General features: G+C 34.9%; 3 protein-coding genes and 3 long non-coding RNA genes across 6 annotated transcripts; 3 read left to right on the forward strand and 3 right to left on the reverse strand.

Annotated features, from left to right (window-relative positions):
• Positions 1 to 13917: 13917 nt before the first annotated feature.
• Positions 13918 to 15361, reverse strand: LOC138338043 (uncharacterized). Its single transcript, XM_069288506.1, has 4 exons — positions 15056 to 15361; positions 14952 to 15010; positions 14616 to 14796; positions 13918 to 14511 (listed from the first exon to the last, which is right to left on the reverse strand). The coding sequence occupies exons 1-4, from the start codon at positions 15359 to 15361 to the stop codon at positions 13918 to 13920; spliced, it is 1140 nt and encodes a 379-aa protein (XP_069144607.1).
• An 11086-nt stretch (positions 15362 to 26447) lies between these two features.
• LOC138338044 (uncharacterized) lies at positions 26448 to 27101 on the reverse strand. Its single transcript, XM_069288507.1, has 2 exons — positions 26826 to 27101; positions 26448 to 26639 (listed from the first exon to the last, which is right to left on the reverse strand). Exons 1-2 carry the CDS (start codon positions 27099 to 27101, stop codon positions 26448 to 26450), a joined length of 468 nt encoding a protein of 155 aa, XP_069144608.1.
• A 2123-nt stretch (positions 27102 to 29224) lies between these two features.
• On the reverse strand, positions 29225 to 32528 carry LOC138337757 (uncharacterized). The gene is made up of 5 exons (XR_011211165.1): positions 30229 to 32528; positions 29955 to 30148; positions 29778 to 29865; positions 29579 to 29686; positions 29225 to 29474 (listed from the first exon to the last, which is right to left on the reverse strand). It is a non-coding gene; the product is annotated as an uncharacterized lncRNA (long non-coding RNA).
• Positions 32529 to 36474: 3946 nt separating this feature from the next.
• LOC138337758 (uncharacterized) lies at positions 36475 to 37766 on the forward strand. Its single transcript, XR_011211166.1, has 3 exons — positions 36475 to 36564; positions 37232 to 37346; positions 37421 to 37766. It is a non-coding gene; the product is annotated as an uncharacterized lncRNA (long non-coding RNA).
• Positions 37767 to 38916: 1150 nt separating this feature from the next.
• Positions 38917 to 40267, forward strand: LOC138337759 (uncharacterized). The gene is made up of 2 exons (XR_011211167.1): positions 38917 to 39529; positions 39911 to 40267. It is a non-coding gene; the product is annotated as an uncharacterized lncRNA (long non-coding RNA).
• Positions 40268 to 45113: 4846 nt separating this feature from the next.
• LOC104648905 (LOB domain-containing protein 12-like) lies at positions 45114 to 48003 on the forward strand. The gene is made up of 2 exons (XM_019215156.3): positions 45114 to 46090; positions 47393 to 48003. Exons 1-2 carry the CDS (start codon positions 45297 to 45299, stop codon positions 47430 to 47432), a joined length of 834 nt encoding a protein of 277 aa, XP_019070701.1. The 5' UTR covers positions 45114 to 45296; the 3' UTR covers positions 47433 to 48003.
• Positions 48004 to 72089: the final 24086 nt, after the last annotated feature.

Consider the following 72089-nt stretch of genomic DNA (forward strand, 5'->3'; position numbering starts at 1 on the left):
AACCGAACCGAATTAATAAAAACCGAACCGAATTAACAAAAACCGAACCGAACCGAAATATTTCGGTTCGGTATTCGGTACGCAATTTATAAAAACCGAAAATCGAAAAAACCGAAAAAAAAAACCGAACCGAACCGAAAAACCGAATGCCCACCCCTACTTTTGACGCTCTTCTTTTAACTGAATTTACACATGCATTTACTAATTCACTATTTTGTTTCAATTTTATAGTCGTATATGATATTAGGAAGAATTCAATGAGAATACAGAAAGGGTCTATGTGCAAAATCCCTTAAGGTTAGTACTACATGTCAGCTGACAATCACTTTTGGTGATTTTCCTTCCCCTTTCTTTCTCTATAATTTTATCTTGTTGATAAGTTTATGAGAAATTAGATAATATTTTTCACTTTTCTAATTCATTATCTTCTGTATGCTACATATTCTCGGCTTATTATTTAACTAATGCTTGATCGATTAGAATCTGTTTGATTCATTTGCACTATCGATTTAATCGAGTTGTTTTCAATTAGCATTTCTCAATATTGATATACAAACATTGACACGCAACTCAAATATTTTGCATTCTCACAAGTCACAGGGAGAAAAATTATGAACTCGAGGAGAATCTGCATAGTTCAAACATTGGTCCTAATTAAGAAAGTAAAAATAATAAAAGAAGTTGTCACACTAACAACATCCAGTCAAAATGATGTAGACTTCGTAGCTGAACATTAATTAGGTATCGATATTATCGAACATCTATTGAAATGCTTCTTTTGATCAAGTAATTGATTTTATAGAAAGAACACAAACATGCAATTAGACCATTGAACATCTATTGTAGTTTTTAATTTTTATACAACTATTAATTGGGTTGCAGCTTCCTGGTGCCATTGAATAGGGGTGTAAACATGCGCTTTTAGTACAAAACTTACATGAGCATATGTGTGTCAGTTTGTGCTTGACACACTTGGTGTGATGAGGGGAGAGTTAGCAAGCAACCTTGGCCTCTTGGCAAGAGGTTCGTTGTCCCACTCCTTACTGGTCCCGTTGCAGTACAACACCTGAACTCGAAGCTACGATCATATCCGATTGGATTTATGGTCCTGTCCGACCCATTAGAAGCTAGGAGATCTTTGGTGTATTAGGTGATCTTGAAGAAGAAAGCCCAGATCTAAAACTTTAAGATTAAATTAAGAAATATTTAGATTATGTGTTGTTGGATTTTATTAGTAAAGTCTTAATGAGATTAATTATCAAATTTGAGGATGTTTGATGAAGAATTAGGGTGCTTTTATCTAAGATTTCAGCTGCGACTTTGAAACTAAAAATTAAGTGCATTGTCTTTTGCTATTGTATAGGCGATATCAAGAATATCTTTTTCATGTTGTTCTTTATTTGGTCAAAGCGTTAAAGCTAAACAATGAATCGAATACTTTAAAGCTCAGGTATTGCTTTGTTCGTCATTGAAAAAAATTAAGAAGAGACTGTCTTTTAATTTTCAAAACATTATAAGTAAAACAAAAGGACTATATTTTCTTTTTAGTTATCAGATTATATTTTGCTTTCAACTGCTAACTATTTTAGTTTCTCCAATTATTGGTCTTAAAAGTTAACCACCATATTTGCATTGAATGTTATTGTTGTCTGACCAACATAATAATTTAAATGAACTTTGAGAAAACAATCTTCTCTGTAGCATACATGGGTCAAAGGCATTGTTACTTGATATTTCTATATTGTTAACAATTTATCATTCACTGGTGTTAAAAATGAAATTTATACACCGATAATAACAAAGAGAACCAAGAGGATCAGAAAAGTTGAACATGCTACTTTAGAGAAGCCTCCTACTATTAATTACATGGATAAGATGGTTAGATAAATATATGAGTTGAAAATACACCACATATAAATATAGTTCTCTTTTAGCTATCATGACGCTTTGATCAACATACGCATTGATTAACCCTTTCGTATCATTATTAAAAGTGTGATTCATGTAGTTGCTTTTTTCTCATTGGTCAGGCTGAATTTACTGGATCGGAGCTGCATATTATGGACCTAGACCTGTATTAGAGTTTATGACCCTCAACTTTTCCAAGGCAAGAGTCAACCATAAAAAAGAGCCCAAACTCTTTTTTTTTTAGTTCCACTTTACTTTTACTTTCTCAAATTCTCTATCTTAGCTTTTCTCATATGTCGAAATGGTTGCTATGATGCTCAAAACTATACTTATAACATTAACAATGTATAGAGAGATCAATTTTATATGACTTAGGTAACACATGAAGATTTTAGTTCCTCTTGGAGAACCTGTGTCATATGTTGTCTATTTCTTTAATTATCAGAATTAGGTCTGTTTTTTAATGCCCAGTAAGCTCTATTCTCCATATATAGCTTAACAGGGGTGAACATTCCGTCGAGAGTTATTTTAGATAAAAAGAACTGAGCATATTAGTCGAGATCATGAAATTTGTCCAAAACTAAGTAATTTTCAAGGGCAACGACCTTCAATTATTAATGTAGCAAGTTCGTTTGATTATAACTTTAACGTATAATGATCTCCAAGAGCATCATCATAAAGTTTTCACAAAATGTGGTAATGCTTTAGCTAATTTTGTGTTTCTCCTTACTTTTTAATAATTCAAGCATGTTCAATTCTTCTTAGATAATGACGGGCACTCTCTTATTACAAGATATTTAATTTTAAGTGCTTAAACCAAACTTTTATCTAATCATTGATAATTATGATTGTCACTGTTCATCTCACTGCTTATATAACACCATCTAATAATTGAAGAAAAAGTATTGTAAGTTATACTACGAAAGGGACTAGGACCAAGTGATTACAGGGATATGAAATCGTATTAGAATCTAGATCATGAACTCTTTTTCATCTTCATTTACTATGTGAAAAATTTATGAAAGAAGTTGACAAAATGAGGAATAGAAGCCATAATTTGGAAACATCATCAATGTCTTTTACTTATTACTTTGGACTCCAACTGAAATGTCGTACCACCTGTTAAAATAGGATATTCTCATGATCTAAATGAAGACTCAAAAAGAGTTGTTACATTTTTGGTGTATTATGTCTATTATAACAATACTTGCAGACTAGCAGACATCGATTCCTTATTACATTTTTGTAACATCTAGAAGTGTTGCTCAATATCAAGCTCCTCAGTTTATTTTTTGAGTATGAATAGATGTTGCTCTTTGTTTTTGGGGCAAGCCTGGCAATCCCATCCCAAACAAGGTACACTTTGCAACAACATTTTCTGATAGAACATTTCATTCTTTAATAATACAATAAGGTTCAAATCCCTCTCTTTTCTTTGATGACTTGATTTTCTTTTTCAAATTTTAAAATTTTTTGTTCTCATTCTTTGCTAAAGGTGTTAAATAGATCAAATCCTTATGCCAACCTATGCCTTCAGTCCCTCATCCCCTACAATACATCCAAGAATAAGAGCGAGGCAACTACAAGCTATTGATACACACCAGAATTGAGGAGAATGTATGCTCATTTTCAGCCAAAAGCATTCTAAAGTTGTCAAGGATCATTTTTTGTTGTTGTTGCTTCTGCTATTCAAACAATAGAAATGGTATTTCTTCTTTTTATTTGGTTGTAATTTTTCACTCTAAATGAACAGATTGAATTAAGCTCCTCAAAGTAAATATTTTTTTTAATGAAGATCATCCATCTATGAAGACCTTTCTGTTCTCTTTTTATATAAGCTTATTGTATGTTCTCAATTTTGTTGGTCTATGATTTAGATAAAAAGATTGTTTGAACTTGTAACCTCAAACATTCTTTGTCATTATCTTGAACTTAATTATGATTTGTTTAAAATCTAAGTCAAGTATAATATTTTGATAAAAGTAATGAAAAAAGAATAAAGTTTGGCTTGTTGATATATTACTTTGCGCCTACATGCATATTGCGATTATTGTTGTGAAAAATTCAGCGTGTGACAACTTAAAGATGTATGAGTTCCACTAGGGCAGTCACACAAAAAAAGGCGTGTGTGTGTAGATGAAGTTGATCAAAATGGGATGATTTACCAGAAATAACAACATATAGTTGACACAGTTCAACTCAGGATATCTGTTTCTGGTGGTATTCCTTTCTTTTGGATATGTAATATGTTTAAATTAAGATTTAAGTCATACACAGACCCTTAAAGTCGTTCTAATATTTTATTTAGTTACTCCAATTCAATCTTTTTTCCTATTGAACACTTATATTACGATAAATTTGTACCTATTAGACATTTTTTGCTTACATGACACTATGTGTGTAGTACACACCTAAAAAGCGTGGAAGACATTATTACTTAATAAAAAGATTTTTTTAGAAAAAAAAATTAAAAAGTAATATCTCCTCTTCTTCTTTGACTCAACTTAACCGCCATTGCTACCAACTTTTCTCAATCACCATTCTTTCTCCGGTCATTTTTTTCATCTTTTATTTTTCAAGCCATCGTTTTTTCCCCTTCTTTCACCACCCACCACCGACATCACAAATATTTAAATATATTGTGGTAAGAAATAGAATCAAAAATAATTTTGAGAAAACTCCATTTTTTCCGACGAATCTGAAATTATTTTTTTCAAAATCGTTAAGAAATTTAAATCCTAAAGAACCACAACATAGAAGAAAAAAAGTATCAACAAATCTAAATTAATATTTAAGAAAGTAGTGAGATTAGGAGAAATACCAATTACAATAATGAGTAAGATTCAAGGAGAAGGATATGTAGATGGATGGAAAACAAATTCATATAATTTTGAATTGAAAGGAAAAAGAGTCAAATCCAAAATAACTATCGAAATGCTTCGATTTTGTGTCTCGTGCTAAGGAAAACGGTGAACGGATGTCAGGGAAGGGATGGGATGGGATGTTATGGGAAGAAGAAGAAAAGGGGACAGAAATTTTTTTTTAATTATTTTTTTTAGTGAAAACATAATTTTTTTTTAAATTTATGTTTAAGTGTTTTAATGGGCCCAACACCACATGTCTCTTTTTTATTAGCTATTATGTCACGTCAGCAGCGAGTGTAGGACACTCTATCTTTACTTTTAATTAATTGTCAAAATATGTTCAATAGATATTTTTTAAGATAAAAAAAAGTGTTCAATTGAAACAAGCATAAGAATAGATGTCTTAATAAAATATGTGAACAACTTTAGGTGGCTATAGATAACTTAAGTCATAAATAAAGATGTTTTTGATGCAAAATTTAATCACATATTCAACATACATTTGCATCAAATAGTATTAAATGTTCATAGCTGTCTTTGAACTTTTGCATTTGTCTGTGGGCATTATAAAGTAAAATATTGGGCCCATGTTGTATGTTGGCACTAAACAGTAAAATATTGGAGCACGAGCCATTCCCACAAAGATCAAGTTTCATAGGTGTTGATCTCCCATTGTTTACGACAACATTAAACACATTAGAAGATAGCAGGGATTCAGATCTATGAGGGATAAAGTACTGATCATCCTCACTCACTGTTATTCTAGAGTTTAAAATACTAAGATTATCAAATTTAATTAGATAATTATGGAATAGCATATTTATTTTCCTAGTAACATATCCTCTAAGATAATCATTTCCTAGAGAGTCTTCAGACCATGGTGGAGGTTTCATCAAAAACTGTATATCATTTGTTGTAGCTCTTCGACATCCTTCTGTTGCTAAAGTATGAGCTACTACATTTCCTTCTCAAAAATTATGCCGGATCTGGGGATTCCCCATTTTCTTCAGTGCAAACCTACAATCATTAACAATGTTAACAAAAAGTGGGGAAGGATGGTTTAGTTGCATGATCACCTTTGTCGCATCTGTTTCAACTTCAATAATATTTAGGTTATTAATTCTAGCCACCTCAAGACCTTGAAGGAAAGCTTGGAGTTCCATATAGGTATGATTGATGCCTTTACTTTTTTTTATAGAAGAGTGCAATCCATTTTCCCTGATAATCACAGAACACCCCCCCCCCCCAATACCATTAAGTCGATGATCGTTATTATAGGAACCATCTGAAGTAAGTTTGATTCCTCCCATTAAAGGAGGAAACCATCTGACCATAACATCAGAATGCTTATTTTCACAACCTATAGTGTGAGTAGTATATTTAAATTCCAGAATACAGGCTATAAGGTGATGAATGTTGATGGCTCTGACATGATTATTAAAAATGTTATGGTTCCTGTTAAGCCAAATATGCCAAAGCGCAAATAAATAAAAGAAATCCCAGGACAAAAGGTGATTTTCAAATATATGATTTAATGATTTGAATCTTCCAGCAAAAACTCGATAAAAGATGGGATACTAATGCGAAATTCCGACCAAAAAGTGAGAACAACCGGGCATTTGAAGAAAATATGGTAAATGTTTTCTTCTTCTTGATTACAAATATTGCATATTGACGAAGAAATAATGTTAAGTCTATGCAAAAATGAATTTGAGGGGAGGCGATTATGAGAGCAAAACCAGAGAAAGAATCTGATTTTTCTAAAAGTTGGTGTTTCCCAGATCCATTTACAATTAGTATGAGATAAAGGGGGGGGGGGGTGATAGAATATATGCCTTCACTTAACAAAGTAATGGACCAGGTCTCTTACTACACTAATGAATAAAACCAGAAAGTTAAATGCAGTAAAATCAACACAATGATTTTACGTGGAAACCTCCTTGCTTAAGGGAGTAAAACCACGACCTGTCTCACAGGATTTTCAATCGTTTTCACTAATCTTCAAAAGCAAAAGTAAAACACGATTACAACAAATGTGAGAAGAAGTTTTTAATCTCACGTTTAAGCAATAGTATCTATTGCTTAATAAGCCTAAGTAGAAATGAATCTACCCACTAAGCTATCCCACTTAGATAACTTAGAATTTCAACACTACCCACTGATTCCTTTATAGTTTCAGGAATAGTTTACAATATAAGAACAAGAGAATATATTCCTAAACAGCTACACTAAAAGCTCCAGAGATTTGTGCTGTTCTTGGAATGATTCTGCCTTTGCTTGGTAGTATCCTTTGCAAGAGTTCTTGAAAAAATTCTTATCAAGTTGCAAAAACTGCCAAAGATGTTTAGGAAAGTGCCTTTTATATGGACAAGTCACTTTCCTTAAACTCTTTGTCATTGGTTGGAGAAGTCTCACTTTCTGACGCCATCGGGAAGTGTGCACCTACTTTCTGTACCGTCTCCAGCTGGCAGACAACAGGCTCGTCATCATGAGAGCCTGGTACCTCTACAAGGTCCCTGGGTTTGTTTCATCTTCAACACTCAAGTAAGAAACCTGGTACCTTTACAAGGTCCCTAAATTTGTCAAATCATCAAAACTACAAATAACATTTTCCCCCTTTTGATTATGACAAGCAATGAACTAAGATCTTCTCCAACTTTGTTCCCCCTTGCTATATTCCCCCTCACTGTATTCCCCCACATGTATATTTCCCCTCACTGTATTCCCCCATGAATAATCACTTAGCTACTTACAGTTTTACTTCCCCCTTTTGGCATCATAAAAAAGATATGCAGTAAACCAGTGATGTCAACAAAAAGACTGAACAAGATCAAAGCTAAAGAGCAATCAATTAGTAAGGGAAAAACATTCATAAAAGAGGATAAACAGAACAACAGAGGAATAAGTTAACCAGCATGCCATCATAACATTAAAACATTAAAATCAAACTGAATATCCATCAACACAAAGATAAGCCACACAAAAAAAATCGACACATGGGTGGGTTATTTAACAGGCTAGGAAGAGGGGGGAGGATGAGAGAGGGACTGGATGATGTGAGTGAGTCTTGCATTGGCAGCATCATTATCTCTAATAGCCTTTTTCTGCAATGCAGTGATCTTTGCCTTCAACTCTACATTCTCTCTCTCCAAAGCTTGTACCACTGAAGAACCAGGTCCCTCATGTTGTGCAGTAAGCAGTTCTGCTTTGAGTATAGCAATCTCGGCCTCTTTACCACTCAAGCGCACAGTGAGCTCCTCAACCTCGTGCTTAAGTTAATCCTGATCTTCAATAAGTTGACCCATCTTGCTCTTTGGATAGCCTCTTCCTTCAATGCACTCGCACTCAACCAAGGTACTCTCGTAGATAGTCTGTTTAATCGTCCTAACCTTTCCAACACTGAGAGGAATTCAAAAATGTTTGAATACTTCTGTGAGGAAGTATTCGTAGCCAATTCCATGAACACCTTTCCTCTCGATGACGGTTTTGTAGATATGTTCAAGCATTAGACCTGGGAGATTCAAGGCTTCGAAGCTACACAACATCTCCATTACAAATAAGTCAGCAGCAGTTGCTACTGTCCTCTTTTCAGTGCAAGGAAGGAGAACTTTGTTGATGAACTCAAAGACCAACTGGTACTCACTCTTCATGATTTTCTTATAAATCCCAGCAACCTTGGTTGTGGGTGTCTTAGAAATCACAGAAGCAAACTCATAAGAGCAAGTTCTGCCCAGTACAGACCCGGTCCCCTCTCTAGGCACCCGGAGAATTTTGCTGAACACACCCTCATCTAGATGTATAGCAATGTCATTAACTCGTGTGAGGATGCTCCCATCTTCCTTGAATTGAACATATAGTAAAATTCGCGAACTTCTTCTTCATGGAGGATGGGGGATTTTCTGTTGAACAAGTGTAGCCAAGATAGGATCTCTATCATATCGTGAAGAGAGTCCATGCCAGGAAGAGTTATGATTCCCATATCAAAAACTTTTCCTGCAAAGAAGGCTTGCTTTCTCAGGCTGTCAATAACTTCCTGCATGTTGACACTCTCCTCTCTCCTGGCTTGGGAACCAGGTCCATGTGACCTCTTCCTTTTTCCCTCAGAACTCTTCTTTTTCGACTTTGTGTTTTCAACCTTCTTTGAAACCTTTCTTTTTTTCTTCTCTGACCTTTTCTTCTTAGTTTTCTTTTCCTCTTCCTCACCAGACAACTCAACAACATTAGTCTCAGGAATTTATGAAATTTGATACCTTGAAGGTTCTAGCACTTCTAACTGCAGCAGTAGAACGTGCACTGGCCTTCAAGGCATCAGCCATCAAATTTTGAGTAGCAGACCTAGTGGTAGGTCTTCTCCTAGGGGCCTCTTCAACCTCTTCGACAACCTTCTCCTTCCCTTTTCTAGATATTTCACCTTCTCTTTGCTCAACCTTTCATTTTAAAGGTTCCTCCTCACTTTCAGAGTCAGAGGAGGAGGAAGAAGGGTACCTTTCTATATCAGGAGTTTTATCAAAAATGGGTTGAGTGTTTCTTACCTCTTCCCTCTGTAAGACTTCAGTTTGCTCCGCCAGTGCTTCTTCCCTCATCATAGCTAAACTCTCAATCACCAACTCTTCACTTGCTGCCAATATATTGGACTCAAATACCTTATGCTTGGGTAGATCTCCTTCAAAGAGATTGTCAGGCAGCATATCTTGGAACGGACCAGGTCCAGTAGGCAAGCATGAGCTGTTTAGATCTATGGCATAGAAATGGTTATCGGGGGTGTCTTATTGAGAACTACAAGCGGAATTGGGTCTGGCCTGTACAGGAGATGGAGAATAGAAGGCAAGTGGCTCTATTTTGCTAAGAGCATCTAGCATCTGTTTGGAGGAAGAGGAGGGAGAACACATGTTTGACACACAAGAAAATGGTTTTTCGAACAGAGAGAGGAAGAAGAAGAAAAAAAGTTTGCCTTTTTAATTTGCTTAAACCCTTCGTGAAATAAGAAGAATGTTAAAGGACAATGTGGATTTCAAAAAGAAGTAAATAGGGTTTTTAAAAGGCGTGAAAAGGTGTCCGGTCCATGATTGGATGTGTCCTTTGAAAGAGAAACGATGGGACTAACGGTCAGAGTGACCGATGACTAACACATGTCATTATCAACGGTCATATTCTTTAGTTTCAAATTAATGTAGAAATGCTAACCTAGACATGCACTAGGTACCATAGCACAGTTACAACCTCATTCCACAGTTGTTCTAGTCATTTCTCTTGCTAAGCAGGTCCTTCCTGAGAGTATACCTACAAAAGGTACAAAAAGGATCTTTATTCAGATATTTAAATATTCACACAAAGGATACCTGCACTACAATTTTAGCCATCAAGGGAGTTCAACTGTTGGAAGCTAAGAACATCACTTAGAGATCACATGCCCAACTTCAACCGATTTATCTCAAATTGATCTTTGTTGAGAGACTTGGTGAAAATATCTGCAATTTGCTCCTCCGTTGGACAATACGTGAGCACAATATTTCCCTTCTCAACATTATCTCTCAAAAAGTGATGTCTAACATCAATATGTTTTGTTCTCTTATAATGGACTGGAATTTTTCCCATACTAACAGCACTAGTATTGTCACACATAAAAGGAATTGCATTGATGTGAATCCCGAAATCTTCCAAGTGTTGTCTGATCCACACCAACTGAGAACAGCAGGCTGCAACAGCTACATACTCAGCTTCAGCAGTTGAAAGAGCCACAGAGTTCTGCTTCTTGGTTCCCCAAGAGATGAGTGATGATCTAAGGAGATGAGTCATTCCAGAGGTGCTCTTTCTGTCAACTTGATAACCAGCAAAATCAACATCTACAAAACCAACCAGGTCAAAAGTTTCACCTGCTGGATAGAAGAGAACCAGGTCCCCTGTTTTCTTCAAGTATCCTAGATTACGTTTTGCATCCTTCAAGTGTGAATCACGAGGGCATGCTTTAAACCTAGCACACATTCCGACACTATAAACAATATCAGGACTGCTAGCAGTCAGATACAACAAGGATCCAATGATTCCTCTGTACATTGTTTGATTCACAAGAGTATCATATTCCTCTACTACAAGCTTGGATTTTGTTCCCATAGGAGTATCAATAGGTTTAGAGTGAAACATATTGAATTTCTTCAGCAACTCCTTAATGTACTTCTCTTGACAAATTGAAATCTCATTTGATGATTGCTTGATTTGAAGACCAAGGAAGAATCTCAATTCACCCATCATGCTCATTTCAAATTCCTTTCCCATTAATGCTTAGATTCTTCACACAAATGTTCTGAAGTAGCTCCAAAAATTATGTCATCTACATACACTTGAATGATAAGCAATTCTTGTTCTCTTTTTAATAAGAACAAAGTATTGTCTATCTTGCCTCTTTTGAAACCATTCAATAAACTTTGACAGCCTTTCATACCATGCTCTTGGAGCCTGCTTCAGACCATACAGAGCCTTATTCAATCTGAACACATGATCTGGTAGCTCAGCATCTTCAAAACCTGGAGGTTGTTTGAAAAATACTTCCTCTTTGAGATCTCCATTCAGAAATGCACTCTTCACATCAATTTGATACAGCTTGAACCCCATGAATGCAGCAAAAGCTATTAAAATTCTAATAGCCTTCATTCTGGCAACAGGTGCAAAAGTCTCATCATAGTCTATTCCCTCTTCTTGATTGTATCCTTGAACCACCAACCTGGATTTATTTCTAGTAATCACTCCATTTTCATCAAGATTGTTTCTGAAAACCCATCTGGTTCCTATTACTGTTCTGCCTTCAGGTCGAGGAACTAGGTACCATACCTTGCTTCTTTCAACCTGATGAAATTCTTCTTGCATAGAGTTGATCCAATCTGCATCACCTAATGCTTCTTTCATATTCTTGGGCTATATAGATGATATGAATGCTGAGAATGCAACTAGATTTCTTGTTTTTTATCTAGTATGAATTCCAGAATTCAAGGGAGAAATAAGATTATCAAGAGAGTGTGATGAACTATGCTTCCATCCTGATCTTGGAGCAGATTGGTTGAGCTGATCAGCATGTTCTTCTTTATCAATAGAGACATCATTTTCTGGGAAATTTGATGTACTCTGGCTGGAATTATGAGTAGTACCAGGTACCTCATCACCCTTTTCAACCTCAACAGCCTCTTCAGGTAGACTATGATTCTGATCATCACAGTCATTTTTCAGTTGTTGTTCTGCATCAGCTTCACTTCCTTCAATTTTCTTTGAATTGAGCAGCTTCATCACATCATCTTCATCATTTGATCCATTATTATTCAAGCTTCCATCTTCATCAAATACAACATGAATATTTTCCTCAATGCATTGAGTTTGTTTGTTGAATATTCTGTAAGACTTGCTAGATGAAGAATATCTAACAAACACTCCTTCATCACTCCTAGGATCAAATTTACCCAGATCATGCTTTCCATTGTTCAGCACAAAACACCTGCATCCAAATTCTCTAAGATAGCTCAGCATGGGCTTTCTGTTGTTCAGCAGCTCATAGGGGGTCTTATTCAAAACAGCTCTTATCAGACACCTGTTGGTAACATGACATGCTGTGTTAACAGCTTCAGCCCAGAAATTTTGAGGGAGATTTGATTCAATAATCATAGTTCTGGCAATGTTCACCAAGGTTCTGTTTTTCCTTTCCACTACTCCATTTTGTTGAGGAGTTCTTGGAGTAGAAAAATTGTGACTCCTACCATTTTCCATGCAGAATTTATCCAATTTTGAGATCTCAAACTCAGTGTCATGATCAGATCGAATGCTGCAAATGACTTGATTCAATTTTGTTTGAATCATTTTGAAAAACACCACCAACTCCTCAGTTGTGTCTGCCTTTGATTTCAAGAATCTTGTCCAAGTATATCTCGAGTAGTCATCAACAATCACCAAAATGTACTTCTTGCCATTTCTGCTTTGAACCTTCAAAGGTCCACACAAGTCCATGTGAAGCAACTCTAGTGTTCTTGATGAAGTTACCTGCTTTTTAGGCTTAAATGATGATCTGATTTGTTTTCCTTTAACACAAGCTTCACAGATTTTATTTTCAGCAAACTTCAGCTATGGCAGAACTCGGACCAGGTCCTTAGAAATCAGTTTGTTCAATAAAGATGAGCTCACATGCCCCAGCCTACGATGCCAAAGATCAGCACTCTCATTCTGAGCACTAAGACATGTCAGGTCATCTCCATGAGACATTTCTAAGTTGGACACATACATATTTTTACTTCTTTGAGCAGTGAGAATTACCTTCGTTGTAGTTAAACTCACCACAGTGCACTTCTCATAAGTAAATTTGACTTAATTTCCTTTGTCACAGATTTGAGACACGCTCAACAAACTGTACTTTAACCCATCCACATGATACACATTGTCAATTGAATCTTCAAGTGATCTTCCCACTTTGCCAACTCCAAAATGTACCCCTTCTTTCCGTCACCAAAAGAGACACCTCTTCCTTGAAGTGTCTTGAGTAAGAGGAAATTTTTCACATCACCAGTCATATGTTTAGAGCATCCACTGTCTATATACCAACATTGACTGCTGCTCCTCTCACTCACCTGCACCAACAATCACTTGTTTAGCTTGGGAATCCATTTCAATTTGAGTTCCCAGAAGGCAGACAAAGGAGTGATAAGATTGTATTTAGTTCAGTGGGGTAGATTTGGAGCTTTCTAACAAAACACATTGAAGCAGTGACAAATTTTTTCTTTGAAAATCTGTGAGTTGAAACATGCTTTGGAGGACCAGGTCTCTCTTTTGGTAAATTTTGCCTTTCAACATAATTAGAAAGTCTTTCGTAGGAGTTTCTCCAGCTAGCACACTCTCCCTTCAAATGCCCATTCTTACCACAACGAAGACAAAGCAGATTGTCAGACACAAACACATACTTACTGTGAGGATTATAAGGAGGAGTGATGTTCAAACTTCCTAGTCCTTTCTTATTGAAATTACTCTGATTTGTTGCATTTGACAATAACTTTGAGGATTTTGTCCACTTAAGAGAATTTTCAAGTTCTTCCTTAAGTTTGACAATATCTTTTTCTAGTTTGTCGCTCTTTTCCAACGACAAGCCAAGGTTTTTCTCAGAGTTTTTCAATTTTTCTTAAATTTCAGCTTGTAGACCATTTGACATTCCATTTAGCTTTTCAGCTTCTTCAGTTATCTGATTCAACTGGTTCTTAAGTTCAGAATTATCAGACTCTAGAGACACCATCCTCGACATTTTCTTTTCAAGTTTAACTTTGTTTTCAGTTAAACTGTCAAGTTCAGCATTCATGGTGTCTCTTTCAGATGTTAACTCAATTACAGAATCAATCATGACTTTTGCAAAAGTTCTCAATTTTTTAAGAGAATATTTATCCAAGTCATTTTTCATATCAAGAAGAGTTACCTGGTTGTCCTCTTCTTCATTTTCTGTATGAGCCATGAGAGCAAACATTTCATTGAAAACGGTTTCCTCCTCATGTACAGCCACCAACGAAACATCATTTGGTTCATCAGGGTCTTCTGAATCACTTGAAGAATCACCCCATGCAGCAAGAGCCTTTTTGACCACCAAATCTGCAGCAGCTCTTCGATCTCTCTTACCGAGTACCAGGTCCCTTCTATTTTCTTTGTCACTTCTTGGTTTTTGATGTCCCTTGTTTTCATTCTTGAGCAGAGGACACTCTTTGATAAAGTGCCCAGCTTTTCCACACTTGTAGCATGTATCACCTTGAGTAGCATTTCGAGTACCATTTGTTCCTCTTTTAAAAACTTTGTTTTTCTCACAATTTTTTGAAATCTGCTGATGAGATATGCCATATCATCATCACTTGAATCTTCATCTGATTTGTACTTCAGCATTAATGACTTATCCTTTTTGGCTTCCTTCTTTGATAAATCGTAATTTTGATTCATCTCATGTGTCTTCAGATTTACAATCAAAGCATCCATAGTCAGCACCTTCAAATCTTTGGCTTCTGTAATGGCATCAACCTTACTTTCCCAAAATTTTAGAAGAATTCGAAGCACTTTTTGACTTGTTTGTTCATGCTTATAGGTTCACCAAGACTTCGCAGCTCATTTGTAATGGAAGACAATTTTGTGAACATGTCATGAATTGTTTCTCCTTCCTTCATTTTGAAGTTTTCATACCGTGAGGTAAGCATGTCAATCTTTGATTCCTTGACTTGTTCAGTTCCTTCATGAGCAGTCTTCAAACAATCCCAAATTTATTTAGCAGACTCACAAGCTGAAACCCTGTTGAACTCATCAGGTCCTATCCCACAGACAAGAAGAGTTTTTGCTTTGTAGCCCTTTCCAATCTTTTTTCTATCAGCTTCGTCATATTTCTGTCTAGGCTTTGGAACAAGATTAGTTTTCTCTCCATCCTTTTCTTCCATCATTGGAATAAACGGTCCATCAAGTACAATATCACATAACTCGCTGTCTTCAGCCATGAGGTAATCATGGATTCTAACTTTCCACCAACTGTAAAAATGTCCATTGAAACGGGGAGGTCTTGTTGACGACTGACCTTCTTCAAGATTAAGTGGAGCAGTCATTCTAGAACAAATATCACTTCCTTGGTGTTAACCAAATAGGGAGTGCCTGCTCTGATACCACTTGATAGAATATATGCCTTCACTTAACAAAGTAATGGACCAGGTCCCTTACTACACTAATGAATAAAACCAGAAAGTTAAATGCAGTAAAATCAACACAATGATTTTACGTGAAAACCTCCTTGCTTAAGGGAGTAAAACCACGACCTGTCTCACAGGATTTTCAATCGTTTTCACTAATCTTCAAAAGCAAAAGTAAAACACGATTACAACAAATGTGAGAAGAAGTTTTTAATCTCACGTTTAAGTAATAGTTTCTATTGCTTAACAAGCCTAAGTAGAAGTGAATCTACCCACTAAGCTATCCCACTTAGATAAATTAGAATTTCAACACTACCCACTGATTCCTTTATAGTTTCAAGAATAGTTTACAATATAAGAACAAGAGAATATATTCCTAAAAAGCTACACTAAAAGCTCGAGAGATTTCTATTGTTCTTGGAATGATTCTGCCTTTGCTTGGTAGTAGCCTTTGCAAGAGTTCTTGAAAAATTTCTTATCAAGTTGCAAAAACTGCCAAAGATGTTTAGGAAAGTGCCTTTTATATGGACAAGTCACTTTCCTTAAACTCTTTGCCATTGGTTGGAGAAGTCTCACTTTCTGACGCCATCGGGAAGTGTGCACCTACTTTCTGTATCGTATCCAACTGGCAGTCAACAGGCTCGTCAGCGTGAGAGCCTGGTACCTCTACAAGGTCCTTGGGTTTGTTTCATCTTCAACACTCAAGTAAGAAACCTGGTATCTTTACAAGGTCCCTAAGTTTGTCAAATCATCAAAACTACAAATAACAGGGGGTCAGATGATTTTGTAAGAAGAAGCACGAGAGAACATACCATTACTATTAAGAGACCAAGAAGGGAAATCAGTCTTCCATAGACATTCCGTAAAAATAACCATAGAGATTCTATGCTTAATATCCTCAGGAAAGACGAAGGAACAATTTTCAAATTTCCAAGAATTATTTGTTTAAATGTCACTGATGGTCATATTAAGATCGGTAAGATGTAGAGGGTCGTGAATCAAAAATCTAATATTGCAATTCGGAGGAATCCAATTAGCATCCCAAATACTTATGTGATTATCTGTTACCGCATTTCAATAAATACTTTTCTTACAGAATTCCCAACCACATCTTATATTTTTTGTGATCGTTGATTTACACGATCTTGTAGAGCTACCAGCATATTTTTTAATTAGACAACTAGCCCAAAGATGATTTGGATTTGAAAAAAGTCTCCAAGCAAAACTTGCTAGAATCGCTTTATTTTTTATCTTTGCTTTAGTAATGTCCAGAACACCTTCCGATTTTTGTTTAGTAACAATATCCCAATTAAGATAATGAAGCTTCTTGTTAATTGAGGTCGACCCCCACTAAAAATCACGCTGGATTTTATCTATCATTCTAAGGGTGGAATCTGGTATATTTGTAAATTTGCATAGCGTAGTTAGAGATAGTGTTTAAGGTGGCTTTAATTAGGAGTACTTGTCTTGCTGGATTAAGGAAATAAGTCTTCTAATTAGCTAATCTATTATTAATTTTATCAATAATATAATTAAAATCTGAGTGTTTTGGTGTCCTAGAAAGAATAGGGAACCTTGGTAAACTCCAAATTGGGAGGATTGTTGAATTCCTAAAGAAGAGGTGGCAAGGGATATGAACTCTTGTGAACAAGAAGACTTAGATCTATTTATGGATTGCCCAGAGAGGGCACAAAAATTCTTAAGGGAATTAGCAATTGTGTCAACATTCTTGGGATGAGCTCTAGCCATAAGGGTAAGGTCATCAGCATAAAAGAGATGTGAGAGGGGAGGTGCCATATGATTAATTCTTATCAGTTCCCTGACTCCCAAGTTAACTTGATGACTAATGTGAAGAGACAACGTTTTCATACAAAGGATGAAAATATATGGGGACACAGAATCACCTTGTCGAATCCCTTTTGATGGACTAAAAAATTCAGTTTTAGATCATTAACCAGAATAGATATGGTATTGGTGGAAATACAACTCATAATGAGAGATCTAATGTTATTAGGAAATTTGAAAAATTTGAGGGTTTTATAAATGAAAGACCATTCTAACTTATCAAAGGTTTTTTCCAAAACATTTTTTAGAACAAAACTTCCACCTTTCCTCTTAGAATTTTTATTTTATTGAATAACTTCATGAATAATAATAGCATTATCCGTTAACCTCCTACCTTTTGAGGAAACTACTTTGACAGGGTCCAATAAGAATTTCTAAAAATTGGTTTCAAACGATTTGCAATAGTTTTTGTAATAATTTTATAAATAGTGTTGCATAAAATGGGTCGAAAGTTATAAAATAACCTCGTAACCTCGTAATAAAATAAGTTCAGGAGGTTAATATGACCTTAGTATAGTATAAGTGTGTCTCTGGGATTTTAGGCATAGGTTGAGGGGGTACTTGGGCATTATCCCAACATTAAAAGCAAAGGAAACTTTTAAATTATTTTTTATCATACAATTTATTAATAAAATAAAAATAAAAGATAATAAATTAATTTAAAAAATTTAAAGTGAAAAGAAACTAAAATAAATATTTTACAATGAAAGAAACAAAGTTTTATCATATTTAAATATGTGTACTAATTAATTATAAAGTTACCAATTATATGTCCAATTTATGCACTCTTCACTTGCTTTAAAGAGAGGGTGCACACTCTCTATGACATGTCAGCATTTGTGTTGTACTTATTCATTTTAAATTAATTTAGGGGGTGGGAGGTAATAAGACTCTAGTTAAGTTTAGATGTATCTCTGAAATTTTGGTCATTGTCTAGGGAGGGTACTTATGCATTTTCTCAAAATATTTTCTAGAAAAATATTTCTCATGGAAAATTATTTTCTTCATACCAAACACAGTCTTAGGGTCTGTTGGAAAGCCACTTGGTAATTGGAATTGGTGTAATTACTAGGATAGTAATTATCAGCCTAGTAGTTACACTGTCTAGTAATTAAACTGACTTGTTTGGTTGTCACGATGTAATTACATTATAATTACACATGTCATGTTTGGATGTCACATGTAATTTCACGTGTTCTCTTTGGATGCACCATTGCAAACACAAAATTAAAATAATTTTAAAAATGAAATTAATTATTTAAAATTTATACTAAGCAAATAAGAAACTTTATAAATGACAGTAAATAAAATGTTTAAGACATATGTTCATTTTTAAAAATATATTGATTAATAAACAAATTTTCTATAACTAATACTATGAAAAAATAATTGATTTATATTTTTTCAAATTAATATATTTCAATTGAATTGATTGTAACAACTAAAAGTATGAAGTTTATACGAATATCGTAAAATACATGTTTGATAAAAACACTACTGAAAAATAGGCCTGTGGCAACATGGAGAAAACCATTGCTATAGATATACAAACCGTTGCCATATATCTAGCCCAATGGGTTTTCAAGTGTTACATCAGCTCGCGTGGTCATAGAGCTATGACAACGGTTAATGCAACGACTGAAACGTCGCATCGTCATAGACACTTCTATAGCAACGGTTATGCCGTCCTTCTCATGCATCGAAATAGTTGGTATATGCAACATTTTATAAGCGTTGTCGTAGAGATCATATTGCAACACTTATTTTATTTATAGCAACAGTTATTTTTATAAAAAGTAAACGGATTTCCAGTTCTAATGCAACGACTGTTAAACCTATTGCAACGATTTCCTATTCTATTATAAGCTTTGTTGTAGAGTACATATTGCAACACTTATATTATTTATAGCAACATTTATTTTTATAAAAAAAATTAACGTTTTTCAGTTCTATTACAATGATTGCCTATTCTATTGTGATTACTTATTTTATATATTCAACGTACGTACGGTTCTAATTGATTAACAACATATTGCAATATATATATGATCAACATGAAATAGAAATCTTAGTTGTAAGACACTAGCAAATATATATATATAATAAATTATAATACAATATATATACATATATAATTGGTAATCCTTCCAAAAAGTTTTATAAACATCACAATTCAAAAGATCTAACAAAGAGATCATAATATATCCCTAAAAGCAAAACATATGCTCAAACCCAAATGATTCGTTAGGTATTTCATCAATACTAACGAGTTACGACATAAGTTTTAAATGTTTGACAGAACAACGAATATTATAACTATCTGTTGAATGTCTTGAATCGGACCCGTTACAAACAGAAAGGACGGGGGTCTCGCTGCCCGGTCAGCGAGTCGGGGGTCCAAGCCTGTTAGGGCGTAGCTTAACACTATATATATATATATAGACGCTATGGCAAACCCTATTTTTTTGTAATTCTGTTTTTGCCTCTCCATAATAAAACTGCTCCCTCTCTTCCCGTGGACGTAGCCAATTTATTGGTGAACCACGTAAATCTGTTGTCTTGTTTTTCGCGTTTATATATTTTCTCGTATTATCTCAAATTCCGCACAACACTATCTAATATCAGAAATTCAAAAATCTTCTCAAGCAAGGTCAAGTAGATCATCTTCATTGCTATGATCTTCTCTCCTTTCTTCATTTTCGATACCTACAAAAAAGAATTTGCATAAAGTTATATTGGTTTGATAATAAGTGATTAAACGAGAGTTTAAAGAACTTTCTTCCGAAACGCGAGGAATCTTCCCCTTTCTCCATAGTTTTTCATCCAAAACCATGCTTCTGTAGCACGAGGGAATTGTCCAAAACTTAATTCAAAAAAGAAGCATTGAACATAATTCTAACAGACTTATCTATCAATTACTTAAGCATTGCAGATAATTTCGAAAAGAAAGCATTCAACAAACTTTTTCATCCAAAACCATGCTACTCAGTAAATGAACTTACTCTTTTAAGAGACAATATAAACTAGGATAAAATGGTAGAAGGAACAAGTTAAATGTCATAGCCTATATATCCAAACATCTAGTTATGCCAAAATGTTGCAAATGTCACTATAAATGATTCTATCATGGAGCAGCATAGAGGGTAAGTCTTGTGGAGGTGTACGTACTGATTAAATTGAAGTTCGGAGCCTAAAGGTACAAAATATTAACAAAAATTTTAAAACGGTATATAAAATTTTATATTAACCAAAACGGCAAAATCGCTGCATCAATAGCGATTTACTCCACCGGAAAAAGCAAAATCGCTGCAGAAGCAGCGATTTTGCAAAATGTGAATTTTTTTTAAAAAAAATTAAATCGCTACCTAGGCAGTGATTTTAAATTATTTTTTTTAAATCACTGCCTAGGCAGCGATTTATAATTTTTAAATTTTTTTTTTAAAAAATAAGGAAAATCAATACCTAGGCAGCGATTTTTTTAAAAAAGAAAAGTGAAATGTGGAAGTCGCTGCCCAGGAAACGACATTTATAATTTTTTTTTTTAAGATTTTTTTTTTAAAAAAATTATAAAATTTATAAATTGCTGCCTAGGCAGCGGTTTTTTTAAAAAAAATTTATAAATTTTTTAAATCGCTGCCTACGCAGCGATTTATAAATTTATTTATTTTTAAATATGTAAATCGCTCAACGAATTTATTATATTTTTTTTAAATATGGAATTCGCTGCAATTTTCCAAAAATAATTTTTAAAAAAAATAAAATTTAAAGCAGCGATTTTATAAAAAAAATATTATTAAATTTTTTTATTTTATAACATTGCTGCTTTAAATTTTTTTTAAAAAAAACCCATATTTTTTTAAGAAAAAAATTTAAAAATTAAAAAAAATTATAAAAGTCGTTGCCTGGGCAGCGACTTCCACATTTCAAAAAAAAATTTAAGAAATCACTGCCTAGGCAGCGATTTTCCTTATTTAAAAAAAATAAAAATTATAAATCGCTGCCTAGGCAGCGACCTTAAAAAAAAATTAAAATCGTTGCCTAGGTAGCGATTTCATTTTTTAAAAAAAAATTCACATTTTGCAAAATCGCTGCCTCTGCAGTGATTTTACTTTTCTCGGGGAAGTAAATCGTTGTTGATGCAGCGATTTTGCCGTTTTGGTTAATATAAAATTTTATATACAGTTTTGAAATTTTTGTTAATATTTTGTACCCTTTAGGCTCCGTACTCGACTAAATTGCACATCAACGTAATCAATTCTCTTCTTATATGAATGTTCTACTCACGGTCATGGGAAAATGAACATACATCAATGAATGTTCGACTCAAAGATCTGCCGCATGCTCAGGCGGCATCACTCATGGCTTTTGGATGAGATTAAAAACATATGTCACACCTGAGAAGTAACTTTACAATGAAGAAACAAATGGCTATTCCATCCCTATCATGTCTCCAATTGATTGTATCAAGAAGGATGGTATTTAAACAAGAGAAATTAGTCAACCTTTACAATAAGCTGGTCACACTCTCAATCTCCCAGTCATTCAGAAGCCTCCTAAAGACGATATTTCATCCTTGGTTAGTCCAGGTCTCAGCAATGAATGCTTCAGGATTGTCACAGAAAGAAAATAAATCTAGAAAATCCTCTATGAGTGAGTTCTGGCCGATCCATTTGTCTTTCGAAATAGAATACTAGTCCCTTCACCCACCTTATAACCTAAGCTCCCAGACAATTTAGGCCACAAATTTCTGATAGTTCTCCATACTGAGACCCCATAAATGCTAGCCACAGTGTTAGTTGTCCATTGCTCAGTCTGTCCGTATTTGTTGATGATTACATCCTTCTAAAGAGCATGATCCTCTTTATCAAACCTCCACAACCTTCTTGATAAAAGACATGTTTTGCAACCCTAAATTCTTAACACTCAGCGCACCAATTTATGACACATCTGAAGAAACCTTACCCCTAGAACAAGAACCAGGTTCTTGTAATTTTGTTGTAACACAATAAAACAAAGATTTATCGTGGAAACCTTCCTAACTCAAGGAAGGAAAAAACTACACCAAAGTTTTCTATTAATTCAAGATTTACAACTCAGTTAATCAATGAATCTAACTCTAAACTTCTACCATTTTCGATTAACTATAATCGAAAACTCTCGACTCAACAAGAAGTCAAACTCGCTTCTTGGTTACAAAAGATCTCAACTCTTCTTAACTCTAATCACCCAAGAAGTCAAACCCACTTCTTGTTTACAATTCTCACAACCTCTCTCCCAAGAAGTCAAACCCACTTCTTGTTACAATTCTCTCAAGACTCAACTCCCAAGAAGTCAAACCTACTTCTTGTTACAAATCTAGGAATTATTACAACTCAATAATAAACCTAGAACAAATCAACAATGACTAATTACCCTAGACTTAATTGATCAAACTTCAATATCAAATAGTTTTGAGTAGAACAGGTTTCGTGAACGTGGTCCTTATTTTGCTGTGATGAAGGTGAACCTGATCCTTGCATTTCTGTGACGAAGGCCTGCGTTTTTTCTCCAGAAAATACTGCTCTCAAGATGATATATTTTGTGAATATGCAATGACTATTGTTTTGGCTTTGCTACTAAATTGTCTCGATTTGTGTTTTTGCACAGATGTTTTTTTCTTCAACTTCTTGATCCTTTTATAGATTTGATTTGTCTTCAACTTTTACAAGGAAAGGAATTACAAATCATTTTCCTTCTTGAACTTGTCTATATTTACTTCTTTCCTTATTTGACTTGAATTGTAATTTCTTTATTTCTTTCCTTCTTTGACTTGAATTGCTACTTCTTTATTTCTTTCCTTCTTTGACTTGAATTGCTACTTTTTTATATTTCTTTCCTTCTTTATTTATTTTCATGTTTGTTTCCTTCTTTACAATTCTGCACTTTTTCTTCTTTGCCTCAATACTTTTTCTTCTTTGCCGCAATCTGTCATAATTGTACACATACGACACCATGCCTGCACTTTATCAATCATCATAATCTCTCATAATTGTACACATACTACACCATGCCTTCACTTTATCAATCATCAAAACTACTTTAATTGTTCTCCTACTTCCCAACATTTTCTCCCTGTTTGATGATGATAACCAATGATTTGTTACACATCAAGACTCTTTGTTAGTGATCAAAACTTCAATTCTTTGTCATCCATCAAAACTAAAAACTTCACGTTTTCTCATTTCCCAATAATTTCCCCCTTTTTGATGATGAAAAAATATGCATATGTCTATCCACATTATATAATTTCCCCCTTTTGGCATTATGAAAATCAATAACCAAAGAACTCGAATAACATTCAATGAGTGCAATATCATTTTAACTCATAGCCACTTGGGCAACACTTTCAAGTACACTTCTGCTAACAAAATGGGTAGTTAATCTGATGATATTAGTCATCTTAAACTCATACACAATTAAGATCTTCAATGAGAAACAAAATAAACAAATATGTACCAGTTTATGCCCTTAATAAAAAACATATGATATCATGAGTATGAGACAAACATAAGCACATCAAAGAGTCAAAGAGTAAAATTTGAGGATGAGGATTGGGACAAAGATTACTTAAGTGAGGAAGAAAGGAATGTTTACTTCCATTGATAAAAAAAATTTCAGTATGCCCATTGTGCACCAGCTCCTTTATTCTGATCAGTTTTCTTAGAATGTGAAATTTCATCAAGAGAAACATGAGGTACATCATCACCCTTTTTTTTAACTCTACTCCCTAACATTTTCATTCCTCTATGATTTTTTTTTTGATAGCCTTTTTCTTGATGACAACTTTGAAGGAGTACCAACTACCAGTAAGAGATTCATCACATTTTGGTGCACAAAGAGATGTGTTTATCAATAATGAAAGCAAGCAACAATTTGTTTCTGTGAGAATTGTTCCCCCTGAGAGATAGGCAGGTTGTACACTTGGAATGGATGAAATATCAATTTGGATTTTGTGAACCTGGTTCAGATTTGGGTGGTAAAGCAAGGTTCCCCCTTAACTAAAGCATGAGTGACTTCAATACTGAATAATTTCATCATTAGAGCAGGTTGAGATAGAACGATGCTTATTGTCAAAGAGGGTTCTTGGTGATCTTTAAGAAAGTTGAATTTTTTATGATTGACCAGGTTCATTAGTGCTTATGTTTGACCCAAACTCAGGAAATTAATGCATTGAAAAAGGATGGTACATACCTGAGTTTTACAGAGAAACCAGGTTCCCCCTTTTTTGTGTTTCTCCATGATTTACTTAATGGTGTTAGCAAAGAGTAGAGATAACATCCGCAGACTTTCTAAACATTGTTTGAGATGTGACTGGAGTGTGTATCTGTTATAGTACGGGGTTGAGTTAGCAGATATTCATTGTATAATTACTCAAGCGTAAGATTATTCTTTTACTAGCCAATTATTAAAGGAAATCATGATAATGCATCAACTTGTTTCGATAGGACCATGCTTTGACTGATTTTTCTCAAGTTCTTTATATTCAAGGCCTTCACGAGAATATCGCATCATCATATTCTCCCAGATCAAATGAATCTCAAGCTGATTCACAAAGAACCAACCCTTGTCGATTTTCAATACCTTCCAATGAATAACAAGGACTACGTTCACACAATGAAGTTCCCCTTAAAGGTGTACCATACTCTTACTGTCCCGATTGCTCTATTATTCCCAATCTCGAGAACCATAGTTTATTAGTAATTCATGTTGCAGTTGTATCAATGATTGTTAGATGTGACTCAGGTTCATATGCAGTGTTCCATAAATTTGCATCATCAAAGATGTTTGATATCATGTCACTTTCTTCAAAAAAAAAATTTCTTTCATTTTTCTCATCCTTTTCAAGGAATAAACTGCCTCCTTGAAAATCAAAGAGCGAGAGGAAATTTTCTACCATTTTTAGCACCTGTTTGGAGCATGCACTATTCATGTACCAAGTTGGCATTTTCCCTCTCACCTTCACCTGAAACACTAGTCAAAGATTAGTCTTGGGAACTCAGATTAGCTTGGGCCCCTTTATGTGAGTAAAAGGATAAATAAGATTTCTTCTAGCCCATAAAGGCAAAGAAAACCTTTTATTTGGAGCATTTTTATTTCGAACCACGTTCTTAGCCGTATCAGTCTTTTCCTTTTTGGTGAGCTTAACATTTTTCTGGAAAGCCTCAAATAAAGCTTTACATTGATTATTTAAATGACCTGAGTTTCCACAATGAGTGCATAAACTTTTAGACATGTGAATATTGTGTGACACAAGATTATTCTGTTTTTTAAAACCTATCCCACTTCAACTAGTGGTTTGCCTTTCTTGAATCTGAGTTAAAATTTCGGAGGACCTGGTCCATCTAAGATTTCGTTCCAGATCCAGTTTGGTATGATCAAGATTTTCTTGTAGCAACCTATTCCTTTCTGTTAAAGCTTGACAATTTATGGTTAACAATTTTATTTTTTCCTCTAGAGCTAATTGAAGTTAACTAGCAGAGTTTTTGCCCTTGTGACTTAACTCTGATATTTTAACCTGTTCTTTTAATTTGTTTTGAAGAAAGTGATTGTGTCTCTCAAGATTGTCATTGACTTCTCTTAAAGATGCATATTTTTCCATCATTTGTCTACTTTCAGAATTGATTGACTGATATGCATCTATAAGAGTACTCAATAAGGACTCTAGTTCCTTTTTAGAATATGATTCAATATTTACTTTGATGTGATGAAAACTTACCTTGCTTTGTTTGTCATTTTGTTCATCATCTTCAGAATCTGTTTTAGCAATGAGTGCAAGAAAATCATATTTATTTGATTGTTCTATTGCAAGTAGTGACTGATTCTCGAATCTTCCATCCTCAAATTCTTCTTCTGATAAATCCCCCATAGAGGCGAAAGCTCTTTTCATTGAAAGATCCGCTTCTTGATTGGTCATTCTTCTGTTTGTGGGAATGTACTTATCATTCTTGATTTCCTTCTCTTTTTCCAAACTATTCCTCTTTTTCTCTAGAGCTTTTAATGGACAAAACTTGACAAAGTGATCCAGACTTCACACTTATGACATACTTGATCTATTGGGTTTTCAGTGATTTTTTTAGATATGTTTGTCCCTTTTTTAACATTCTTGAGAACCTTTTGGTCATTAACGCAATGTTTTCTCCTCAAAATTTTCTGGTGTTGTGCCTGTAAGAACCAGGTTCTTCTCTTTTCTTTTGCCTCTAATTTCCTTTTCTTGTTTTTTATTGAGTTCATAGGCCATGAGATTTCCAATGAGCTCATTCATAGCTAACTTATCTAGATCACGAGCTTCAGTAATGGCTTCTACTTTGCTTTCCTAAGATTCTGGAAGAACACTCAAAAGTTTTCTGACTGCTTTCCCATTGAGAATTATTTCACCTAGTGAGTAGATTTCATTAATGATAGCAGTGAACCTAGTATGCATCTCTTGGATTGTTTCACTTTCTGTCATTCGAAACAGTTCGTATTGTCTGTTCAAGTTATCTATTTTAGACCTTTTTACCTGAGTTGTTCCTTCATGTGCAGTTTGCAAAGTTTCCCATATTGCTTTTGCATCTTGACATGATGATATTCGATTGTATTCATCTAGACCTATTCCGCATATCAAGATCTTTTTTGCTTTAGCATTGTTCTGAATTACAAGTTTATCTGCAAAATTCCATTCTTTCCTATCTTTTGGTACTTGAGTGGTTCCATCAATTCCATTCTTCATGGGTATGGTTGGACCGTCCAACATGACTCCCCATAGGTCTCGATTTTCTCCTAGTAAATGATCCATCGTGCGATTCTTTCACCATCCATAATACTTTCCATTAAACAATGGTGGTCGAGTTTGAGAAGCTCCTTCTTGTGGTGTAGGTGGTGCAGCCATTGATCCTTTTCAAGATGTTAGTCTTTTAATGAAAAGACCTACTCTGATACCAATTGAAGAAACCTTACCCCTAGAACAAGAACCAGGTTCTTGTAATTTTGTCGTAACACAATAAAACAAAGATTTATCGTGGAAACCTTCCTAACTCAAGGAAGGGAAAAACCACACCGAAGTTTTCTATTAATTCAAGATTTACAACTCAGTTAATCAATGAATCTAACTCTAAACTTCTACCATTTTCGATTAACTATAATCGAAAACTCTCCACTCAATAAGAAGTCAAACTCGCTTCTTGTTTACAAAAGCTCTCAACTCTTCTTAACTCTAACCACCCAAGAAGTCAAACCCACTTCTTGTTTATAATTCTCACAACCTCTGTCCCAAGAAGTTAAACCCACTTCTTGTTACAATTCTCTCAAGACTCAACTCCCAAGAAGTCAAACCTACTTCTTGTTACAAATCTAGGAATTATTACAACTCAATAATAAACCTAGAACAAATCAACAAAGACTAATAACCCTAGACTTTAATTGATCAAACTTCAATATCTAATAGTTCTGAGTAGAACAGGTTTCGTGAACCTGGTCCTTATTTTGCTGTGATGAAGGTGAATCTTGTCCTTGCGTTTCTGTGACGAAGGCCTGCGTTTTTTCTCCAGAAAATACTGCTCTCCAGATGATATATTTTGTGAATATGCAATGACTATTGTTTTGGCTTTGCTACTAAATTCTCTCGATTTGTGTTTTTGCACATATGTTTTTTTCTTCAATTTCTTGATCCTTTTATAGATTTGATTTGCCTTCAACTTCTACAAGGAAAGGAATTACAAATCCTTTTCCTTCTTGAACTTGTCTATATTTACTTCTTTCCTTATTTGACTTGAATTGTAATTTCTTTATTTCTTCCCTTCTTTGACTTGAATTGCTACTTCTTTATTTTTTTCCTTGTTTGACTTGAATTGTTATATTTTTTTATTTCTTTCTTTCTTTATTTATTTCCATGTTTGTTTCCTTCTTTATAATTTTGCACTTTTTCTTTTTTGTCTCAATACTTTTACTTTTTTACCGCAATCTGTCATAATTGTACACATATGACACCATGTCTTCACTTTATCAATCATCACATTCTCTCATAATTGTACACATACTACACCATGCCTTCACTTTATCAATCATCAAAACTACTTTAATTGTTCTCCTACTTCCCAACAACATCAATTATTTCATTTCAAAGTAATTTGTTTTATCAATAGAAAAGAGGCAACAAAAATATTTGATGCAACTTGTGCAACCACAGTCAATTTCATACTCAAGAAACAGAGCAACACAATACTTTCTACAATCTACGGTGAAGTGAAAACTTAATTCAAACATACAACAGTCAAACATCAATAAGATGTACAGCTAAAAAAGAAAATCTTAAACTCAAAGAAAAAGTAAGCAAAGGTTAAAGTGAGGCTGTGATTTTTGCTCGCAGTCAACCATTAATAAGATAACTAACAATCTGAAAGAATATAGAACAGAACAAAAACAGAGAATAAACACTATAAAGGTAGAAGAAAGTAGAATTAAGGTTTACAGTGAAGTTTATGAAAGAAGAATGGAGGTAAGAAGTCACGCTTGAACATTTTTATGGGTTATTCTACAATAAGTAGAAAAGTTCTCCTCTTTGAAAATAGAACTGTAACTTGTGTGCTAAACATGACTCTAACCAGGTGGATATTCAAGCAAATGGTCATGTCTTCTCAATATTTAAGCATTTCGGCCAATCTCACTAATTCTAACTAGCAAGAAGTAAACAGTGTTGTGCATGAATCATGATCGAGTTGTTCAAGATAGAATATAAGCAGAACAAAAAAAAACTAATCTTGATTATTACAGCCATCAAATGGACGATTGATTAGTTGATGAGCAACCCTATGTTCAGGTGAACCAACAATGAATCTTAGCATATTAGGATCAAGTGTTATTCCTGGATTTAGACGCTGAAGTTGTGCAATGATGTTCACTGTAACATCTCTTTTCATTGTATCTTTTTGCGCATTGAATTTTTATTGCATTCTTTGTTGCATCCTCTCTTCCAGTTCCTTGATTTTTTCCTGCATCATTTCATCATCAACAGTTTGTGAAGAGGGACCAGAACCTCCCCGTTTGTGTTTCAAAAGAGTCTTGGTTACTCCACGTCGATATAATCTTACTCGACCACGATGATCTTTCCCCGTGACTCAACAGATTAAGTAACATCTTCACTTTGTTGACATTCTATCCTCTCCATTTCAGCCTACATATCAGGTTCAAGAGAAGAGAGTTCATTAAATTGAATCAATCATATATATAAGGACAAAAATTTCATGTAGATCAACATAGAATAAGAAAATTTCATACTATTTTGGCAACAGTATCTTCATATGAGTCCTTGCATACTCGATCAAATTTCCTTTTTCTAGTAGCCACAAATAAGTCCTTACTTGACAAGGCATCAAGAGTTTCCATCTGTTTTTCGTAGTTATATGCAAGTCACCATTAAAATCTTCCTAAAAAAAAGTGAACAATGCCATAGTAATTATACAAGAAAACATCAAACCTCGCGAAATTATAGCAAAACTTGTCTTGCCAATAGTATGTGGATACCTAACCTTTTCTCGATTCTCTTTATTGGTGTGGGATGTCTCCTACAGATAAATAAATTCATGATTTCAAACAGATACTAGTAGTAATGGAGAAAAAAATAATTCTCAGATATTCAAGATTTATTTATCACCTTTGTTTCATCAGAGTTCCAATATGAAAGTATTTCCTTAAATGCAGATTCTGAAACAAATTTAGGCCTATTTGCCATTCAAGTTGCATCATCGGCATATGTGTTTTCTTCAACCTACACTTATACCCTCTCCAAGCAAGTTTAGTTGCTCCCGAATTCCAATATTTTCCAACTTCGGGAATGTCATTTTTTTCCTACAATTTAATCCAATTACATCAGCACAAGAAAAATGAAATATTTTCAATCAAATAATGAAACAGTGAGAACATCAAACCTTGATATAGTTTCACATATCATCATGTGTCTTCAACTTCTTCCAATTAAATCCATTTAGAGGACAAAATGTTCACTTTCTTGCCAATGTTCCAAGAAAGCTGCCCAATTCACTTACCACTTCTTTAGTAGGATCAATGGGCTGGTTTAACTCATTTAGCAGGATTAGTTTACGCTCACTCCGTCCATGTACAACCTGCATTTGTGTGCCACCTCTTTTTTTGTTTTGTTTAGGGTAGAGTCTACAATAATATGAATAGAGCTTCATAGTTATTCAGACAACTTTTGGAAGTACTAGAAAGTTCTGACTTTGTTGCACTTGTTCATCTGCTACTTGTGATACGGGAGTGGTAGAATTGGGCAACAGGTGCTACACTTTCTCATGTACTGTAGGAAATGAAGAATTCAAAGACACCTGTTGCACTTGGTCCGACACTTGAGATTCATGTAGACTGTTTTTCGAGTTCAGTTTGTTCTTGTGATACTTTTCCTTTGACTTCACAACTTTAACGGCTGAAATACACTCTGAGTTCTGTTTATGCTTGTGATTTGATACCTTTTTATTTCGCAAAGAAGCAAGTGATCCAGCTGAAACATAATTTAAAGTATCTTAACTTTCTGGCGTTTTGTCACACACGTTTCTTGATTCATGACTGTTTGTCTCTGCAATTTCAGAAAATTGAATATAAAATTGGTTAGAAGAAAGAATTCAACACTTTTGCACTTAACAAACCTCATGAATAAAACCAACCTCAATGTCGTCACACATAACAAAAACAATAAAATAGCACAATAGAAATGAAAAAAAGAGGATCACTTAATAATTTAATCATCTTCCTCCATCCAATCCCAATCTGTTTCATCTCTTCTGATGTTTCTACAACTGTATCTTCTTAATGTTGTGCATTACATGTAATATCAACGGCCACATCCTCTCTTGACCATCTAAAGTCACCCTCATCTAATCCAATTGAGGAACCAATGTCATCATTAGGCTCCTTCCAAAATGTCCCGCCTATAAGATATAAATAAAAGGTCATAAATTATTAAATGTTTGACAAAAATATAATCTATCAAGTCTAGTTTAAAAAATGACGTGCAATGTAAATTCAATATTACCAAAACAAATGAAACTGAAAATATAGCATAAGTTATAAATTCAAAACAAAAAAATCAAAATAATACTCTTATAACAAATTTCAACTTAGCAATAAATACGGTATATTTTTATTTTTTCTTAATAAAGAAAACGTAAGTCTACTTAACAATAAATTTTTTAATTTGAAAATTAGAATACTAATAAAATTATGCCAAAGAAAAAATAACCATGACATAAATAAATAAATGATACGACAAAATTACATAGAATCACGTAAAGTAAGGTTGAAAACAAGAAGAAAATGATATAATAATATAAAATAAAAATAATTTTTTAAAAATTATTAGAATAATTAAAAAAAACTTAAAATAATAGAAGTGAAAAAATCTAAAAAAAAATAGAAATAAAAAAAATTAAAAAGTAATCAGGTGGTAACTAGACCATGTTTATCAACAATTCACAGCCTCTGCCTGTGAATTGTATAGTGTAATTACCCTCTATCAATTACACCAATTACCTGTTGACCAAGTAATTAGCTATCCTTTCAAACAAAACAAGACAGAGAAATTACACTAAATTCAATTATCAGGGTGTCCTTCCAAACAGGCCTTAAAGTTTTTTCTATTTTTGAAATAAGTAGTTTTTAAAAACAGTGTCAAGCATGCAAAAAGAACAGTAGATCACAAAAGGCACACTAGCTTTAAAGCAATTTTGTGATTTTTTTAACGTGAGATACATGATGATATGTCGTCTCTAGATACATTATTTATAATGTTGAGTATTTGTCTATAATTACGCCTCACAATTAACATTATACATTAATTATGTGGGCTGATTTTGAGTTTGTATAATTAGTCACCTTTGTATATGTACAATTCCCCAGAATATATAATGTTGATTATTGTCTATAATTACTCCGCACCATTAACATTATACATTAATTATGTAGGCTAATTTTGATTTTGTATATTGGTCACCTTTGTATATGTATAATTCACCAGAATATACAAATACATATGTATAATATACATTATCTAACCGGTATACATATACAATTTACATCTCTTCCACTCTCCGCCTTCTCTCGCTCGTCTCTCTCCTCCATCTCCCAACCTCGCTCGCCTCTTTCTTCCCTCTTCCAATCTTACTTGTCATATATACAAATGCATATGTATAATATACGACTATCTAAATGATATACATATACAATTCACCTCTCTCCAATTTTCTACCCTCTCTCGCTCGCCTCTCTCCTCCTCTCCCAGTCTTACTTGCCATATATACAAATAAATATGTATAATATTCAATTATCTATCCGATATACATATACAATTCACCTCTCTCCCAATCTTTGCCCTCTTTCGCTCACCTCTCTCCTATCTCTCCCGGTCTCGCTCACCTCTCTCCTCCCTATAACATAATATGTAGCTATGGATTGTAATTATGAAACTATAGCTATAAAGAGTAATTAGGCTATTTTTGAATGGTTATATGTAAAAGTTACTCTTTCAAATAAATTTTCAACTTCAAAATTTTATTTTTTTCATCCTACCCTTGACCCTCCCACCGCACCACAAAAAAATTTTCGAATAATATATTTTACTCACCAACCAAACATAAAAAAATAAGTCAAAAATCTACTTATTTATCAGAAAAACATTTTCTACGAAAACAATTTCCTTTCATACCAAACACCCTTAAAGTTTTCTAATTTTGAAATAAGCAATTTTTAATTATAGTGTCATACATGCTAAAAAATCAGTAGATTACAAGAGGCACACTATCTTTGAAGCATTTTTATGATTTTTTTTCAACGTGAGATAGATGATGATATGTCGTCGCTGGGTACCTAATTTATAATGTTTAGTATTATCTATAATATTATTATTTTATAAAAATATGACATATTAAATAATGAAATTAAAATTACATAATATATAATGCATTATAATAAAAGAATGTTTCTAAAAAGAATTAAATGAGATAGATCTACTATATGTCTAATTAAAAAATATATGCAATAATTAGTAAATATATGATGATAATAATGAAGCAGAAAATTTTAAAAGTATATTAGTATGAATTTGGAGTATATTAGTATGAATTTCGAGTAGGGAGAAGAGAAGAGCAGCAAATATTTTTTTTTTAATAATTTCATTTGTATTTCTATATTTATATTTAGTCAAAAAAAAAAAATGGGACACATCTTGTATTTCTCTTTTATGCTGCACTATATCCTTGTTAAAGTGTATTCCTATGAGAGTGTCTTTGGTTGATAGTAATATTTTTTGTGGTTATGGACCATATATATACTCCTATAGTTTTATATTCTTTTCGCAATTGAATATACGCTACCAAACTGACACAAATTGTATTTATTGTGTGGATAAAATATGTTCTTTGTTTGAATAAATAAAGTAAATATACACGGCTCGTGTACTAATATTTGCATATATGCTAATAAAATAATGAATACTTACTTTATTGAACGCTTGGACCTTAAGAAATATATATCTATTTAACACAAAATGACAATCAGTTAAAACATTAAGATGCGTGTATTTCAAACGCTGACATACAATAAACATACCAATAAAATGATGACACGTGGCATTAAAATTCAATTTTTTAAAAATATTATTTAAATAATCTAAAATGTTTTTTTTAAGAAAATAAATTTTTTCTTATTAATTACCCCTACCCTGCGTCTTCTTCTTCAAAAACCATAGCTGCTCTTCCATCGATCAACGCCGATGGCAGCCCCAACAAGCCAGTAAACCATCATCCGACCTCTTCCTTCTCCTCCATTGATCAACTCACATCTTTTTTTCCTCCATCGAATCTTACTCCTTTCATCAATGTCGGTAATACACCATCCACCCAAGCTAAATATCTATTCTTTTTCATTTTAAAATCATCAAAACCTTCAATTCACTGCTTTTATCTTTTTTCCATTTGTAATTATTTATCGCAATTATAATAGATAATAACAAATTTTTAATAATTCATATTTATTTCGTCGGAATAAATGAAGTTTTGTCGGAATATTAAATATGCAAATCTACATTAAAAAGGAATAAAAAGGAAAAAGCAGAAGAAGAATTAGAGACGGTAAAAGAAACAGATCGGTGAAGAGGATGGGGTGTGCGTGAAAAAAAAATATGAAAATGGAAGATGAAAATGGCAGAGGAAGTGGAGAAGAAGACTTCCTTTTCAAAAGAAATTGTTTTTTTCCTTTTTTATTAATTTCTGCATATAAGTTAATAAAAAAAGAAAAAAAATTATTTCAAAAGTTTTACGCGCCCAAAGATAGTGTGGTATACGTTTTTTGACATGTCAGCAATTTGTGTCTAATAGGAATGTCTTTTGAACAAATAAAGTATTCAATAGGAACAAAGATAAGTTGAGGTATTCAAATGAAATATGCGGACAACTTCAAGGGGCCGCATATGACTTTAGCCTATATTTAATATTTCTTAACATTCATGCTTAATTTTTGTAAGAGTTAAACATGTGAGATCTGAACTCCAAACCTACTTTTACATTGATATCTATATATATTATACATATAAAAAAAATGTTAGTAGAATATTAGTTAGGTTTTTTTTTTTTGTCTTCGATTAAAAAATTTATAATAAACAGATTCTTATGAAATAAACAATTTTTAGCTACATTATAAAGTGTGCTATAACATGAAAATAGTAGATCACAAGAGGCACGCTAGCTTTAAAGCAGTTTTGTATTTTATTTTTTTTTAAACGGGAGATACATGATGGTATGTCATCGTTGGATACGTCATTTATCATGTTTCAGTATTTCCTATAAATATTATTGTTTTATAAACATATAAAATATTATATAAAGAAAATTAAATTTACATAATATATAATATACTATAGTAAAGAAGGATCGGAGAGAGAATTAAATACAATGAATCTTCTCTATGTTTTCGTCTAATTAAAAAATATATGGCAGAAAATCTTGATAGTGTATTAGTAAGATGAATTTGGAGTAGGCAGAAGAGAAGAGTAGCAAAAATAATATTTTATCAGTATTTTTTATTATTATTTCACTTGTATTTCTATATTTCGTCGGAGGAAATTTCCAGCAAATCTTGTATTTCTCTTTGATGTTGCACTATACATGCATTACTCTAAAATTTAAAGTATGAGATGCATTTTTTAAATTTATATCATTGTTTGACTGAATTCTTATTGGTGTGCCTTTGTTTGATAATATTTTTTTGGTTAAGTACTATGTATATACACCTGCATTTTTGTATTCTTTTCGCGAATGAACATTGTTGACATTCAATTTTTGACCCACGTCGGTATAAATTAATTATCGAGTTTCGTGAGGTTTTTCAAATTATTTAAATTAATTAGTTTTATAAATCTTGCGAAAATTATAATATATATATATATATATATATATATATATATATATATAATACATGGATTTTATGCTACTTATCATAACTTTAGATAGTATATATACGTTGTATAATTATGTATATAGTTTGTATATTTTATGATTATTCAAAACCATCAAAAAATATACATTTTTTAAAATGTTTTATTAAACTAATTTAATTTAAAATATAATTACACTTTTGAATCACTTTTACGAATTTAATAATTATTTAATTAAATAAAAAGGGCTTGTTAATTGATTAATACAAAATTCGTCATTTTAATTGGATGTCTTCTAAATTAAACCAAACCACTTCTTTAACTTGTTAAATTCCCAGCCCACGTTCCTTTAAAAATAGGATTAATTACCTGAATATACAACTTAAGTTTACATATTCTCCATATTTCCCTTATTTTTTAAAAAAATACTAAAATCCCTATTTTTTAATAAGTCTAATTTAACAGATACATTATTAAATTAGAATCCTAATAAATCCTAACCAATTAAATCTTATCCCTAATTTTACTCTTTATTTTCCCCAAATAAAGAACCCATTTACACCACTCCCAAAATTAATGCGTCAATTTCTCAACGGTTCATCTTCTCAATTTTGAAAATCAAAATTTGTGCTCTCCATCCGTCAGCCTTCGTCTATTCTGTCCGCCATTTTTGTCTACTTTGTCAGCCTTTGAAAATCAAAATTGTGCTTTCCGTCCGTCCGTCTTCGTCTAAGTCCGCCATTTTTGTCTACTCTGTCCGCCTTAAAAAATCAAATCGCCAATTTCGTCTACTCTGTCCGCCATTTTCGTCCAATATTCTTGAAAGGTATTGTGTTCTTCTTCGATTCTCTCTTTTCATTCTTCTATTTTTCTAATATTTCATGGATCATCTGTCATTTAGTATTGGGATTACTCAAATAATCACTTCAAACTCTAAACAAATCTATATTTTTGAAGATCCGAAATTGGTTGAAAACAAGTCTAAGAGCTTGCATAATTGGTTTGCATTGTGTTGTTACAATTATGTATCAAGCACAATTTATGTTTCATGTATCATGTTAAAGTTTGTCGTTTATATAAAGTATCAAGTAGACAGACTTATAACTATAGTTACACGTATGTATCAAGTACAACTTTGCATTTTTTGTATCATGTTAGTATCAAGTAGACAGACTTATAACTGTAGTTACACTTATGTATCAAGTACAACTTTGCATTTTTTGTATCATGTTAGGCTATAAAGTGTCTGTTAAGTATCATTTTGACTGACGTATGATATGTTGTTAGAATTATGTATCAAGTTTATTTTTGCATTTTATGTATCATATTAACAACTTTGCATTTTTTGTATCATGTTAGTATCAAGTAGACAGACTTATAATTGTAGTTACCTTTATGTATCAAGTACAACTTTGCGTTTTTTGTATCATGTTAGGCTATAAAGTGTCTGTTAAGTATCATTTTGACTAACTTATGATATGTTGTTAGAACAGATTGGGCAGCATTGGATGCATATAAAGACAAGAAAACTGGAGAACTTTTGGGTCCACAACATTCGTTTAATAAGGAGCTTGCTCAAGACAACATGCAACAAATAAGTGATAGCCTGTGAGTATTGTTTATTATTTTATTTTATTTTTTGTATCTATTCATCCTTATAACTATTCTTATTGTTTTTGTAGTGATTGCGGACTATTCGTAGTTGTATATGCAGAATTCTGAGTGACAAAATCAACATGTCATGTAATAGTTTTAAGAGTAGCTATCTTCGCAAAAGATATGCGATTCTTTTATTGAAGTATGGTCTCGACAAGATGAATGCTGGATATGTTAGCAACAGTGATGACCCTTCAAGAATGAAGAATGTATTAAACCCATCATCTGAAGATGAAATTGTTAATGTAGGCTAGTTAGTTTTCAATGTTTGATTTTTTTTTATTTTTTGGAGTTAAACAAGATGTTTGAAGTATTTATTAACATAACAACACATATTGTTAAATTATGAAAGTGTTTTGATTTTTAAAATTATTTATTCTATTACTTTAATTTTATTTTTATTACCGTTATGAATTCAGGAATTATGTATACTGTTATTGGGACATGAATGTCATTATTGTATCAAAACTATAATAATAATTACATTAATGTAATTATTGTCATAAAAAAACACTTATTATATATACATAAATATATTGCATGATACAAAAAAAGAAAATTATATACGTAATTATATTTTGTATATGATACATGAAATATCAAAATATATAATATCACAAACAGTGATACTAGTTATTACACTAGATACACGCCAGTTTTTTTTTTAAAAAAAATTAATATCTTTTGTACAAATAAGATATATTCAGTACTATGATTTATATATATTACGAACAATTATTTGTCCTTCAAAATATGAAATTTTTTTAAGTATCTACACACATGATACTATATTACTAAATTAAATTAAATTAGAACTGACAATAATTTGGGTGAAATATCCGCAATTAATATTGATTAAAGTAAGTTTGAACAAAGATTATAAAATAAAGTATTTGATATATAAATATAATATAAAATTTAAATAGTGTTTAACAAAAAAAAAAAGAATTAGTCTGCCAAAAAAAAGGGAAGATCACTAATGAAAAATTATAATTTAATTTAGAGTTTTATATTGGATAAAACTGATTTTGAAACACACAAGTTAATGCTTTTTTTTATGGGATTAATAACTGTAGCATATTAAAAGTAGGAATTAATTCAAATTTCAGTTTTTAATCCCCCAAATCACTCAACAAACGGATAAAATAGCATAATATAGAATGTATCCGACTGTTTTATTATGTATCAGAAACTTTTTAAAAATAAAAGATTTTTTGTAAATTGAAAAAAAGTAGGGATAGAAGGTAATTTATGTTTTACACTATGTGATTTACATAATTTTTACTTAAAAAAATTGCCTAGCCCACTCTCCTACCTCCAGGCCCAATTTTCCCTCAGCCCAAACCAAAGTAAGAGAACAACCCAACTTCAACCCAGATTCCCCCCTTTTGCCAGCCCAAACATCCTTTCCCAATCACTAAATCGATTCCCATGGCCCAAATCCCTCAAATTTTACCCAGCCCAACGTTTCGACCCGACCCATCTCCCTCTCCTTCTTCCCCAAACAGCGAAACAATTCCCAGAACCCAGAAAAACCAAACACCCCCAAAACGGAAATCTCCCTCATGTTCTCTCCCTCTCTCCCCAAACTCCTCTCCTCTCTTCATCGCGCGTGAACGAAGCGAGGGAGGACGAAGCCTGCGTCCTTCCGCTGCCACGCAGGTCTGCAACACGCAAGGCGACACAGTCGTCCTCGCAGCTCCAGATCGAGAAATTAATTGTTCTGTCTGTTCTGGGTTTAGAAAAAGGTTGGAAAATTTTTCACTAAGAGGATGACAGCTTGACTGTTGAGAAAATTCTTAAGAAAGTTCTGTTGGTTTCCGAGAGAGACAAAGGAAAGCTTGGCTGGATTTTCGTCTTCTTGCTATAGTGCAGATAGACACAACGGAGGTTTCTTCCTCCCTGAAATCTCGACTGTTTCCAAGTTCATGTTATAACAACGCGAAGGTCTTTTCTTCTGTTTCTCCTTCGGATTTTGGTCGAGAAGTTCCAAAACAGAGGAGGATCTACATTCGCTAGCTTTTCCTGCGTTCCATCGCCCTGTTTTGCTCGTGGAAGTCTTTAAAATCGCGTTCCGGTGTTGAAGCTGCTTCCAGCTCCGTCCGTTCTCGTTCCAGTTTGCTGCTCATCAACAGGTCTTTTACATAAATTTTCTTTTTGTTTCGATTGGATGGGGTGTGGGTGGAGAACTTTCTGTTATACATCTTTGGGATGGTTTGAAATTGTTGGGAGTGAAATCATTGGTATGCCTGCTGGAACTTGTTGATTGTTTAAATTACATATACCACTCGTGTGTTCTTAGCTAATTCGTTTGAGCAAATACGTTCGAGCATTTTCTTCGTCATTTGTTTCAATTTCTAACCAAATATTCCTGGCTGTTCGCAGCCGAACTTTACTGGTCTACGTGAGTTATTTGTTTGTTAGTACTTTGGAAAGTGGGCGATTCATCTTAGGTTACGTTGCTGTTTGTATTCATTTGTTTTAATATCTTAGTTTGTTACGTTTTTGTGTTATAGGATTTGTCAGAATATGCCGTAAGAGAAGTGGTTCGGTCATGAAGCTTGAAATCCTTTTCCACATGCATATAAATAGATAAAATCGGTTAGTTCGAGTTGGTGGATCATCCGTTTAGTAGATACATTTTACCAGGGTCCGGATTTTGTTTGTATTTTGATGCTCGGTATGTTCGTTGTCGTAAGGGTGTTATAAAAATGAATGTATTTACGCGTATTGGTCGGAGATTAGTGGATGCTGTAGTTAGTAAGGGCTGACATAGTTTTTTGTGTCCAGCATGCTAATTTTTATGATTATTTTTCCTTTCGAATCGTTTGAATAGATCCGCGGGGATTTAGGTTCTCAATAATGTTATTTGGGATTTTGGGTTAGTCTTCGAGTCCTATTATATGCGGTATATTCATTATGTGGAAACATATAAGGGTTATTTTCTTATCATTGTTAAGTTTATCGAATTTGAATTTATTAGAGGCTCTGCATGGGCATATTTCACTTTATTATCAAGCATTCAACCGACCTGCTTTTTGGTGTGAGTTGGTATATTCTCTTTTTTTTTTTTTAAAAAAAAGAGGGGGGTTACACTTGTTGATTCGGTGGCAGAATATTGTTCTTTAGAGATGTATTTTGTCTAAGATGAAATCAAGTGTTCCTTCCATCTGGTCTTTTACTTCAAGTAGATTTTGTGCTAAAATTCCTTTTCTTCTTTTTTGCACGTGAAAATTCCTTGCGAGTCCACTTTGGGACTCCATTCTCCTCCTCGCATTTCGGGAGAGTCATGAAGGTTCGGAAACTTTATCGAGTCAGTCCATCAAGACAGGTGCACAAGTTTGAAATTCCGCGAGATTGATGAAAGATCCAAAATATGGATTAGAAGATTTCCTCATTTTTATTAGTTTTGTATTTTTATTTTATTTGTAATGGGCATAAGCCCTCGTTTTATTTTTGGTATTTTGTTGTGTATATTAGATTAGGACAGGTGAATGGGTTAAAAAATCCAAAAACAGGTGAGTCCAAAACTCGGTCAAGGCGAACAGAACCCGAGTTTGGACCCAAAAATCTCCCTCTCTCTTTATCTCGTTTTACTACTTGTTTTGTTTTGAATGACGTTAGTTTAGGATTAGAAAACTCCAAACCCCATCGACGCCTTTTATTTTATCAAACTAAAAAATTAAAATTGAATCTCAAAACAATGAATATTTCAAACTTGTAAAATTTGCCTAGATAAAGTTTAAGATGTTCGATAAACAAAAGATTCGCAAATTGCAAGATAAACAATGAAATATTCTAGAAAACTTGAAAATTCGCACAAGTAAGTTTCTAATAAAGTTCTATAAATAGAAGATTCACAAAAGTTAAAATAAATAGTCAAAAAGTTACTCGCCGGAAAATCGTAAGTTAGTGGAGCGTCTTAGGTGCTTTTTTCGAAACCTTTCTAAGACGCTAATATGAATTTCGAACCCCCTAAAATGTTTTCAAAACGATTTTTTCCTGTTTAAGTTGTTTTGGAAATGATTTTTCTCAAAAATTAAGTGGCGACTCCTAAAAAGTCGAAAACATCTTTGAAAATCAACGAACTCTTTTCGAAATATTATTTTTCGATAAAACAAACATACACTAATGAATATAGCTAACAAAAATTGTCAACAAAAAAGTTGACCCTGCTACAATGCCAAAACCTTGATTGAGAAAATTGTTAGGAGAATCACCTCATGGACTGTAAAGAGATTACCTTATATGGGAATAGTACAATTGGTTCAAAGTGTTATATGTGGTATCCAAGCCTACTGGGCTCAATTATTTTTACTACCTACTAAGGTGGTTCGAACGATTGAAGTATTTTGTAGATGTTATGTATGGTATGGATCTAATGCAATCACTAAGAGAGCATTAGTAGCATGAGATAAAGTTAGTTGTCCTAAATTAATTGAGGGACTTAACTTGCCTAACTTACATTTATGGAATCAAGCTCCTATAGCCAAACTTCACTAGGATCTAGCTAACAAACAGGACAAATTATGGATCAGATAGATAAATGCATATTATATCAAAAAACAGAACTCGGCTACTATTATAATTCATAGCAGTGCGTGTTGGATGGTGAGGAAAATTATTGGGGCTCGAACAATCTTAGAGAAATTGCATATCGTCATTCAACCTGACCGAAGTTTGACTAGAAGTATATACCTATAACTGTTGGGGAAACTACCACGAGTTAGATGGAAGGGACTTATATTCCAAAACCAGGCTCAGCCAAAAGCTACATTCCCTTTGTGGTTATGCCTTCATGGAAAGATGCCAACGGCTGAAAGTTGAATAAATGGGGACTGAATGTTGATCCTACTTGTGTGCTATGCAGGTCCTGTTTTGAAGATAGAGATCACTTATTTTCTGAGTGTTCTTATGGAAACCAACTGTGGAAATTGTTAAATTGGATTGGTCAGACTTCTATAACTCCGCAATTATGGACTCAACATCTAGAATGGAGTCTCAATCGTGGAATGAAAAGGGAAAGTCTTCCAAGCTAGAATATTCAGAATGTAAGTGCGGAGATAGTTCATGCGATATGGAATGAAAGAAACACGAGAAGTTTTTAGAAGAGAAGTCATCGTTGTGATAATTATAAAAGGAAGAACGCTATGGGTTCTTCAATTAGTCCTTCAAAATGTGAAGGTAGTTTTTATTAACAAAAAAGGTATGAAAGGTCATTAGACTTGTGAATGTTGTCAACTTAATAATATGACAAGTTTTATAAATCATCCATCAAAATAAAAGAATATAAAGTGGTGGTACACTTTATCTTTTAAAGTGATGTTGAGGTGGATCATGTAAATATGTCAAATATAAAGATATGACATGTATAAATGGTTATCGTCAACTCATGAAGAGATTGTGACTTGTAATAAGCATGTGAATGTTTGTCTATTCTTGAAAGTGAATATGAAAAAATATGAGTGAAAAATATGAATAAAAATATATTCATGTATGGTTGGATATATGTCACAACTCACCTCTATGGGAGGTTTGAGAAAAAAAATGATATATACCAAAACTCACCTCTACGGGAGGTTTGAGAGGAAATAAATTTTATTTGGCAGAAATGGTTAATGGTATTGTACGTTTATACGTCACTATGGTATGTTTATTGTGAACTACCGAAAGGGCAAAAGAAAGAAATAGTCAAGAAAGAAAAGGGTACAAAAGAATGACCCTAATTATCCTTGTATTTTTAAAAGGTTTTGGTAAGACAAAATTTTATCTTGACCTACAAAATTGATAATTTGACGAATGAAATATTTGTCTATAGTGCAAATACACTGATATGTTTTGATGCGTTTTTATATGGACAAATCACATTCATTGAGTACCCTAATGATTATGAGACCGCTTGACATAAATGATGATTCAGTTTGATCTCAAAAGAAGGATAAAAAGCTTCTTGGTGATGAAACTCCATATCTTGGTGCAATCAGGGCATTAATGCTTGCTAACAATATTTGACCATATATTTGTTTTGCAATAAATTTACTCGCAAGAGTCGGTTCCTCCCCAACAAAAGGACATTGAAATGGTGTTACGTATATACTTGAATATCTTTGAAGGACCATAGACATGGGTTTAGTTTATTCCGAAGAATTCAAGTTAAGAGCTTATTGATTACACAGATGCAGAATATTTATCTGATCCCCATAAAGCACGATCTCTAACACGTTATTTGTTTGCATATGGAGGTACAATAATATTCTAGCGATCAATAAAGCAAATGTTGCTATGCAGAAATAAAAGTCCTCCATGAAGCAAGTCGAGAGTGCGTCTGGTTGAGATAAATTACACACCATATTCAGAAATGTGTGATTTTTCTTTGAAAAAGAATAAATCAATCACAATGTACAAAGATTAGAGACATCATCGCAAGAAATTAAGTGATTTTTTAATCAGGGGAATATTATACGCGTTGTACTCTTTTTTCCTTGACCGAGGATTTCTTCCCACTGGGTTTTCCTAGCAAGGTTTTTAATGAGGCAACAAATAGTGAATATCAAAAGATATGTGTATTCTTTTTCATTCACTAGAATTTTTTCGCACAGGGTTTTTCCTAGTAAGGTTTTAACGAGACATATTATCTATGGACATCCAAGAGGGAGTGTTATAAATCCATTGAATTGTGTGGATTGTCCTTTAGATATACTCAAGACTTAATTATATTCATGTATACTTGTTTCCAAAGGTGATAAGAACCATTTGGATAACTATGTATCTACTAATTAAGCATTTATCATGGTGACCTTTAGGATGATATCTCAACTGTATAAATAAAGATATCATTCACCTTTTGTATACACACTTGAAAAAGAAGAAAAGTTCTTTCTTCCATGTTACTTCTCTTGTCTTCTTCTCTTTCTATTGTATTATGAGCTCTTTAGAAGTCCATTATAGATGACATGCAGTAATTAACGTCCAAAGGACGTGCTGCTTGAGGCCATGCAGTTTTTCATAGGAGTATTTGATTGATGTGACATTTTTTAAATCATCGACAGTGTTAAATAGTCTTCGTAAATTATCAAATTGTAATTGATTTTACAAATTTTAAAGGTTAAGAATTTTAATATAATTCCTATAAAAGAGTATGTAGGAAGTAAAATTTTAGTCAATTATAAAATAGTAATATTAAAAATTCTTTTATTTTACAAATAAGTAAAAATAACTAATGGCTATCATTTTAATTACTTTTTAAAACTTGAATATTAGAATAATAATCAAATCATAATTTTTTCTTTAAAAAATAATACATGACAATTTTTTTGGATTTGAAAATTAATTATAGTTATAATTATTAAATGATTACTTATTTGTAAAGTAGGAGAATTTTTATTCGAACGTGCAATATAAATTAAAATCTAGAAAATAGTGTGGTGTATATACGAAATACAAATAATTATTTTTCTAATAAATAATGGATAAACGGATATGAACAATGACAAACATTTTCAACAACAGCATAGAAGTCTTGTCGTTTAGTTATGGGAAAAAACCCATAGAAGTCTAATTGGATAGGGAGTAGGACTTATAAGTCAATGCCCATAACAATACAATATTAATGTCGATTTTCCTAGAAACTTTTGGAATAATCTTACGACGTTCTAAAATTACCAACTAAAATTCCTATACAAGGTAGACTTCATTTTAGACAAATTTACCAAAATGGAGATAAGTTTATTATAGAGAGTAAATCATATATGGTTCTAAAAAAACATAAACCACGTTACTTGCCATGTAAACCACGTTTTACCGAAAATTATGCGCACACATTTATTTGTTGAGGACATGTTTGCCTCTAAAACAATACTGCTAGATTCTGGCAGAGAAAACAAGGGAGCACGGATATGAACCATGACACATATTGTGAACCACAATCAAAATGTTTCTTCTTCTCCTCTCAACACAACAACAACAACAAGTACAAGGGTTGCTCATCGGGGCGGTGGCGGTGGAAGCGGAGGAAATGGATCGCAAGCTTGTGCGGCCTGTAAATATCAAAGGAGAAGGTGTGCGCCGGACTGTTTGTTAGCCCCTTATTTTCCTGTCGAACGAAACAAGGAATTTTTGAATGTTCATAAGCTTTTCGGTGTTAGTAACCTATTGAAGTTATTGAAAAATGTTCAGCCGTTTCAGAGAGACACCACGATGAAATCGCTAATATTTGAAGCTAACATTCGGGCTGGTGATCTTGTCGGAGGATGTTACAGAATAATTATGAATTTAGAACGGCTAATTAATTTTTATGAGACGGAATTGCAATTTACTTACAATGAGATTTTCCGGGTACAAGCTGTTGATATACAAAATAATATCAATCGGACGACTGTCAATACGAATACTACTGATGTTCAAGTAATGAATAGTATCGGAGGATTCCATCGATCGGAAGAAATTGACGGATTTGGTGACTATAGTATGAGTGGATTTGGTGATTCATCTAAAAGAATTAATAGTATTAGCTCATTAAATAGTCAAATAATTAAAATAGAGCTACTCGACGATATCAAAGACGAATTTGCAGTGAGACAAGGTGAATTTGAAACTAAAGTAGCAATTTCAAGCTCGAAAGACAAACAATCTATGGTTGAAAATGGGGATTTGAAGCCATATTTTGGAAAGAATTGTAAAGGCAAAGCTTTAGCAAGGTATGTTAATTAATTATGTTTTTCCTTTATAGATTATTTTTAGTTTTATTCTTAATTTTTGAAACACATTAAGTTTCTTATGAATAATTAGCATATAGAATAACTATTAAATTATTTCTAATAGAAAGGTGCATGATTATGAATGGAGCTAAGGGACTAAGAAAAAAAATCAAAACAAAGTTAAAAGGCGTGATCCAATTAAAGAAAATTATGTCTTTTCATCTCAATATAAGCTATTAGGAGTGAATTGAGAATATAGTACTGAATTTTGCAGTTAAAAGAGTTTTTGTTGGACCAACCAGAAGCATATAGGGGAATGATTTATGAATGGAGCTAAGGGATTGTCAATGATACCAATGTAGAAGAGGACAACTAATATCCCTCCATAATGCTGCTAAGAGCATTCTCTAAGTCCTAAAAACTAGATTTGTTAGATGGTTATACGACATTCATAAAGTTTGTGCTGCTCATCATAAATTTATTTTAATTCAAACATAGTAATAATAAAACCATAGAGTAAAACGATGCTAAATCCATGATAAAAAAAACCCTTGGTTTTTCCTTATAAATAACAACTGTTATTTTCTCAAGGGAAAGTGAGTGACAATGAAAGGGTATTAGGAGTGGATTTTATGGCTTAAATGTGTGGGTATTATAATTAAATTAGGAGAAATTCTAATTAGAATGTATCTATGTAGGTGTGCTACATAAAATGATAAATGATGATACAAGAGGGAACATAAGTTGAATAAAAGATACAGACATATCAAAGAAGTGTGACAAAAGATAATTATAATCGTTGGGGTGTTTGAATTCGTGAAGGCAATCACTCGGACGTTTCCCTAACCCAACATTTCATAAGTGTACGAGGATAAATATGACTTTTTTTTGACTTTATAAGAATAAAAGTTGTCGTCTACTTTTGGACCCCATCTGTTTAACTCAAAAAGTAGGATTATTTATCACACACTTTTGTGACATGTAGTATTAAAATGTCGTAAATGTAACTACAACAAACACACACAAAAAAAAAATGTCCAAGTTTGTACAAACAGTGGAATGAAACGCTACTACAAGAATTAGAATGGTTTCTCATCCTAAATTTTGAACTGTGTCTTTGATTATATTTTAGCAGGACGATATATAGAGTTTAATGGAAATTTAGGATACTGCATCTCTTTAGCAGACATTTAGTTACTTTGTTACAGGAGAAAAATATACTTATATAATGTGTTATTGACAATTGTAACGAAATTTTGACTTTGCACTGATGGAATTTGTTCATATTTTGGCCATTTGCAGCGATGATGACAAGGTTGTATCGAACACACGAGTTAATTGAGCGTAGACGGTCTTTCTATCTTCACAAACACGTGTATAACCTATCTTCTTGGTTGTTATACTCTTATGCAGGTAGAGAAAGGATTATTTTTATTTATGTTTAGATGATAGAGGTAATTTGGACTTGGAAAGTAGAAAAGAGAACAAGTGCTATTACTTACAATAATTCTCCTTCATACGAGCAAGCATTTTGGAAATTACAAAGAGACAAGTGCATAAAGTCAAGTGGCAGACACGCATTAGCTAAAATAAAGGAAGACAACTTCTGCAGATATTTTGAAGTTCCGCCATATATGGTTTGTTTCAAAGATAGACAAAGCAATGGCTTACAACCAATTCACCTACTCTGGGACATTTCAATAGTACTATTTCTTGTCTATCCTCGAATTACTGGCTGCATTGCCACTATCTTGTAATAATGCATATTATCCTTGTTTATTAAAAAAAAAAGAGGATAGCTGGTTAAGTATTCATAACTAGTTGCGTTAGGAACAACATCACTAATAGCTTGGGTTTATCATAATAATTCTGACATTCTAGGCAATTGGATTTCTACTTTCTTTATTTGTTGATGTTTTCCTCTTCCCCCTCCATTTGATCATTCAATCCTCTCCCTTCTTTTCTTGCATGGAATCTCTCTGAGTATTGGGATTGTTTCATGTACTTCATTCATCTGAGGGTCATTATATTCTTCCTTGTTCTTTTTAAATTTTGTTGGTTGAAAATATTTGAGGAAATTTCATATATAGCCACTCAAAAGCAGCCTAATTACTTTCCATAGTTATAGTTTGATAATTACAATTCATAGCTACATTTTATGGGGAGGAGAGAGGCGAGAGAGAGAGAGTGCAAAGAGAGGCGAGAGAGGGCAAAGAGTGGGAGAGAGGTGAGTCGTATATGTATATTGGTTAGATAATTGTATATTATACATATATATTTGTATATATATCTAGTGAGAATTGGAGAGGGAGGAGAACAACTAGCGAGATTGGGAGAGAGGCGACCAAGAGAGTGGGAGAGAGGTGAGTTGTATATGTATATCGGTTAGATAATTGTATATTATACATATGTATTTGTATATATGTCTAGTGAGAATTGGCGAGGGAGGAGAGAGGCGAGCGAGATTGGAGAGAGAAGATCAAGAGAGTGGGAGAGAGGTGAATTGAATATATATATCGGTTAGATAATTGTATATTATACATATGTATTTGTATATATGTCTAGTGAGAATTGGAGAGGGAGGAGAGAGGCGAGCGAGATTGGGAGAGGGAGGAGAGCAGCGAGCGAGATTGGGAAAGAGGCGAGCAAGAGAGGGAAGAGAGTGGGAGAGGTGAATTGTATATGTATATCGGTTGGATAATTGTATATTATAGATATGCATTTTGTATATATAGCAAGCTAGATTAGGAGAGGAATGATAGAGGAGAGCGAGACTCGGAGAGGGAAGAGAGAGGCAAGCGAGAGAGGGCAAAGAGTGGGAGAGAGGTGAATTGTATAAGTATTATATCGATTAGATAATTGTATATTATAAAATGTATTTGTATATTCTGACGAATTATACATATACAAATGTGGCTATTTATACAAACTTGAGTCAGCTCACACAATTAATGTATAATGTTAGTTATGAGTGATAATAATAGCAAATTATAGCTATGATGAATAATTAAATAGTATAAATTTACTTAACGACATAATTTTCCCAAAATATTTCCGCATCCATATCTTGTGATAATAGCAAAACAAGTCAATCTAACATTTTTCCTATTGTGATGGTGTGATAATAGGATAGTTCTCAATTCTTTCCATTCGTATGAGGTCAGTAATATCCATCTTCGACCTCGACTTCGTAGTTGATATCATTAGAATGGATAAAGATCCGGTCAAGTATAATTAGGTTAATTAATGTTCAATGACCTTATAGATTCATGTCATGTGTACTATATAATAATTTATGGTTGAGATTCATTAAAATTATATACTCATTAATTATAATAATAAAAACAACAAACTTGTCAACTTTTTTATTTTTTAAAACTATCAAATAAAGCAATTTTATGTACCAAAGCTAATATTTTCAAGAAAAAAATATAAAATTGATGGGAATATGTAAACTTTCTGATTTTTTACCCGACAAACTTGTTCAGAAGTAATTTCACTCATGCTTTCTCCAAATTCTGAAGTAATCTTCAAGAATAGATCAAACTTATAAACATAATTGAGTTCTAAATAATAATGTAACTAAATAACTTGATAATACATTTTGTAAAAAAAAAATACTTAATTGAAGGTTTTCAAATAATTACAAATATATATTTATTCAGATTTTTTTAAAATGTCAGATTCTTCAAAATTAGTATAATATAAAAAGTCCAATACAAGTACGAGGTTAAAAAAGTCGGGAAGTCCACATACTTTCATCAGTCTTATTTTTTCTAGAAAATATTAGCTAGGGTACATTTAATTGTTTTATTTGATAGTATTAAAAAATGAAAATAATTGACGTTTTTGTTGTTTTTACTATTAAGATGAATATATAATTTAAATCAATCTCAACCATAAATTATTATACTGTACACATGACATGAATCTACAAGGCTATTAAACATTATTTGACATAATTATGCTTGACCGGATCTTTGTCCCATTAATTAGAACATATGTATTTTGTATGGCATTGTTCTAACATTATTTGTGGCTCCAATAATTTGACATATATAGTTTGTGGTTAATAATTTATGCTAATAACAAGTTTCACGTTAATAATTAAGCTCATCGTATGTCGAAAACAAATTATATATTTTTTTGTTTTCAAAATAAACGAAAATCGTGCAATAAACAAATTAAATAGACATCATTCAAATGTACAACAATGACCATACCTTGGTATCAGTGATCCAATTTGACTAAATATAATTTGTGTTGAATAATCTACTAAAAAGTAAAAACGAGTTGAATGAGTCTACTAAAAAGGTTAACCGCCTCTTGAAGACTTTTTGGAACTTAATGCCTGTAAACATTTTTTTAAAAATAAAATAATTGTAAGTGTAATATAAAAAAGTGGATTAATATTTTCTTGATTTTGTAAGATAATCAATTAATACAAGATAACTAGTTTAAATATATTGATTAAATATGATATAAATTGAGTACAGATATTTATTTTTAGTAACGTAAACAAATACACGCCGACATAAATCAAAGAGGAGCTCTTATTTGTACTACTCTGTTCTTTCAACAATAGTTGTCCATTATATAATTTTGGGATCTTCAATATTTTTTATCTACTTTATGAAATTGGTGAATTAATTTTGTAAAAATTAGGCAAATCACATAGTATAAGAGAGAAATTATTTTTTATCCCTGCTCTTTCATTAATTACTAAGAATTCCTTTTCTTTTAGTGTTTTTTGGATACATAATATTGTAAGCGGATACTTTAATTAATAACGGTTGATACTTAAATTATTAAGTTGTTATCAGTTTAAGCATTAAAAAAGGGATTAAAAATAGAAAGTAATTGATTTCCACAAATTACGCATACGTTTCTTCCTTCAACCAATCAGGCATAAACCTCTAACTGAATTATAATTTTTAAATTTCAAAATGTGAAATCTTCTTCCTGTTCTTCGAAAAAAACATTCATAGTTTGATTCAAACAATTTTGAAACGCAATTTTGTGAAGATTCGAAATGAATATTTTAATCTTGTTAAGGCATTTTGGATCATGGGAAAGTGATGTTAGATACGAGCGATACAGAAGCGATGTGATATGGTTGGAGAAAATATTTCATTCGCAAATCTTATTTCAACAATTGCAGCTGAATTGGATATTGATGAATTGAAAAATTAACATCGAGATCAGCTACATTGTTGAAGGTAATTTGTCTCCATTATGTATTCTAAATGATATGGGGGTGAAATTGTACATAGAAATGAAGAAACATGAGGTAGGATTCGGTATGTATTCACTATGCATTGATACATCGGATAAAAGTGATGAAGAGATGTTTTATCGAAAAAAATTAATTTCGAAAAGAGTTCGTTTTATTTTAAAGGTATTTTCGACTATTTAGGAGTCGCCACTTAATTTTGAGAAAATTAAGAAAACTTATTTTCCAAACAACTTAAAACAAGAAAATTGTTTTGAAAATATTTTAAGGGTTCGGGTTTCTATTAGTGTCTTAGGAAGGTGTTGAAGGCACCTAAGACACTCTGTTAAATACGGTTTTCAGGCGATTAACTACTTGACTATTTTTATTTTAACTTTTTGCAAACTTGAAGTTGAACTTATCAAAGTTTTATCTAGACAAAAAAATTTTACGAATTTTTGCGATATATGGTTTTAAGATTCCATTAACGTTAAGCCTTTTAAACTTTAACTCTAAGCAACTATCTAATTTAAACATCTATCGTTTTAAAGTTTCAATTTTACGTTTTAAGTTTGATAAAGCAAGAGGCGTTCGATGGGGGTTTGGAGTTTTCTAATCCTAGGCTAACGACATTTAAGCAACGGATGTAAACAAGTAATAAAGAAAGAGAGAGGGAGAGAGAGATTTTGGGTCCAAATTCGGATTCTGTTCGCCTTGATCGAATTCAAGACCCACCTGTTTTTGGGGTTTTTACCCATTTTTTCTTTCGTACCTATCCTAGTCTAAGCATACAAAAATAAATGCGGTAAAACAAAACAACAAGGGCTTATGCCCATTACAAAGTAAAATACAAAATAAAATAAAGGCAAGTCTTCTAGTTCGTGTTCTTTAAACTTCTTCAATCTTCACGGCATTTCGAATCTGACATGTCTGCCTTGATAATTAGACTCGATGGAAATCTTCTGAGCCTTTACGGCTCCTCGGAAAGGCAAGGAAGAGAATAGAGTCCCGAGACGGACTCGAGAGGAGTTTTTATATGCAACAAAGTAGAAATGGGTTAACATATTAAATAATATAATAATAAACTAGATATACCTTGAACAAAAGTAGATTTCAAAAAAAACGAAAAAAAAACTACTTAAGGGATTTGAATGAGGCTAAAATACATGACTCTAAGGAAGACCAAGTGAATAGCACTACCCAAAATCTTTTTTTTTTTTAAAAATATATATATATATTCAAAAAAAACTCTAGACAGTAGCATATATTGTACGTGTATGCACACACATACCATATTCAGGAAACACATAAATAATTCAATTCAAATGTATAAAGAGAGAACATGCCGTATTTTTATTCCAATAAAACACCTCATGCCAATATCAAGAACAAATCACTTTAACGAACTCTCGACACACTTATCTTTTCCATATTATAATAGGCTCTGAAATCTTCAACCTTCCAGGCAACTACCAACATTTAAACTTTCAAATCAACATATGAAGAAGCCTTTGAAACAAAAAAAAAATACAAATACCAAAAGACAGCCAATAGTTCATAGGAAGTAAGGACGGGACCAGCAAAACACATGCTATACATAGATTTCACTTATCCAAATCGGACAGAAATAAGCACTATACGATTAGCGAAACACAGCGACGATCAAGACTAAAACAACATGCTTATCTCTAACCCACCGTGGCATACATAAACCCGAAATAGACATACGAGGTGTAAAGAGAATCATGAAATGTATACTAGAAATGTTTTAAAGGAAGACGTAGTTAAGGACAACCATGCCTTCACTATACGAAACGAACTACACTTGACTTTAAAAACAAATTCGAACCGAACTCAGCCATCACAAACTATTGAAGAAGAAGAGAGAAATTCATTCACATTCGACAAAACCATATCAGAGCATTATTATGTCATGGAAAAATTTCAGCTTGAACAAATAGAAACTTAATGGCCACTAAATTCGAAATGAGATATCAAAACATCGGTTAATCATTCAAATGATGGTCCCCCGAAACAGAACAAATTTGGGACCAACGCAGTAGACTTATCCCATGACAAACTCGGGACAAAGAACAATACTAAACCAGCAGGCATAACCGAACAGAATCACAGCGAGCAATACATCTCGAAATCCAGCGATCTATACCCAACATTCTAATACCTAGCAGATTTAACCCAGCACAAAACAAGACGAACAACATATCAAAAGCAGCAGCATCCAAAGCACGAAGCAACAACAACAAAAACAAGGATATTCTTGAAACCGGAAAACAAAACGAAGAGATAAGATGGGGCGAAAGAATTACATAAATGAGTTGTTTACCTGTTGATGAGCAGCGAAGCCGGGAATGAGCAGATCCTGAACGAGGCTTCACACTGAAAATCAAGCAAGAGCACTAGTTAAGACGTTTCGCCAGAATATAGCAGCGGAGTACACTGCGACGCGACAGAAAGCTGTCTCCCGATTTCTTATCGGCCTCCTCTGTTTATCTCCAGGCCTATCACGTTTTTGGAGAACCCTTCTAACACAGGTAGAGACTCCTCTCAAACAATTGAGTGAACGACAAATAGGGGGAATCTTGTGACGAAGTTTTAACCCTAAAACATTCAAAAAAAAAACAAGAAGAAGTTCAAACGAAATTTTTCTCCCCAAAAATCTGACCCCGACTTTTCCAACCCTCTGTGATGAAATTCGCTTTCCGAAAATCCCAACCAAATTTCCCAACCACCAGATTTTTAACCCCCTAATCTGAAGAGGGAGGGGGGTTTAAATAGGAAAAACTAGGGTTTTCGAGGGGAAGGCGGGCAAAACAAATTCGGCCCATTTCGAATTCGTAATTTGAAAACTTTTCCTCTTTGGGTTAAGCCCCTTTTTCTAAAATTTTCGGCTCCCTTACGGAAATGGAAGGAATGACGGATGGTTGGGATGAGTTCGGGTGTCCTTCAGAGGCAACGTGGCGTGATCTTGGCATGGCAAGGACGAAAAACGCGTCTGCAAAGCTGAACGATCAAGCCTGCCCTGCTGCGAGGCGTACTGGCAAGGGAGAGAGGAGTGAACGCGTGAGGAGACGAAGGAGAGAGCGTGAGGGAGAGACACATTTCCATTTTTGGGGTGTGTTTGCTTTTTTCTGCGCTTCTGTTTTGGGAATTTTGGACGAAGGAAAGGGGAAGAAGGAAAGAGGGGAGAGGGGCGCGTCTGGTGTGTGGGGATTTGGGGGAGGAAGAAAGGGGAGGTCGGGTCGGGTTATAAGATTGGACCGGGTTACAAATTAAAAGGGTTGGGTGACCGGGTTGGGTTTTAGAAGAAGGAATTGGGTTTGAGGGAAAGTGTTGGGCTGACGTGTTGGGTTTGAAAATTGAAAGAGGGTTGGGCCGCCTGAAGTTAGGATAGAAGAGGGGGTAGATTAACAGATTGGGTCGAAGATAGGTGGGCTGGGAATAAGGGGGAATTGGGCCTGGGATCAGGTTTAGATATGGGATGGACATTTGGGCCTGAGAATAAAAGAGTTGAAGTGGGTTGGGTAGGCAATAGATTAGAAATGGGCTAATAATAATAAAGGAAGGGGCCCGAAATTGGTTTTTAGGCAAAAGATTAGAAATGGGCTAATTATAATAAAGGAAGGGGCCCAAACTTGATTTTTGAAGGGAGAAAGGGGTTGAATTTAAAGATGGCCAAAAAATAAAAATTAAAAATTGGCTAGACTTTAAATAAAATGAATTTATATTAATTAACGAGCTTCTTTATTTAGTAATATAAATTATAAAATAGCAAAAAGTAATTCAAAAGCATAATTATAATTTAAATTAAACTAGTTTAATAAAACATTTAAAATGTATATTTTTGATGGTTTTTGAATAATCATGAGATATACGAATTATATACATAATTATGTAAATATGTATATTACCCTAAAATTATGACAAAAGTATTCGAAGTAACATAAAATTCATGTATTGTATTATTGTATTCGTAAAATTTATAAAACTAATTAATTTAAATTATTTGGAAAATTTAGGAAGCTCGATAATTAATTTATACCGACGCGGGTCAAAAATTGGGTGTCAACAACTGTCCCTCATTTTACTTGAGTTGACGCAAGCAACTCGAGGAAAATGAAATTGACCGAACCAATTTTGACCAACCCCGTTCATTTTGTAAAGGAAGGATTCGACAAAGGACTTCAGAATTATGACTGGACCCTTTGAACGGGTTTCCTACATATCTCAGGCTATATGAGAATTCAGGCCACTTGTAGTTCGATAAGCTTGATTTACCGCATGATTTTGAAAGAATCAAAAGCCACCTCGACACCGAATTATGAAGGTATCAAAATGCTCGAGAATAGAATTCGAGAGCGAATATTGGAATATAGCCGAGTTTCAACATTGAATCTGCCTACATATCCTTAAACCTTCGGAATCAGGCTGTGTGTAGTTCGACTCAATCGATGGAAAAGGAAACCTATTATGCTAGATAACCTTCGGTTTTGGAAAAGTGACAAGTTAAACGAGTATGAAAAGGAAGCTTGTAACCTCTTAGCCATGAATGTGGCGCGCTTCACACCCATAATTAAGAACTTACACTGACATAATTTCCAAAGCTCTTGACGTATTGTCACTCAAATTGGAAACTTGCTTGCGATAAATCGAAACATCCGGATGCAAGACTAAAACTGACAGAACTTAAAGAAAAACCCGCATGCTTCGAGAGGGGTGGTTCTATTGTGGTGGAAGTCGCTCCTCTGCTCGCGTCCTAAGATTTTGGCGCTCCTCTTAGGACTTATCCCAGTTCGCTGCTAAGAAAAAGTTCCACATTGTGCTGCATCCTTTGATGTCATCCGCACCTGTGGTTTTTTTGAAGTATTCATCCTTTTGGATGCTCTCGACAAAGACTGAGATAAAACTCGGCAGCTTAAAAAATGCAATTAGGTTGGGAGACAGTGTCTTTTTACCACGTTGACACTTCGTTGTTCTCCTCGATATTCGTCGTCAACTCGATCGGTCTGACGTCCAGCAAATAAAGCTTGTGCCTTGTGTTTTGCGATATACTCTTCAATGTATTCTATATCTGAAGTCGAAATAAATAAATAAATGATGATGCAATATTGATGTTTCTTTTGTCGTTATCTTCGATGCTCTTTTGATGTTTACTCTTATAAGAAATAGCAGAATGCAATCGAGGCCCATGGATAAGTGTTGCTCTTTCTTTATCCGTGTATGTCCTCTTGCGGGGCATGAATATCTTCCCGCGATACGTGAATTCCCGCGAGGCATGAAATCTTCTCGCAATGTTCAAATTTCAACGAGGCATGGATCCTTCTCGTGATGTACAAATTCCAGCGAGGTATAAATTCTTCTCTCGATGTCTAAATTTCATCGAGGTATGAAATCTTCTCGAGATGTATAAATTTTGACGAGGCATGAAATCTTCTCGTCGTGCATAATTATTGACTCGCAATGCATGATTTTCCGCAACGCATGACTTTTCCGCGATGCATGATTTTCAACGAGGCATGGATTCTTCTCGTGATGCACAAATTCCAGCATGGTATAAATTCTCCTCGCGATGTCTAAATTTCGGCGAGGTATGAAATCTTCTCACGATGCACAAATTCCAGCGAGGTATAAATTCTTCTCGCGATGTCTAAATTTCAGCAAGGTATGAAATCTTCTTGCGATATATAAATTTTGACAAGGCATGAAATCTTCTCGTCGTGCATAATTGTTGATTCGCAATGCATGATTTTCCGCAATGCATGAATTTTTCGCGATGCATGATTTTCAACGAGGCATGGATTCTTCTCGTGATGCACAAATTCCAGCGAGGTATAAATTCTCCTCGTGATGCCTAAATTTCGGCGAGGTATGAAATCTTCTCGCGATGTATAAATTCCAGCGAGGTATAAATTCTTCTCGCGATATCTAAATTTCAGCGAGGTATGAAATCTTCTCGCGCTGTATAAATTTTGACGAGGCATGAAATCTTCTCGTCGTGCATAATTATTGATTCGCAATGCATGATTTTCTGCAATGCATGACTTTTCCACGATGCATGATTTTCAACGAGGCATGGATTCTTCTCGTAATGCACAAATTCCAGTGAGGTATAAATTCTCCTCGCGATGTCTAAATTTCGGCGAGGTATGAAATCTTCTCGCGATGTATAAATTTTGACGAGGCATGAAATCTTCTTGTCATACATAATTGTTGACTCGCAATGCATGATTTTTCGTGATGCATGATTCTTCAGTGTAGGAATTCCGCGATGCATGAATACTTATATCGCCTCCGTGGATAATAACGGCAAGATGATCTCCAAATAATATATCGACTTGATCAATAATGATAAAATAATAATAGCATAACTATCTCTTCTAAGGTAATGCATTGTCTTGATCGACAATAATTATCTTGCTTTGATGACACAATGCAAACAGCATCCTCTACAGAAATCGTGAAATCCTCGTTGAGATTCTTGTTTGATTCACCTTTGAATCTGGCTAGACACCTTTGTAAATTTCACATTGTTGGGAATGACTTGAAATAAACATCCACATTCTCAAGCATCCTGACACAAATGAGATGAACAGCCTCCCGCTCTCAGTAAAATCACTGGTTTTGGAGATAGTTTTCTCATCTTTGGGAGCTATCCGTATTCGCCCATCGGGAGAATTCGGCCGATTTTAAAGCAAAGTTATAAATCTGCATCCACAGAAAAATTGTCAGTTTTAAACATACTAATCTGTGTCGATTCCTTCGGTGTTTGCTCCTTGTCTTGATATCTCTGGTTGATTTCTCGATCTCCCGACTCTTGATTGATAAGAAAATATCTTATGCCAAAACAGATGAAACACAAAAGGGAAATTTTAAGGGAAACGAGAAATTTTTAAGAAATTAGTATTTTGAAAAAGTCACTGCCAAGTCATGTCATGTCAACCTTAACGAGCTCCCTTGAATACAACACTCGCTGATGAGTTTCAGAGGCACTCTGGACTTGTAGGGAAGACCCATAACGAAATTTTGAGGCCATCCTCAAAATTTCTGTCCCAGTTTACTGTCCTGCTTATCTTTCCACTGTAACTGAACAGATCGCGAAATTTTTTAGATCTTCTCAAAAATTCTGTCCCAGTCACAAATCTCGAAATGTCTTTAGTTTGATCTGCTGAAGAGGAGGTTCCTTCTGGAGAATTTTTGAGTCCCTTTCAAAAATTCTGTCCCTGTTCTATAGTAAAGGGGAATAGAAATCTTACAAGAGATATGATCGAGCCCTTGTGGCGCCTACGTATCCTGTTGAGGCAGGAATCAGGTCAAACGTAGTTTCCCTTAAAGGTTAATAAAATAAAATTTAAAAAGAAACCGACCGAGGACGACAAAGGCCGCCTACGTATCTCATTCTTGAGAATTCAGGTCGAACGTAGTTCAGATACGAAGAAATAATTAAGGGGATAAATGGGGTGACTGAAGCCGACAAAGGCCGCCTACGTATCTCGTTCTCGAGAATTCAGGTCAGACGTAGTTCATTACAAGAGGGATAATAATTCAAATGTGAACAAATACAAGCAAACAGAACGATTACAAGTAAATAACAGAAAAATGCAAAAAAAATGAAACTTCACGCATAGTATCTCTTGACAGCATCTGAGTTGATAGGCTTGGGCCATACAGCACCATCCATCTCTGACAGGACCGAAGCACCTCCAGATAATACTTTACGAACCATGTAAGGACCCTGCCAGTTTGGCGCGAACTTTCCTTTGTACTAGTCTTGATGAGGAAAAATACGCTTAAGAACCAACTGACCAACTTCAAAATTTCTGGCTCTTACTCTTTTATGAAAAGCGCGAGTCGTTCTCTATCTATACAACTGGCCATGGCAGACGGCGACCATTCTCTTTTCATCAAACAAAGCTAGTTGATCAATCCGTTTACTAACCCATTCGACGTTACTTAATTCAGCTTCTTGGATGATCCTCAATGACGGTATCTCGACTTCAACAGGTACGACTGCTTGTGTTCCATGTACTAGCAAGTATGGAGTAGCCCCAGTCGATGTCTTGATCGTCGTTCGATAACCTAGTAGAGCGTATGGCAACATTTCATGCCAACCTCGCTATTTGTCAATCATCTTTCTCAAAATCTTTTTGATATTCTTGTTGGCGGCCTCTACAGCTCCGTTCATTTGAAGGCTATAAGCAGTTGACCTTCGATGAATAATCTTAAATTGTTCACATATCTCTTTCATCATGTGACTATTGAGATTTTCACCGTTATCAGTAATGATGAATTCTGGAATTCCAAATCTGCATATCAAATTGTTGAGGACAAAATCGGCCACCACTTTCTTGGTCACCGACTTGTAAGAGGCTGCTTCGACCCACTTGGTAAAATAATCGATGGCAACCAAAATGAATCTGTGTCCATTAGAAGCGGACGGCTCTATAGGATTGATGACATCCATTCCCCAAGCTACAAATGGCCAAGGTGAACTCATAGCGTTAAGTTCGTGAGGTGGCACCCGTATCAAATCGCCGTGCACTTGACACTTGTGGCATTTTTGCACGAATTTGCAACAGTCATTCTCCATAGTCATCCAGAAATAACCGACTCGAAGAACCTTTCTTGCCAAAGTAAGCCCATTCATGTGTGTACCGCAAACTCCAGCATGTATTGTTTCAATAAGCCTCACAGCTTCAACAGCATCCACGCATCTTAAAAGACCCAAATCTAGAGTCCTCCTATACAGGACTTCTCCATTCAGAAAAAAATTAAGAGCCATACGACGTATCGATTTCTTCTGATTAGATGTAGCTTCTTCTGGATATGTCCCAGATTCCAAGTATCTCTTTATGTCAAAATACCAAGGCAAACCGTCTGGTTCTGATTCAACATGTGAACAATGAACTGGATGTTCCTTCAACTCTATATCCAACGGGTCGATGTAATCAGTATCCGGATGTTTGATCATCGAAGCGATTGTGTCAAGAGCATCAACTAATTCATTCTGTATTTTGGGAGTATGTCTGAACTCGATCTTGCGAAACTTTTTACACAAATTTTGCACACACTGTACGTAAGATATAATTTTCGGGCTCTTCACAGCCCATTCACCTTGAACCTGATGAATCAGAAGGTCTGAATCTCCAATAACCAGTAACTCGTAAACATTCATGTCAACGGCCATTTTTATACCAAGAATACAAGCTTCGTATTCAGCCATGTTGTTTGTGTAGTTGAATCGCAGTTTAGCCGCAATAGGATAGTGCTGACCAGATTCTGATACCAAGACTGCCCCAACACCTTTACCCTGGTGATTTGCCGCTCCATCAAGGAATAATCTCCAACCTGGATACACTTCAGAAATATCTTCACCCATGAATGACACTTCTTCGTCGTGAAAATATGTCTTGAGAGGTTCATATTCTTCGTCAATGGGATTTTCTGCAAGATGATCAGCCAAAGCTTGTGCCTTTATTGCCTTCTAAGTCACGTACACGATATCAAACTCACTGAACATCATTTTTCATTTAGCTAACTTTCCAGTCGGCATCGCTTTTTGGAAAATGTACTTCAATGGATCCATTCTGGAAATGAGATACGTGGTGTATGAAGACAAGTAGTGTCTCAATTTCTAGGCAAGCCACATCAGCACAACACGTTCTCTCCAGCAAAGTATACCGAGACTCGTATGGAGTAAATTTCTTGCTTATGTAGTAAATAGAATTTTCCTTCTTTCCTGTCTCGTCGTGTTGGCCAAGTACACACCCAAAGGCACTATCCGAAACAGACAAATACAGCAACAAAGGACTCCCTTCTCGTGGAGGAACCAATACTGGTGGGTTAGACAAATAGCTCTTGATAGCGTCAAAAGCGGTTTGGCACTCCTCAGTCTACTTAGTCGAGGCGTCTTTCTTCAGCAACTTGAAGATAGGCTCACATACCACTGTCGATTGTGCTATAAACCGGCTGATATAGTTTAACCTCCCCAAGAAACTCATCACCTCTTTTCTCATTTTCGGCGGAGGTAACTCTTGAATTGCTTTAATCTTGGAAGGGTCGAGCTCCATACCTCTTCTGCTGACTATAAACCCCAACAACTTCCCAGCTGGGACTCCAAAAGCACATTTGGCGGGATTTAGCTTCAAGTTGTACCGACGCAAACGTTCAAAGAATTTTCTCAGGTGTGTCACATGATCCGAACTCTCGCGGGATTTGATTATGACATCGTCCACGTACATTTCAATTTCCTTGTGAATCATGTCATGGAAAATAGTCGCCATGGCTCTCATGTAGGTAGCACCGGCGTTCTTGAGGCCGAACGGCATTACCCTGTAGTGATATACCCCCTAAGGTGTGCTGAAGGCCGTTTTCTCTGCGTCTTCTTCATCCATCAAAATTTAGTGATAACCAGCGTAACAATCCACAAATGACTGCATCTCATGTTTGGCACAGATGTCAATCAGAATATGGATATTAGGCAATGGAAAATTATCCTTCGGACTAGCCTTGTTGAGGTCTTTATAGTCAACACAAATCTTGATTTTCCCATCTTTCTTGGCGATCGGAACAACATTGGCCAACCAGGTTGGATATTGCGTTACTTCCACCAATCGAGACTCTATTTGCTTGGTGATTTCTTCCTTTATCTTCAAACTCAATTTAGGCTTGAATTTTCGAGTCTTTTGTTTCATCGGTTCGAACCCTGGGTTGATAGGTAGCTTATGAGATACGACATTAGTACTCAACCCATGCATGTCATCGACTTCCCAAACAAACACATCACTGTATTCGGTAAGCAAACGAACCAGGCTCTCCTTCTGAGTTTTGTTCAGATAAGTGTTGATTTTAACTTCTTTGGCACATTCTGAATCCCCCAAATTCACCGTTTCCGTCTCCTCCAGATTCGGTTTATGTTGATTCTCGAACTGTCGAAATTCTTCTGCAACATAGTCTGCTTCCCCACTCTCTACATAGTCATCAACCTCATCGTTATTTGTCTCATTTTGCTCATTTAGCTCATGACATGACATGACATTGGCAGGTATGTAACTTATGTTACTGAAATCATAAATAAACAAAATTAGCAAAGTAAAATATAACAAGCAATTAAATAAACAAAGTCAAAAAAAGGAGGCTTTCATTTAAATCAAACGAAATGCAAACTTGAATCATGTCACAGGACCATGTCGCCTTTTAAACATCACAATAAAATTCAAAACCAAGAAAAATGTAGAAATTGTGGGTCTCGGGCCTCTTCCGGACGACCACCGATTTTAATATGCATAAAATAACTCCTTTCTACCAAAGAGTTCGGGACATCAGGATTGGCTTGGAAGTCCAATTCTGCAGCATCTCCCCTAGTTCCGCATCACGAATGCCAGCTGGCTCGACCTCCACCTCGATGATAGCATTGATCTCCTTGAAAAGGTCACATATTCCTTCCCCACAGTCTTCAGGCTCGGCATGCTCACGGATTGGAAAGGATTGATACAGATGTGGGATCGGTTTGGCCAACTCTTGATCCTTTTTCCTCTTCATCTTCACATCATCATCTATGGGGATGTACCCCAAACCATACTTTGATCTTGTAGCAAGGACTGGAACTGGATCGACGATCCCTTGGTCATTTCTTCCTAATCCAAAACCTGGTTCGAACCCATTCTACAGCATTATCGTGGCGATCATTCTGTACACGGCAGGCATGGGAGTCTGCGGGGACAATCCCTCGTCGGTGGCATTTACCAACTCCACCGTATAAAAATTCGAACCTTGCGGCGTCTCGTCAAAGACCGGCACCTGCTTGCCTGAGTGGTTTCTTTCACCATGAATAACTAGCTCTTCATTTTTCCATACTAGTTTCATCATTTGGTGGAGAGTGGAGGGGACAGCTCCAGCCATGTGAATGAATGGCCTTCCCCGAAAGAAGATTATAGCTGGTGTCGATATCAAACACTTGGAACTTTGCCTCAAACTCCGCGGGGCCCATTTGGATGGTCAAGTTCACAGCCCCCAATGTGTCCCTTTGCACACCATCGAACACCCTTACATTAACCTGGTTTTGCTCCAATTTTCCGAGGTCAATCCTCAGCTGCTTCAATGTTGACAAGGGGCATATGTTCAAACCGGATCCATCGTCTACCAAAACACGATTGACGACCTTTCCGCGGCATATCACAGTGACGTGTAGAGCTTTGTTATGGGATCTCCCCTCGGCCGGTAATTCATTATCGCAGAAGCTAATGCGGTGTCCCCGAATGACTTGGTGAATCATGGAAGATACATTATCGCTGCTCGTACCTGAAGGCACATACGTGTCATCCAGAGCTTTCATCAAAGCCTGTCTGTGGGACTAGGAGCTCATCAGTAGGGCCAATACAGAAATCTGGGCTGGAGTCTTCTCCAAGTGCTTGACGATAGAGTAATCTTTAGGCTGTATTCTGCTCCAGAACTCCTCGGCTTCTGCTTCACTTATGGGTCTCTTGGCATGATCTTTCTTTTGTCCTCCGAGAGCAAGCTCATCAGGAGTGTAACATCTGTCAGATCTAGTCATGCCTTGGGCCACGGCCGTTTCTATGACAAACTTGGGTTTAGTGAGAGTCTTCGAGGGCACCAAGGCAACGCCTTCGCAGGTGTCAGAATAACGAACTCTTCGTTTTCCCTGACGCTCAAAGAAGCGACAGCCTTTTCCAATTCTTCCTGCACAACAGGAGTAATCCTCTTGGTTTCACGCTCATCTTCATCAGTTTCTATCATGTTGATGTTCCCACCCCCATGATTTGGCAACGGATTGGTATTGACGTTCGGCGCCGCAGGCTGGAGAGAGACCACTTCCTGGTCGATCAAATCCTGGATCTTGTGCTTAAGATTGATACAGTCTTAAGTGTCATGTCCAACAGTGTTGGAATGATAAGCACATCTCTGCTCCGGTTTATAGAATCTGGAGTTGACATCTACGGGCTTGTCCCCCACAGGAAAGATGTATCCGGCCGCGGATAATCTTTTGAACAACTTGGTTCTGCTTTCAGCCAACGCGGTAAAGTTTCTGGAGAGCTTCTTCTCAAACTTAGGGCGAGAGGGATCATACCTGCTCTGCTGAGGGAGAGAGACTTGTTGATAATTACTACTATTTGGGCGGGGAGCTTGGGTTCTAGGGTAGGGATTTGTCTGGTAGTTTGGCACTGGAGCTGGGTAATTTGGGAGGGGGCTTTGATATGCTGGAGTTTGGATTTGATATGCGAGGGAAGGTGCTCAATAGCCTGGCTGTACATTAGCGCAGCTAGGAGCGACATTCTGGTAAGGTGGAGGAATTTGATAAGCTTGGGGGTAATTTGGGTATACGGAGGGAAAATTTTGGGGATTTGGGGGTATATTTTGATATGACAAAATTTGAGCATCTGGATAAGCGGGGGCAGCGTGGTAGTTGCCGGAATGATTGGATTGTGGACGATAGGCTTGGTGAGACTTTGGTGGAGGCTTGGAGCGGTCTTGAGGATGCGAGGAGTTTCTGGGGACTTTTTTCCCTCGTACGAAATAGCGGCAACCTCCTCTCTCTTCTTCCTCACAAGTCCGAAAGATCCAGGCGACACAGACACTCGGGCTATCTTCTCCGACTTTAGGCCATCTTCGATAGTCTCACCCACTTTGACTATCGCGGTGAACTTGGCGCCGATAAATAAGATGATTCTGTCGTAATATTCGGGCTCCTGCACCCGTACGAACACCTCTACAATTTCCTTTTCTGTCATCGGAGGCTTCACCTCTCTGCCTCTTTCCTCCATCTGTACGCAAATTCCCGATAGCTTTCTGTGGATTTCTGCTTCATTTTCTCCAAGGAGTACCGATCAGAGACTATCTCGACCTTGTACACAAATCTATCAATGAAATATTTAGCCAGTGCGCTCCAACTGGGCCATTGTCGAGTTTCGTGCGACGTGAACCATTCCAGGGCCTCGTCGAACACAGACTCCAGCTGAACAACCTCATTAGCAAAGCTTTATCTTTGCCAACTCTCACGAGTTGGTCGCAATACGCTCTTAAATGCGCCATGGGGTTGCCCACCCCTCCGAAGGTATCAAACTTCGGGATTTTGAACCCTTCAAGGAGGTTCAAGTCTAGGTGGATGCACAGTTCTGTGTAGCTTAACCCGGCAACGTCTAGAATGCATTGCAATTCTTTCATTGACCTTTTGATCTCCTCCTTTATGTCTATCTTCGCTTCTTCCCTCGACTTACACTCTCTCTCCTGCTCCTCGTAATGTTCCAACTCGGAACCGTGCACCTCATGCTCGGTCGGGACGGGGACTTGGAATGTGGTTCTTTTTGGGAGAGGTGGGGCTATGGAAAGGCTTGGGACGTTCTGTGCCGTTTGATAGTTTTGTGGATAGTTTTGGGGATTGGTATTTTTGGTCAAGTGGGGATGTGGTGTCTGGGTGTTGAAGGTGGTTGGATATTTGTTCTGATTTTGAAGTGGTGGGGCTGTCTGAGGGTTCTAGGGGTGTGGTGGTATTTGTGGAGAGTTGTTTGGAAGCGGTGAGGGTGTTTGATAGGAGACTAAAGCGTACTGGGGGTTTTGGGTTGTCATAACTCTCCCGGACGGGTTATGCACGGGCGTCGATGGATGGTTCTGAGTAGGATCCAAGTTGGACGAAGGGAAGTACGTAGGAGGTCTTGCGTCGATAAAGTTGGGGCCGAATCCGGGTGGAGGTGTGTCTTGCCTTCGCTGCATCTCGACCCTCATGTCAGCTATCTGCTGCATCAGTTGCGCAATTAGCTCATTCTGCTCTGCCACGGTGGGCTGAGCCACCACAACATCAGTAAGGCTAACTTCATCATTGTTGTCTCCCATGGCTGTGTTTCTTTTGTCAGCGTCTGGTCCGGGGAAGGAATCTGCGGGACCTTTTGATCTGGTGAAGTAGGGGTGATCTGCCATCTTTTATCGACACAGATAAGTTAAAGGTACCTGAGAGGTGAAACAACTCAAAGGCAAATTTATTAGTGCATATTCTGAGTACAAAATGCATAATATCGCACAAAAAGCAGATAAACACATAAGTCGCTTTGTTTGAGGATATCTTCACCCCACGAATAAGGACGAAATATATTTTGAACAAACAGGAATTTGCTTGTTTTGACGTCATCTCGGGAAGGCTGAATCACGTTGAGGTATGGTCTTCTTGCAGCTGTTTTTCGATGCCGGTTGATCTTGTCTTCGTATCTTCGAAACACAAAGGAGAATGAAAATTTCAGTGATAGGGGTCGGGCCGGGAAAGGATGCCTACGTATCTCACAAGGAGAATTCAGGCCCAACGTAGTTCGAGTCTTAGGATGAAATCTTTTCATTCATTCTTTCATTGCGATTACAAGGGAATTGAAAAACAACGTTGAAATTCCTAGAAGACAACGTTTTGGCGATTTCTCATCTTGTGGCTGCGTCATCCCTTTCCTTTTAAACAGTCGGAAATGGAGGCTTGTAGACGATTTCCTGCTCATCTTCCTCCTCAATTACTTTATTGTCAAGGCCATTGTTATCTACTTCCTGGCCACGAGCGAGATATTTTCCGCCCTTTGAGTTGCTGCAGTTCGTCAATTCCTCACCGAGTGTCGCATTTCTGGCCAACAATACGGCAGTCTCAATATCTATCTTCGCTTCTCTCGCCTTTCCTTCACGTACCTCCAAACGAAGCAAGTTCTACCTTTTTCTTAGACTGTCGATTTCCATCTCAATCTCCTTCTTTCTTTTTATCTGCGACGCCAGATCTTCATCCAAGGTCGTCGCCGCAGCTTTATAGATTTTTGTGGTCATGTCTACTTTAAGTCCTTCCTCCTTAATCTTCTGAATCTCTCGAGTTACTCGCTCGATTTTTCTTCGCAATTCCTCCTCAGCGAGCTCTGTCTGTACGTTCTTGCCTTTGTCCATAGCGGTGATTCACCTTTCCTGAGACGATAAAGCGGTATTCAGGATTTGTGTTATGGGAAATGGATTTTTGCGTAAGAAACTTGAGACTTGGAAATTTTGGTCGGACATTTGTAATAGTGTCTTTTGTATACTCTTTGGAATTTTGGCTAGGAGTGGGTTTACGATGTTCTCATTCAAAGCAACGTAACACATAAGCATACACATATATATCGCGTCCTAATCATGCATGGGGACCCTTTTGTGCCAAGGGTAGGCCTAGCGCATTCGAATGATGTACGTGTGAGTTTAAACCAAATAAATGATTACCCCCAAAATAATATTCAATAATGAGTAAAGTGTTCGAAAGAGGGAAATAGACATAAAGACAGACCCACGCAGGGGCCATTAGAAAGTGCAATAATATCAGGCCCACGCAGGGGCTAAAATAATGCAAATACAAACAAAGAAAAACCCGCGCAGGGGTGATGTCCGCTATGCTGCTCCGGATGGTCCTGCTCCGTCGTTGTCTTTCTGGATTTTGTGTTGCTGGAACATGTACCTCAACATCAGTAGGAAAACTTCACCCAGACGCTCTTTGTCTTCCAGACTCTCGTATCGCATCCTCTCGATTTTCTGCTGGATCCAGCTGTCAAACTCATCATACCCTTGCCTCAGTCTTTCGATCTCTCGAGTTGCCCTCTCAAGAGCGTCTTGATTTTCTACGAACTTGGCGTAGACTTCATTGGCCTCTTCCTTTAACTCTCGCAATTCGGCCACTACTTTGGCCTCCTTGTCTGTCACACTGCGAAAGCTACGCGGAATTTGAAAGGAGATATTTTGTATATCCCTCTTCAACCATGCTTTGAAACATTCGTCATATCCAGCGTTGAATCGGTCCGGGGCGATGGTGTCTTTACCCATGCGCTTGGCGTTCTTCCATTCTCTGAGCATTTCCGAAGCGTCGTCCACTCTGTCGTCCCCAATGTCATATACATAAGCGCCATAATACGCTTCTCTGGGCACAGTTTGTTTTCTTCCGAACTGGCGCAAGACTCGAAATGGCGCGTAAGGGAGAATTCCCCGAATTCCAGGTAGAGGGAGCACGACACATCTGCGACTCTCCACGACAACTTCCTTGGATATGAAACGGTCGAGCATTCATTGGAGGTCGTCTTCTCTCAATTCAGAGAAAATCTGGGCCCATCTTCCTCTCGTTCTCCGATTGTTCTAGGCCCAACCCTCTGTGATGAAATTCGCTTTCCGAAAATCCCAACCAAATTTCCCAACCACCAGATTTCTAACCCCCTAATCTGAAGAGGGAGTGGGGTTTAAATAGGAAAAACTAGGGTTTTCGAGGGGAAGGCGGGCAAAACGAATTCGGCCCATTTCGAATTCGAAATTTGAAAACTTTTCCTCTTTGGGTTAAGCCCCCTTTTCTGAAATTTTTGGCTCCCTTGCGGAAATGGAAGGAATGGTGGATGGTTGGGATGAGTTCGGGTGTCCTTGCGAGGCGACGTGGCGCGATCTTGGCATGGGAAGGACGAAAAAAGTGTCTGCAAAGCTGAACGATCCAGCCTGCCCTGCTGCGATGCGTACTGGCGAGGGAGAGAGGAGTGAACGCGTGAGGAGACGAAGGAGAGAGCGTAAGGGAGAGACGTATTTCCATTTTTGGGGTGTGTTTTCTTTTTTCTGCGCTTCTATTCTGGGAATTTTGGATGAAGGAAAGGGGAAGAAGGAAAGGGGGGGCGCGTCTGGTGTGTGGGGATTTGGGGGAGGAAGAAAGGGGAGGTCGGGTCGGGTTATAAGATTGGACCGGGTTACAAATTAAAAGAGTTAGGTGAGCGGGTTGGGTTTTAGAAGAAGGAATTGGGTTGGAGGGAAAGTGTTGGGCTGACGTGTTGGGTTTGAAAATTGAAAGAGGGTTGGACCGCCTGAAGTTAGGATGGAAGAGGGGGTGGATTAACAGATTGGGTCGAAGATAGGTGGGCTGGGAATAGGGGGAATTGGGCCTGGGATCAGGTTTAGATATGGGATGGACATTTGGGCCTAAGAATAAAAGTGTTGAAGTGGGTTGGGTAGGCAAAAGATTAGAAATGGGCTAATAATAATAAAGGAAGGGGCCAAACTTGATTTTTGAAGGGAGAAAGGGGTTGAATTTAAAGATGGCCAAAAAATAAAAATTAAAAATTGGCTAGACTTTAAACAAAATGAATTTGTATTAATTTACGAGCTTCTTTATTTAGTAATATAAATTATAAAATAGCAAAAAGTAATTCAAAAGCATAATTATAATTTAAATTAAACTAGTTTAATAAAGCATTTAAAATGTATATTTTTGATGGTTTTTGAATAATCATGAGATATACGAATTATATACATAATTATGTAAATATGTATATTACCCTAAAATTATGACAAAAGTATTCGAAGTAACATAAAACTCATGTATTGTATTATTGTATTCGTAAAATTTATAAAACTAATTAATTTAAATTATTTGGAAAATTTAGGAAGCTCGATAATTAATTTATACCGACGCGGGTCAAAAATTGGGTGTCAACAAGAGATACAAAATTTTGATGCAATAACCGGTGAAATTGTGCGTATTAAAGGTGAAAAAGGGACGCGAACATGTACTTTCTTTCCGAGAAATTCTTGATGCTTGCTTTTTAGAAGTACTTTTCTGAATCATGTCTAATGATTCTCAAATTGAATACTTTATGAAATACTTTTACGTTACTTTTTCATGATATGATAAATGAAAAATGTTATGTTTTCAGTTCTGGTTATATTTTCTTATTCTTAATTTTTGATAAAGTTAGTTTAGTATACGTTATTGTGTGTCTGGTACTTAATTGTGTGTAAATTTTGTATTGGATAAAATAATAGTATCAATAGTCATGATGTATGCCAAAGTTAAAAGAGACGACAAAAAAGGTATCATTTTAAGTAACGATATATCATATATATAATATCTTTTTTCTAAATTTTATATCTACTAATAATAAATTATCGGATATTCTGCAATTGAAAAAAAATGATGTTGATACTTAATATAAATAATAAGCTTTAATATGATACATAAAAATGTAAAATTGTATTTGATAGATAATTCTAACTATTATAAATCAGTCAAATTGATACTTAATAGAAACAATAATCTTTAATATGATAGATAAAAATGTAAAATTGTTTGATACATAATTCTAATTACAAATTATAAATCAGTCAAATTGATACTTAATAGAAACAATAAGTCAAATGATGAAACATTATGTTGTTTACCTTGAAAGGTAAATAAGTAATTTTGAAAGATTCAATGGTTTCATTACCAGATAAGAAATTGTCTTGCCATCTCGATACAAAAGAATATTTTGAACGTCACGAAAAGAACGAAAAAGAACTCAAGTGATAAGCCAACTACGAGCAAAAATCGTTGTGGACGTTATAGAGATGAAAGTCACAACACGTGATCTTGTACTTTCTTACCCAAAGAAAAGTGATACACTTTTTTAGAAAAATACATTCAACTTCCAATATAGTGAAGTGTTACTGTTAAATATTATTTAATAGAAATTTGTGCAACTTTGTGTACATTTCTGCTGAAAAATAATTTAGTCACAACTGTTAAACTATTAAATTTCATAAATCTGATAAAATATTTATATAATATATATTTTTTATTTTAATAATAATGTATATGATACATCTTGATTGTGAACTACCGTATTTATCGTAACTTTATGTTAAATATCACATATAAAAGTAAAGATAAAATAATATATTTGATACATGAATTTATTTAATTGGTACATGTTGAAATAAACATTGTCGTGGTTAGATATAAAGTGTATCTTTAACTTAATAAACAACCTCTTGAATGATAAACTTGTGTAATATTTAAATTTATAAAATTTATTTGTATCAAATAATTTTTAAAAGTATCTTATTTTGTATTGTATACCACAAGCACTATAATTATAACCAAAAAATAAAATAAAAATAGACATACTGAGATCAAAATTAAAATACATTAAAATTTAAATTTAAAATAACAAAAATTTTGGAGAAATAACCATTTATCCATAAATCAACCCCCTAAGATTGTTAATTCTAGATCATTTTCTTCAAAGATAACACACCACATAATAGATGAACAATTCTATCCTTTTTTGGGTTCTTCCACATTCGCTTCAAAAGATGAAGTTTCATCCTTCTTCGATTTCGTCTTCTAATTATTATCATTCTTCATTGTTAATGGATCCTACAAGCTTTTGGATCTATTTTCAACCCAATATCATCATCGTCGGAGTCATAATGAGTTGATTAGATCTATTTTAATGAAAATTTTCATCATTAAAACAAAATACACAAGGTACCATACTAAAAAGATGGAGCAGAATTCATATGTATAAGAAAATTGTAAATTAAAAACATTGTTTTTTTTAATAAAAGAATGAAATCTGAAGAACTAAAAATGAAAAATTAATGAAGAAATAGTTCTACCTCTTTAGGAATTTGAAATTGATGAACTTGAAAAAAAAACAGATTTGAAATTTAAAAATTGAGTGATTGATGGAATTGTTGATATATGAGAGTGATTTTAGGCGTAAAACTAGAAACAAAAACATTGAATTGGAAGAGATGTAAATAATGTATCTGGAAAATAAGAAAAAAAGATGAAAAGAGGGATTTTTGAAATATTTTTAGATGATAGGAAATTTTAGAAATTATGGAAAGCAAGATTGTGTAGTTAGGTAATTTTTCCATTAATTTTATAGTTAAGGGTCGTTGGTAGGTTGCATTAAAGAAATAATCCATGTATTTATGTATGATATTATTTAGTACTACTTGGTAGGGATTTGTGCTCATGTA

The sequence above is a fragment of the Solanum lycopersicum genome, chromosome 8 (assembly GCF_036512215.1).
Source record: "Solanum lycopersicum chromosome 8, SLM_r2.1".
NCBI classification, from domain to species: domain Eukaryota; kingdom Viridiplantae; phylum Streptophyta; class Magnoliopsida; order Solanales; family Solanaceae; genus Solanum; species Solanum lycopersicum.

Coding starts and splice junctions, on each gene's coding strand:
- LOC138338044 (XM_069288507.1), bottom strand. CDS start 27,101: ATGGATCATTTACTAGGAGAAAATCGAGACCTATGGGGAGTCATGTTG. Junction 26,640..26,825: donor CACATGAAGGAACAACTCAG/GTAAAAAGGTCT, acceptor CCAGAATCTTAG/GAAAGCAAAGTAGAAGCCAT.
- LOC104648905 (XM_019215156.3), top strand. CDS start 45,297: ATGACACATATTGTGAACCACAATCAAAATGTTTCTTCTTCTCCTCTC. Junction 46,091..47,392: donor AAAGGCAAAGCTTTAGCAAG/GTATGTTAATTA, acceptor GGCCATTTGCAG/CGATGATGACAAGGTTGTAT.
- LOC138338043 (XM_069288506.1), bottom strand. CDS start 15,361: ATGACTGCTCCACTTAATCTTGAAGAAGGTCAGTCGTCAACAAGACCT. Junction 15,011..15,055: donor GACCTGATGAGTTCAACAGG/GTTTCAGCTTGT, acceptor GATTGTTTGAAG/ACTGCTCATGAAGGAACTGA. Junction 14,512..14,615: donor ATTCAAGTGATGATGATATG/GCATATCTCATC, acceptor ACATGCTACAAG/TGTGGAAAAGCTGGGCACTT.